The sequence below is a fragment of the Cyprinus carpio genome, chromosome A4 (assembly GCF_018340385.1).
Source record: "Cyprinus carpio isolate SPL01 chromosome A4, ASM1834038v1, whole genome shotgun sequence".
Lineage (NCBI taxonomy): Eukaryota > Metazoa > Chordata > Actinopteri > Cypriniformes > Cyprinidae > Cyprinus > Cyprinus carpio.
The window spans coordinates 21,657,622-21,729,710 of NC_056575.1; the positions used below are offsets into that span (position 1 = coordinate 21,657,622).

A 72,089-nucleotide genomic window follows, 5' to 3' on the forward strand; every position below is an offset into this window, starting at 1 on the left:
ACCACAGGCCTCTCTCCGGGCTACCAAGCAGGCCGCCTCTGCCAAGCGCAGGACTATGGGTGGCCATGGTGGTGGCGGAGAGACATCTGTGGATGAACCTGGCAGACATCGGGAAGAAAGAAAAGGCTTTCTTCTCGATGCTCAGGTTTCGCCTTCTGAACTTTTCGGTATTTCCGTTGAGACTGTGAGCGAGAAGTTCGGGGAGACGAAGGCGCACTCCGCTGCTTTCAGATCCTTCGTTCCACGAAGGTCCAGGTCTGAGCCCAAACAACATAGGGGTCCTGGCCTGTCTCGATCTGAGGATCAAAGACGGGCACAGAAGGCTAGTGTCGCGGCTCACGCTCCTCCCCCACCTGCGGTCAGGGTTAAGAGGAATGGTGGGTCATAAGGGGGTAAGCAGAACCTAAGGGATGTGATCCAGACGAGGCAGCGTTCTCGTCTGAGTCAGAGTGATACTGAGGTATCTACTCGTTCCCTCTAGGGATTTTTAACTTCTGCTTTTATCCTCCCCTTCCTAATTTCCTTATAACCACCAGCTCTCCACCTGATCGAGGTTAGGTGGAAACCTCTAACGCATAACAGTCTCCTATGCTGGACCTATAATTTTTTTGGCTGGTTCTATGTTCATAGCAACCACCTTACTGATGGTCCGGACTAAAAGGAGGCGCCCCTTGAGCGGGGCTCCAGCGCAGGAGGGTGGGAAATAACCCTTTCTGTATATACTTGTGTGTAAATTGCTGGTGGTTATTTGTCTACTAATAAACTCTGTGAGTTTCCTTTGCAGTGCTCAGTTACAGTGTTTACTAAACACTCGTCAGCACCAGCCATCCGGCTTCATGTTCCGGTATTAGGCGGCTGAGATCACAGGTTTCTGCGGGAGCCTCCTTGATCATCAGGCCTGGCACAGCACTGCAGGGAATTTCATGGATGTCCGGCCAGGTCACCCTGAGGGGTCTCCTGGCCGCTTAGGTGCTGTCGCATCCAGCGGGAAGTGAAGGTGGCAGTTACAGAAGTCTTCTTGTATATGCTGCCTCAGGTGATGCTCCCCTCGCTAGAGGTTTATAAAATTCGAGCTTGCCTCTCCCGTGCGGTTCAGCGCCTCTGCGATGCTTAGGAACCTTTAGGTACACACGCTAAGCTCTGTGTACTTTCTGAAAACCACATGGTGGTCAGTGTGCACGTGAACACTATGCGCACTTTCTAAAAATCCACGTATTGGTAAGTGTGCACGCAAGACTCTGCGCACTTTCTGAAATCCTGTATGGTAAGGGATACGCGCTCCGCCTCGTTCCCTTTCTTGAGATGATTAGACCTTGGTTCCTTGGGCTCCATTCAGCCAGTCTATTTGTTTATACACTTCAAGCATCGCTTCCCTCAACATGAGGGGCTATTCGGGCGATTCTCGTGGTAGTTTAGCAGCGCTCCCCTTTTCCAAGAAGGGTCGCCTATGAGCGTGCTACTCTGGATTCAGGAGTTCTCCTCTCATATGAGACTGAGTTCACTGTTTTTCCCAGAGCGCTCCAGCATTATTTCCACAGATCGAGTTGATGACTCTCAAACATACTTTTTTGAGATGCACCATTCCATCTATGAGCTGCTCTATCAGAGTGCCACGAGAGCCCTTCCTTAGAACAGTATTTGAAAATCCATGATATGGTAAGTGTGCACGTGAAGTCTTTGCACACTTTCTGAAATCCACACTGTGGTAAGTTCGCACGCTAGTACTCTGCGTTCTTTCTAAAATCCTATATGGTGAGGGCTTCGTGCGGTTGCTTCGTGCCCTTTCTTGAGCTGGTAAAAGCCCCGTTCATCTTGGGCGCCACTCCACCCATGTATCCTCGGATACCTATCTAAACAGGGTGTTGCTACTGGAGATCTGTTGAGATAGCTCCTTCAGCAAGCTTTTGCGGAAGCAAGCTGTAGCCCCTGTGTGACAGGCAAGACTTAGTATAAAATGCTAGGTTTCTAGCCGTATCCCTTTAAAGGAATCTTTCCTGATTCCAAGCCTTTAGCTCTACCACCGGGCCAAGGCCCTAACAATTAAGTTGGGTATGTAGCTTAGGCCTTTGGCCGTAAGGGGTATTGTCACAGACAGCCGTCTAAACGTCCCGGGGGCAACTCCCATTGAAATGGTAGAGTTGGTACTTAGTGTTCGCCATGATTCTGGCCTGCACTCCCCTCAGCATGGCGACGTGGGTATACTGTTTCCCCATAGCGACCCCTAGAGGACGCAGTTCGAAGTTCCCTTGAAAGGGAACGTCTCAGGTTACGAATGTAACCATGGTTCCCTGAGTAGGGAACGAGACACTGCGTCCTCTAGCTCCCTGCCATGCTTCGGACGCAAGCTTCAGACGAAGAAGTGAATGACGTGTTTTCCCGGTACCTGTTTTATAGTCACACTGGTAGTGACGTCAGAGGCTGTCGCCGGCCAACTCGTTGGTGTTTTTTCATTTGTATGCTTCAGACACGGGTCACGACGAGGTGTTCCCCATAGCGACCCCTAGAGGACGCAGTGTCTCGTTCCCTACTCAGGGAACCATGGTTACATTCGTAACCTGAGACGTTTTCCTTTATTATCAAACTCAAAGTAGGAACACAAATAATAATTTTTGTACCAATATTTATTATGTATTTTCTATGATTTTTTTTCAGGAAAAAAAAAGTCAAAATCGTGATCAGCATGCTCATGCCGTCACACAGTGTTCAGATGCAAACATTACATTCTTGCGATCATATCTGTTAGGGTTTGGTGGAAAAACATACAGAAATGTAATTTATTTAAGGAAAGTCCTTACCTTGGCCATTGGTCTGTGCGGTGCGCATTAATGTGACTCTTAGCATGGCAGATCACTGAGATTTGTCCAGAAAAACACACACAAGTTTCAAGGAAGATGAATAATGAAATACACGTGAAATTAAATACAATCAATGTGCTTCTTTTCTCTAAATCCGTCATGTTCGTTGCTTCGAAAATAAGTAACATCTGTTAACTGTCATCAAATAAAGGGAACTCTCTGTGAAGAAAGCCCTACTGAAAAAACCAGCATGACCAGCTCAAGCTGTATTTTGGAACATGGTAGTTGGTAGCTGGTTAGACCACCCATATCCAGCTTATGCTGGTGGCTGCATTTTTCAATGACAGATTAATTTTTTCAGTATAAATAATTATTAACAATTGTTTTTTAACAGCTTCCAGTTACAATACATGTCCTAAGCCTGTTCTGCTTTAAGAAAGGAGCACAAAAACAGAAAAATTACTTTGTGTAATTAATTGGCAGTAATAACCTAACAACATAACTGAACTACGAACTACTAACAGTTTTCAGCAGCTTACGTAACATGAGAATTCACTTATTTGACTTGTTTTGTTTGAAAATTTTTTTCTTATTTGAATTTTTGTTGATGTCTTGAATTTTTGCTGTTAAATAGCGCCCAAGTTTTACCGCTCTGGCCTTAAGCTCGGCTTCCTCCAAATCTTTGCCCTCCAGCCACTTTTGAAAGCAACCTAACAAAAAAAAAAAAAAAAAAAAAAAAAAAAAAGACATACAGCTGATCAATCAATTGCACAGCAAATACAATCAACAGATTACATGAACAGAATAAAAGTCAGAAACATCTAGTATTTTGTTTGCTAGTAGCATCTCATAAACCTCCATTTCCCCTATCTTATTAAATGGTTACTGTTTTTATACTGGTCCTGATGGTTTCTTTTTCAACTGTAGTGCTGTGAAATCAGTATTAGAATGGATTGACTGAGCAAATGACGTATCGCAAATTCTGCAAGAAGCACAAATTTGTGACAAGAGCTGTTCGTAGAGCCCAGTGATAGAAAAGTGTCTATACTATATAACAGCCAATTCTAGATTATCAAACGAGAATGTGTACAACAGTTATACATATCACCACTCTTGGTTAATCATTGTTCCAAGAAAAAACATTTAACATTTACATAATTCTCTAAAGTTCACACAACATTTACCTTTAAGTGCTCTAAATTTGTGAGGTGTCAGAGGGGGCCTAGGATCAGATTTTGTGGTGGGGCAAAAATTTAATCATCAACAGAAATACTGACCGCGTATTACCCTCCATGTTTACAAATACAAGCGCAGCTGTTTAGAGGTTAATGACGTCACAGAATTTACCGGTATTTTTGAATGGATGTGTGAATGGTGCTTTTCCGGAAAAAAGACGGAATGTCGTTGACTGTGTGAACAGTGCATTTTTGAATTTACCGGTAAAGTCGTTCTAGTAATTTTACGGCAATTTACTGGTATTACTGTGTGAAAGAGGCTAATGTCACCTTGCTACCTGGGTATCGACCGTGTTAGTTGATCTATACCGGGTGATGGGCGCCGCCATGTTAGTTCATGCTGAATCTGAGCTGTGGGATTTACAACATGCAAATTCATCCTCTTCTCCTGAAACACATTAAAGTAGGTCTCCGGTAAACTGGGATAAGAGCAGAGTAAACTTTACAGTTACCTACACAATCTATGATATCAATAAAAACATGTAGTCTGATTATATTTGTAAGGATCATTATTGCCGTTTCCATAGACATCATCGTGTATTTTACAAACTGTAAATGTATGGTTTTGCTAGTACTTATGTGTATTTAAATGTCTGAAACCTAGTTGAAAACACTGAATATTTGTGATAATATGACAAGCGCTCAGTGCGTCTGATCTGGCTCTGCGCCTGCCAAAGTGTGAAAGCGGCTTTAAATTCAGCAGTTGATGATGTGACGCACTTAAAGTTCTAATCACACCGGTGTGATCGTACGCGTTAAAGGATTTATATATATATATATATATATATATATATATATATATATATATATATATATATATTATTATATATATACTATTATGTCTTATATTTTTGTATATTGTAAAATTACCCTAGTTCGTCCAAGAAGTAGTTGCCTAAGTGACTTTGACACATGAGAAAGAAATGTTCCTAAATAAAAGAAATGCTCCTAAATAAAAAAGTTCCTAAATAAAAAAAAATAAATATTCCATACAATTTATATGTTTTATGTATTTATTTATATTTTTTATATGTGTAACTTTTAGTTAGAGAGAAACACGATAAAAAAAAAAGTTTGCTAAAGTACACTTGGATGAAATGCCCCCGCTTCCCCTTCCAAACATCATGAAGGAAAAAACATTACCAATTACTCTACATAAAGTATAAGACCATAAAATTCCAAAAAATACAAAATTTATATATTTAACATTATTATTTGCAAATGCATAGCACCTTTCAATCAGGTCGTAACAAACACCTTTTAAAGAGTGCATAGCACCTTTCAATCAGGTCGTAACATAGTCCTTGTAACATTGGTTAGGACAGCTGACTCTTCCAGAACGAGTCACCACTGAATGTTTGCCCTCTGTGTCAGTGTAACAATCCACTTTGGGGGGGACAGTGGTTGCCGCACGGGTCCCTCAGTATTGGATCATCTAAGAAACATCATCTAAGAAACATTGCAAGAATTAGATGTTTTGTTTCCAGTCAAGACTTAGAGAAACTTGTTCATGCCTTTATCACCAGCAGGTTGGACTATTGTAATGGCCTCCTCACCGGCCTTCCCAAAAAGACTATTAGACAGCTGCAGCTCATCCAGAATGCTGCTGCCAGAATTCTGACTAGAACCAGAAAATCTGAGCATATCAAACCAGTCCTCAGGTCCTTACACTGGCTTCCAGTTACATTTAGGATTGATTTTAAAGTACTTTTACTCATTTTATAAATCACTAAATGACCTAGGACCGAAATATATTGCAGATATGCTCACTGAATATAAACCTAACAGTCCACTCAGATCCCTAGGATCGAGTCAGTTAGAAATACCAAGGGTTCACACAAAACAAGGGGAGTCCTCCTTTAGTTACTATGCCGCCCGCAGCTGGAATCAGCTTCCATAAGAGGTCAGATGTGCTAAAACATTAGTCACATTTAAATCCAGACTCAAAAACTCATCTGTTTAGCTGTGCATTTGTTGAATGAGCACTGTGCAATGTCCGAACTGATTGCACTGTATTTTACATATTCACTGTATTCTATGTAAAATCATTTTCTATTTTTAACTGTTTTAAATTCATTTTAAATAAGTCAATTTTTAAAACATTTCCAATGTTTTAAAATTGCTTGTTTTATGTTTTTTAAAATTGCTTGTTTTATTTTTGTTATTATTTTTCTTCATGATTATTTTACCTTCTTTTATGTAAAGCACTTTGAATTACCATTGTGTACGAAATGTGCTATATAAATAAACTTGCCTTGCCTTGCCTTGGATGGTGTTGCAACTGTCTCAGTATGAGTCACCACTGGGAGATCATCTTCAAAGTCAGCTGGAGGGGATTCAGAGACATGGAGGAGATGCCGTCTGTTCCTGATGTACTTGACACCAGCTATTTGGTTGCTGGGCAGGGGAAACCACAGTTGCTAACCTGTCAAAACCACGTGCTGTCTGCATCCTGACAGTTTGCCCTGGGTTCAGTGCAGGTAGCTGATGGGCATTTCTGTCATCATAGTCCTTTCCCCTCAGTCGTTGTTTTGCAATAGTGTTTTACGTTTATGTGAACAACAGGCCGAAGCATTGCCTTGGTCACTGGGAGGAAGGTCCTCGTTTGTCTGGAAAGAAGGCGTTGTGCAGGGCATGGTAAGCCATCTCGGGGAAGATTACGAACATGGAGAAGTGCAGCACGGATGTCAGTATGATCGCGGTAGCATTTTTCCAAAAGATGTTTGGCAGATCTTACTGCACGCTCAGCCAGTCCATTGGATTGGGGATAGAGAGGGCTGCTGCGAATATGCTTAAATTCCCATTTGTGTGCAAAATCTTCAAAATCCTTGCACACAAACTGAGAAGCATTATCAGTCATTAAAGTGTGCGGGACACCATGTACTGCAAAATGTCTTTTCAGTTTTGCGATAACCGTGATGCTTCTCATGTCAGGAAGGTAATCCAGCTCAAACCAGCCAGAGAATGAATCCACAAATAACTAGATGTGTCTTTCCATGCCAATCAAACAGGTCAGCAAGTCATCCTGAATGGTCAGCTCGTCTCTCATTGAAAAGAAGGGACGCAAGGAATATGGAATTTCTTTTAAGGTGGCTGGCCAGCCATTTCTTATCATGTCAGAAAGCTGTTGGCATGTGACATCTTTTTGCACAGCAGCCCTGAGTTCATCTACACAATGGGAAGTACCTGGACAGTCATGACCTCCAGCAGGTCATCAGTGAGTTGTGGGTTTGTTGTGGAGAGGTGGGCCCGGGACAAAGCATTAGCCACAAACAGCTCTTTACCATGTTTGAAGATGACATCCAGGTGATATCGATGCAGTTTCATCATCACACCCTGTAGGCGGGGTGAGGCAGTGTGGAGTGGCTTCTTCAATATGGTTATCAATGGCTGATGATCAGTTTCTACTGTGACAGGGTGACCATAGATGAAATCATGGATTTTTTTTGTTGCAAACACAAGTGCCAGCATTTCTTTTTTAATTTGGGCGTAAAGGGACTCAGTGGGCATGAGGGCCCGCGATGCAAATGCCACAGGCCGCCCCTCGCTGTAAGCATACTGCACCAAGGCCATGTTGGGAGTGTCAAAATACTGTAAAACTGGGGCGTTTGTCAAAGCCTGTTTCAGTCTAGCAAAAGCCTTGTCATGAGTCTCATGCCAGCACCACTCCGAATCCTGATGAAGCAACTGTCTTAAAGGACCAGTGATGTCACTGTACTGAGGAATGAATTTGGATAAGTAATTTGTCATGCCCAACAACTGCTGCAGAGCTTGTTTTTCCTGAGGTGTTGGCATATCACATGCTGCTTTAGTTTTTTTATTGTCAGGTTTGACACCGTCAGCAGTCAGAAGGTGACCCACATACTGGATCGAATTAACTCTGAATTTGCATTTGTCCAGGTTGAGTTTTATGTTAATGGCACGAATTTTGTTCAGTACCTGTTGCAAGCGATCATTATGTTCCTCCTGTGTCTGGCCCCAAATGAGAATGTCGTCAACTACAATTTCACAAGGCTCTCCAGCAAACAATTGCTCCATTGATCTCTGAAAGACCTTGATGCCTGTTGAGATTCCATATGGCATCCTCAAGAACCTGTAACGGCCAAACGGGGACATAAATGTGGTTAATTTGGATGACGCTTCATCAAGGGGGATTTGCCAGAATCCACATTTAGCATCCAGAATGGTAAACACTTTAGCGCCAGGCATGTCTGCAATGATCTGTTCAATCGTTTTTAGGGGGTGCTGTGATCTGAGGAGGGCTTTGTTAAGATGAACTGGGTCTATGCAAATCCTCACTGACCCATCTTTTTTTGTTACTCAACCCAGTGAATTTTTATGAATTGCGCTGAGAATTAGAGATTGGTAGTACTATCATAAAGTTCACAACAGTTGTGCTATAATTATATAAGAGGTTGTAGTGTGACACGCTACATGTCTGCTGTTACAGTACTGTTTTAGTTGTGATTCACTGTTAGTGCTGCGCTTGGTTTGAGCCACTTTCATTTGCATTTGGGAACGCAACATTCGTCATTAGAAACATAAATCTGTTGTTGTTTACAAAGAATTTTCAGTGTCACATAATCCTTCAGAAATCATTCACACACATATGCTAATTTGCTGCTCAAGAAACATTTCTAATTATTATAAATGTTAGAAACAGTTTTGCTGCTTAATAATTTTGTGAAAACAATGATATACTCAAACATTTGTATAAGATTTAAACAAGAGAGAGAAATTAATAATTTTATTCATGCATGAAAGTGACAAGAAACGAGTGAAGACATTTAAAATGATTTCTATTTAATAAATGCATTAACAGATTTAATTAATATATTTGATAAATGCAAATAAATGCTGTTCATTAAACTTAATTTTTTAGGACTTTTTGATAAATATAAAGTGCATCATTTCCACACAAAATATGAAGCAGCAAAATTTTCAACATTGATAATAATCAAGCAGGTTTCTTGAGAGTCAAATAAATTGTAATGAGTTCTAAAAGATCATGTGACACTGAAAACTGCAGAGTGTTGAAGAAAATTCTGCTTTGCATCACAGGAATAACATTACATTTAATAGTGTATTAAAACTGAAAACTTTTTTTTGTAGACATTAAATAACTAATTAAGTTTCCAAACTTTTGGCAGGTACTTTAATAATATAATAATTCTGTATGCTTTACTATAATATATTATAGTACTTTATTATAATATATTATTATATTGTTGGCATGATTATTAAATGCTGCTTTTTTACATGACAGTATGTATTTTTACAATATAAGATATACATTTTAATGTGCTAAAATATCTATTTTTAATGATGAGTGCTGGGGCGTAGCTTGTGGGCACGGCTTGGGCGTGGTCAGATTTTACTTATTTTTTGTCTCTAGCTGATCACATGCCTGTTGTGCCCTTGATCCTATTCCATCTCATCTCCTTCAAGCTATTTCTCCTGCAGTTGTACCTGCACTCACTCATATCATTAACATATCCTTCCACCCTGGTGTTTTTCCCTCAACATTTAGACAGGCTTGTATAACTCCACTACTTAAGAAACCCACCCTTATCCCATCTCTTTTAGAAAACTACAGAATGGTTTCCCTTCTTCCTTTCATTGCAAAAGACTTGAATGAGCTTGTGTTCAACCAAGTCTCTGCCTTTCTCACACAGAACAAGCTCCTTGACAGCAACCAGTCTGGTTTCAGAAGCAGACATTCAACGGAGACTGCCTTTCTCTTAGTTGTTGAAGCCCTAGGACCTTTTTGCATATCTTATAACACACATTAAAAAGGAAGAGCCAGTCAGGTGCCCCTTTCAAGACTGTAGCTTCCAGACCGTATTAATCGATTACTGCTGTGCTCATAAAAGAATCATCGCCACAGCACTTTTAAAGATTTTAGAACAGGCTTGTATCAAACTTGCATCCCCCCCCCCCTTTTTTATGCATTATTATATAGAATGCATTAACTCTTTGTATAGTACATACACATTTTTAAATGATACAATAAAAAAAACAATAGGCCTATTTGCATTTCATGCAAATAATATCTGAAGATTTTTTCATAAATTGTTTTTTTTAATTTTCAAAAGTTTCTTGAATAAAAGATATAGTGTGACCGTACTGAACACCACTGTATGTGTGTGTGTGATAAGGCCAATGCATTAAAACTGTTCAGTTTCATCACCGTTCTACACGTGTGCGCACACAGATCTGAGATCGCGCTGTGCAAAAAGTAACATTCAGAAGCTCATAAACTTGTTGTCAGCGCTGCCACTTGACTTTTATTAATCGATACTGAATCACTACATTATATTTCTCAGCCAGGAGGGGGTAATTTTTTATTTATTTTTTTAAAGTATAAAACGTTTTTAAGTAACTAAACTCCGCTTTATTTTTTGTAGAGAGAGACAGACACAGACAATTTACACATCTCTCTCTCTCTCTTTCTCTCTGTCTCAAAATCAAGTGGCCATATTTGAAAAAAAAAAAAAATAGTAGTTTGCATCACTGGATATAGCTGTCGCTAATTTAACATTTCTATCATAAACACATCATTAAAAGTAGACTAATATTAAATTATTTGCAGCTTAATCTTACCTCGCTATCTTTAACGTTCAGCTGACGCTGTGAACAGTAAACCCCGCCTACTTTGATTTCCAAAAATCCAAGCTTGAACTTAAAAGCAGGCTCCAGCTGAAAGACCCTTTTGACCTTCAATATGAAGATGAAGACTTCCATGATTTCTGTAACCTTACATGTGTAGCTGATCTGCCCAAAGACAAGGTGACACTGAAGGTCCTTTTCACCACCTTTCAGGATACATGGTCAGAGTCCAGTGTAGACACTGCAATTTTAAGTGAATCGTCATCTCCATCAAACTTCTTCACCCAGCATCCATTCAGAGCCACCTACTGCCCATTCGCAGCCATGGCCAACCACCTTTCCCATCCCCATTTTTACATATGATGTGGCGCTGAGACTAAGACAAGGTAATGAGGCATTTCAAAAAGATGGAACACTTCTGTCAATTCCCAGAGACATGAAGATAGAAATTCTTGAGAAACTTGCAGAAACTATATACTCATACAAAGCCTATCCTGGGAATGAAAAGATCAACAGTGTAGTGGCTGCCTTAAATGCAAAACACCCGTCTCAAAGAGCCAAGCACGTCTGGATGGTATGGGTGGACAATTAGTTTGAGATGGGCAACTACAGACAAAAAACTGAGGAATGCAGGTTGTCAGGAATTAAAAGTGTATTCTGAAAAGATAGGTCTTGGGGAGACAAGAGGAAAGCAAAACAAAGTTAAGAAACCTAGACAGTGTGAAACCAATTTTCTTCCAGATCTACCTCAGGGCAAAGACCGGGAAAGTCTAGAAAAGGAAAGAGAGCAAATAGCTGTGGAGATGAGGAAGAGGGCTCCAGACATCACCTTTGTTGATTCTGCTATGAGCAGCACATATTCTTTGAGAAGACAAGAAGTCGTTGAGGAGGAGCCACCATTGTCACAAATGAAAGTCCGATGGCCAGCACTTTTCACAGAGAGACAGGTAAATTGGGTTGATTTGTTTCTATGTGCTTTCAATTTATCAAAAAATCTTGGACTAAGAGAAATGACTTCAATACTGGAGAGCCTCGATAAGGATGTGAGTCAATTTATTTTATGTTACAATCCCAATGAGTTTAAGGCAGGGGTGCCAAAACCTGTTACTGGGGAGCCAATATCCTGCAGAGTTTATTTTTAACCCCAATTAAACACACCTAAACGAGTTAATCAAGGTATTAAGGATCACTACAAACTTCCAGGCAGGTGTGTTGAACCAGGTTGGCGTTAAACTCTGCAATACATTATTGGCCCTCCAGGAGCAGGATTACACACCCCCAATTTAAGTGGCATAAACATAACAAACAAACTATCAAACACCACATAGCAAAAAGAAAAGTTGCTGAACTCCAACTGTTGGTGCACTACATCACTGGTGATTTATTTACAACAAGTGTAAATGTGGAAATTCGAAAGGAATGTTTTTGTGTTTTTATTTTGCATAAAAAGCATCAAAGACAGAGTGAGAGGGAGAATTGAATACAGAAAAACAAAGGATTGAACGAATAAAGCTTGTACTTTAACCATCCTATATTTTACAGACAACAAACCAAAGGATGAGGACAGTAGCATTGCTGGGCCTGCCGTGGTACATGCAAGAGACTCCTTCAAAATTCATGAAGATATGCAAGATAAGCTGAAACATGTAAGGCAAAACAAGGGAAAATCTAATGTTTGATCTCTTAATTTGCAGGGTAATTGCTTTTAAGTAATAGTACCTTGCTTTGTTTACATTCCAAAAAGCTGAGTGACTGTGAAGAGGATGTGGTCAAGGGTGTGGTGAGTTTAAAGAGCAAGTTGCTGCGATAAGACAGAAAACAAACTAAATCTTTTTTCCCCCTTCTTGCTACTGTTTAATCGTTGTACTGGTTTAAAGTTTAAGAGCATTGTTGTTTTAGATCTCATTGCTCAAGTGGAACATTGGTATTCTTAATTGTTTGTTGTTACCTTGCACTGCTTCCTCTTTCCTTGACATGTTTCTACGACTGGGAATTGAAAACCATTTTTGAACATTTTAATGTGAAGTTTTATAACCCAGCTTATTGAGAATTCTATATGTACACTTGTTCCTGCAATGACAATTTCTGATAATGACAAGGAGAGTTATTTGTACTGTTTTGGCATTAAGATGGGTGTGTGCATAGAGAAGTTTGCACATGTTTGTGTGTATATTGTGAAGGTTGTAGTTGGTAGTGTTTTTATATCTTTGCAAGATAATTCTTTGTGTCTGTGTTTTTGGATGCAATGTATCGGTTTAAAAAATAAATGCAGGTTAAATTTTGCAGTTGTGTTGATTTCATAAAAAATCTGGTTCCAGATAGATATCCAAAACTTCTTGTCAAAACAATTAAGTCGAGTAAACTCAAATAGTTAAGTTATGACGTTGAGGAAAAAATTACTTTGTCATTTAGACTTGGTCCATGGTTGTGAAAACATGAAAAATTAAGTTCAAGCAATATGTTTTTAGTTGACAACTAAAAAATATAAATGCTCATTAATTGATACAGTACGTTGGCTTAAGTTTATGCAAGTTATTTCAACAACTACATATAAGTTGAGTGAACTTAACATCTAGTAAATGCAACAAGATGACTTGACTAAGTCAAGTTGTCAACAAATCATTTTTTACCCTGCAGAAACTCTCCTGAAGCTCAGTCTTGTGAGGAATTGATTATATCCATGATACAAACATCCATTCAGATCTGATCTCAAGTTCATTTCTCATTGTGTTTTATTATTTATGCACAAAAACAATAGAGAAAAATGAATGATGTACTTTTCACAAACATGATTCATGAATAATGATTGATGTGACACTACAATAAAAACAAATGTAGATAAACACACACACAGAAAATCCTAAACGGTCTGGCTCCTTCTGTATTACGTGACTTTATTCATCTTCATGGTGAAACTTCTGTGAGATCTACCAGACTATCATCTATGAGTAATTGTCAGGTTCCCTTTCGTCGCTCTGCATTTGGACTATCATCTTTCGCATGAAAGCCACTAATCAGTGGAATGCCCTACCAGAGGACATAAAAGGGTATAACGCTCATGGTCTTTTTAAATTGAAGTTAAAATCTTTTTTAACATTGAACCAATTATGTAATCATTGAGATTGTAGTAATTAAGTTGATTGACTGTTTTATTTATTATTTATCTATGGCCCTGACAGTATGTGTGTATGTATTGTATGTGAACATAGGTACTTTTTGTGTAATGTTATGTTAGTGTTGACCTGCCGGGGGGACTACGGACCAAAAACAAACCCGGTACAATACATGAAAAATAAATTAAATGTAAAAAATATTTCAAAAACCCTTCATAAACAATATAAAAGAAATAATAATAATAATAATAAAAAAAAACACTGATCTTACGGTCTATATGAGGATTTTTGACATTTATTCTGACTGTTATTTCTGTGACAGAAGTTCAGCTGCAGTATTAATGTCACGAAGAGACTCTATAACATCTCACTGTCACTGAAGACAGATTCTACCCATAATGATTTGAGCTGCATGATAAATCAGTCTATTCTGATTCATCAACACAGTTTCGCTGATGATCCAGAATAATAAACCCAAAAGCCAGGATAGAGCGGCTGAGTGAAAGTTGTCTGGACTGTGTGGATGAGGCTCATTGTGTCAGAGACGCTGTAGAAGGACAGAGTTCCTGCACTGTGATCCACAAACACTCCTATTCTACTGCTGGTGGGCTTCACAGGGAGATCAGTGTGTTTGTTATTGTGTACGAATGAGTAAATGTCAGGAGAGCAGAACAAACTCCAGGACTGATCATTAGATCCAAACACAGACTCATTACTCGATCCCTTCCTGCTGATGCTCTTATATGACACTGCTATACACACACCACCACTCCACTCAATCTCCCAGTAACAGCGTCCACACACACTCTCTCTACACAACACCTGAGAACACACATCAAATCTGTCTGGATGATCAGGATACGACTGTTTCTCTCCCACATGTGTCACCTTTCTGTTCTCCTCAGACAGACCGAGTTTAGTATATGCTGTGTTTGGATCCAGTGTGAGAAAACAGGCATCTGAACACAAGAACAGACACATTAATAACAACAACAATCACTACAGCTGTGTGTGTGTGTGTGTGTTTGTAGACCTACACTTTCGTGGTCCTGCTCTCATCCTGAGCTCTTCTCCGTGATCCACGCTATAAACACACAAAAACACGTTCATAAGTTCACTCACATATAATCAGTAAATAGTATGTATATTTGGTATGCTCTCAGAGGGGAGGGTCCGAGCTCAGAATACAGCCAGAGAACTCCCCATATCACACGCCGGGACATGAACAGTTTTTGCCCCTATTTTTAATGAGCTGAACTCAAAGAGCTAAGGTTTTTCTATGTACACAAAAGGCCTATTTCTCTCAAATATCATCCACAAATCTGTCTAAATCGGTGTTAGTGAGCACTTCTCAGGAGGTAGAGCTTTTTCGCATTTGGCTCCCCAACTCTGGAATAGCCTTCCTGATAATGTTAGGGGTTCAGACACACTTTCTATGTTTAAATCTAGATTAAAAACACATCTCTTAGGCCAAGCATTCAAATAATCCATCTCATAATTTTGGACTGCAGTTATATCTGATCAAATGCGAATTATTATTCTTTAGCTTGGGTTAAACTAATTAATTTTACTTGGCTGGAACAGCAGCTATGCTAATGATGCTAAGCTCCAGTCTGGATCCAGAACACATTAACCATAATTGATCTAGAAGAGATGAAGCCCTCCCCCTCAGAGGACCTCAGATGATGCTAACCCAGAAACAACATACAGAACTACCACATTTTGCTATAAGTTTGTTTGCGTAATTGCTGTTAATAATTTTAATCTTCTGTTTATTTACGTGTTAAATTGATTTTTCCTAACATTTCTGCCATATGCACCGTCATCACTGATAAGCTACTACTAAATATTGTAGAAACTTAATTTTCTGTAAAGTTGCTTTGCAATGATTTGTATCATAAAAAGCACTATACAAATAAACTTGAATTCTCCTTTGCCGAGATAATCCATCCACCTCACAGGTGTGCCTCAGGTTGGCCACAATAAAAGGCCACTCTAAAATGTGTAGTTTTATCACACAGCACAATGCCACAAATGTCCCAAGTTTTGAGGGGAGCGTGCAATTGGCAAGCTGACTGCAGGAATGTCCACCAGAGCTGTTGCTCGTGAATTGAATGTTCATTTCTCTTCCATATGCCATCTCCAAAGGTGTTTCAGAGAATTTGGCAGTACATCCAACCGGCCTCACAACCGCAGACCACATGTAACCACACCAGCCCAGGACCTCCACATCCAGCATCTTCACCTCCAAGATCGTCTGAGACCAGCCACCCGGACAACTGCTGCAACAATCGCATAACCAAAGAATTTCTGCACAAACTGTCAGAAACCGTCTCAGGGAAGCTCATCTGCATGCTCGTCATCCTCATCGGGGTCTCGACCTGACTGCAGTTCATCGTCGTAACCAACTAAAGTGGGCAAATGCTCACATTCAATGGCATCTGGCACTTTGGAGAGGTATTCTCTTCAAAGATGAATGCCGGTTTTCACTGTACAGGGCAGATGGCAGACAGCGTGTATGGCGTCGTGTGGGTGAGCGGTTTGCTGATGTCAACGTTCGACATCGAGTGGCCCATGGTGGCTTTGGGGTTATGGTATGGGCAGGCGTATGTTATGGACAACGAACACAGATGCATTTTATTGATGGCATTTTAAATGCACATAGATACCGTGGCGAGATCCTGAGGCCCATTGTTGTGCCAATCATCCATGACCATCACCACATTTCCTGGAAGCTGAAAACCTCCCAGTTCTTGCATGGCCAGCATACTCACCGGACGTGTCACCCATTGAGCATGTCTGGGATGCTCTGGATCGGCGCATACAACAGCGTGTTCCAGTTCCTGCCAATATCCAGCAACTTCGCACAGCCATTGAAGACTTGATATGGTGCATGACTAGCCGTTCAAAGCACTTCATGAGGATGGGAGAAAGTGCAACAGGACGGTTGTCATTGAAGCAGGATGGAGATGGCTTCTTCGGGACTGGAATGATGGTGGTAGCTTTGAAGCATGTGGGAACAACAGCCTGACTAAGTGAGATGTTGAAAATGTCTGTGAAGACATCAGTTAGTTCCACTGCACAGTCTCTCAGTACACGCCCAGGGATTTTGTCAGGACCCGGAGCTTTGCTCACAATGATCATGCTGAATCATCTCTTGGGCTTGTAGTCCATAATGTGATCACCAGGAGGAGGTGGAGTCTTCTGTGCAGTGGTGCTGTTTTGTTCCTCAAAGCGAGCGAAGAAGGCATTCAGCAGGGAGATGTTGCTGTCACAGGTCCGCGTTGGGGGCTTGTAGTCCATAATGGTCTGTATCCACTGCCACAGGCTCAGAGTGTCTCTGCTGTCGCTGAAATGATGGGCTATCCTCCTGGAGTACTGTCTCTTAGCCTGTCTGATTCCACGGGACAGGTTGGTCCTAGCTGTCCTCAGGCCCACCTCATCTCCAGCACTAAAGGCAGCGCTCCGCATCTTCAAGAGTCTGTAGACCTCCCCTGTCATCCACGGCTTCTGATTGGCCCGGACAGTGATGGTCTTTGTGACTGTTACATGATCAATACACTTGGTGATGTAGGCAGTGACAGTCTCTGAGTACTCTTGGAGGTCAGTGGTGTTATTGTATGTGGCAGCCTGCTTAAACATATTCCAGTCAGTTGTGTCAAAACAGTCTTGAAGAGCGTCTGACGACCCTTCCGGCCACACTTGAATTTGTATGTGAACTGGTTTGGCAACTTTAACGAGTGGTCTGTATGCAGGCATTAGCATGACAGTGATGTGGTCTGAGGCACCGAGGTGGGGGAGGGGGAGGGCTTTCTAAGCTCCTCTCTGTGCGGTATAAACAAAGTCTAAAATGCTTTTACCTCTTGTTGGAAAGTTAATGTGTTGGTGTATTTTTGGAAACACACTCTTTAAGTCTGCATGGTTGAAATCCCCATCTATGATGAGAAAAGCATCAGGGTGGGCTGTCTGCTGCTCACTGATGTGCTGGTACAGTTCATTTAGTGCATCGTTCCTGTTGCTGTTGTTGTTCGGAGGAATGTACAGGTGCTGGTCATATAATTAGAATATCATCAAAAAGTTTAGTGAAACTTGTATATTATATTCATTCATTACACACAGACTGATATATTTCAAATGTTTTTTTCTTTTAATTTTGACGATTATAACTGACAACTAAGGAAAATCCCAAATTCAGTATCTCAGAAAATTAGAATATTTAGAAAAGGTTCAATATTAAAGACACCTGGTGCCACACTCTAATCAGCTAATTAACTCAAAACACCTGCAAAGGCCTTTAAATGGTCTCTCAGTCTAGTTCTGTATGCTACACAATCATGGGGAAGACTGCTGACTTGACAGTTGTCCAAAAGACGACCATTGACACCTTGCACAAGGAGGGCAAGACACAAAAGGTCATTGCAAAAGAGGGCTGGCTGTTCACAGAGCTCTTGTGTCCAAGCACACTAATAGAGAGGCGAAGGGAAGGAAAAGATGTGGTAGAAAAAAAGTGTACAAGCAATAGGGATAACCGCACCCTGGAGAGGATTGTGAAACAAAACCCATTCAAAAATGTGGGGGAGATTCACAAAGAGTGGACTGCAGCTGGAGTAAGTGCTTCAAGAACCACTACGCACAGACATATGCAAGACATGGGTTTCAGCTGTCGCATTCCTTGTGTCCCTCTTGAACAAACAGACAGCGTCAGAAGCGTCTTGCTTCAAAAAGGACTGGACTGCTGCTGAGTGGTCCAAAGTTATGTTCTCTGATGAAAGTAAATTTTGCATTTCCTTTGGAAATCAGGGTCCCAGAGTCTGGAGGAAGAGAGGAAAGGCACACAATCCACGTTGCTTAAGGTCCAGTGTAAAGTTTCCACAGTCAGTGATGGTTTGGGGTGCCATGTCATCTGCTGGTGTTGGTCCACTGTGTTTTCTGAGGTCCAAGGTCAACGCAGCCGTATACCAGGAAGTTTTAGAGCACTTCATGCTTCCTGCTGCTGACCAACTTTATGGAGATGCAGATTTCATTTTCCAACAGGACTTGGCACCTGCACACAGTGCCAAAGCTACCAGTACATGGTTTAAGGACCATGGTATCCCTGTTCTAAATTGGCCAGCAAACTCACCTGACCTTAACCCCATAGAAAATCTGTGGGGTATTGTGAAGAAGAAGATACGATATGCCAGACCCAAGAATGCAGAAGAGCTGAAGGCCACTATCAGAGCAACCTGGGCTCTCATAACACCTGAGCAGTGCCACAGACTGATCGACTCCATGCCACGCCGCATTGCTGCAGTAATTCAGGCAAAAGGAGCCCCAACTAAGTATTGAGTGCTGTACATGCTCATACTTTTCATGTTCACACTTTTCAGTTGGCCAATATTTCTAAAAATCCTTTCTTTGTATTGGTCTTAAGTAATATTTAAATTTTCTGAGATACTGAATTTGGGATTTTCCTTAGTTGTCAGTTATCATCAAAATGAAAAGAAATAAACATTTTAAATATATCAGTCTGTGTGTAATGAATGAATATAATACACAAGTTTCACTTTTTGAATGGAATCAATGAAATAAATCAACTTTTTGATGATATTTCTAATTATATGACCAGCACTTGTATACAGCAACAAGCAGTATGGCTGTATATTCCCTCGGTAGATAGAACGGCCGGCACTTAATAATCATAAACTCCACCAGGGTTGAGCAGTGTTTCAGACCACAACAGCATCGCGGCACCACGCGTCACTGATGTAAACACAAAGCCCGCCACCGCAGGTTTTATGTTTTATGTTTAGCAATATGTTAAGATATTTCACATAAAAGATGTTTACATATAGTTAAACATCTTTTATAGTCAACATAATCTATAAGAGAAAATGATAGAAATGGCCCCGTTCAAAAGTTTACATATGCTTGATTCTTAACACTGTGTTGTTACCATAGACTGTATAAAAACATAGACGTATTGTCCGTGGCATCACCCATAGGTTTCCGAAGAGCGTTTTTGAAGCCGAAAGTAGGAGGGGCCAGCCGTCACCATCTTGGCAGTGCATCACTCCCAGATAATCGAAAATGGGCAAAAAGCTGGGAGCTGGTCACTCAAGTGGCTGTGCCCTTAATTATGCAGAACATTAAGGCTTAATATAATCTAAACGGACGAGTTATAAAAAAATTCACCCCCCTCACAGTTCTCATGAAGGGCAAAATTAGCTATGTAGACCAAAATAATTTTTTGAACCAGGCTGTAAACATCTTTTTTTTTTCTGCTGTAAAGTTGGGCATTTTAACATGGGGAGTCTATGGGACTGACTCCCTTTTGCAGCCAGCCTCCAGTGGCCAGTTGACGAATTACAGTTTAAGTCACTTCCTTGTTGGCTTCACGAGAGAGAGCGGGAGGTTGCTGCTTGGTTGTTACCTGGATGATCCACAGCTGTTTTTTTTTTTTTTTTTTGATAAGAGTCCCTTGTTTGTCCTGAACAGTTAAGCTTCAGGTTCCACAAATTCTTTGGTTTTTCAGCATTTTTGTTTATTTGAACCCCTTTCCAACAATTGTTGAACTGAGGGACTCATACACAACTATTACAGAAGGTACAAATGTTCACTGATGGAAAATCGATGCATTAAGAGCCAGAGGTGTAAATTTCTGAACCGAAGGAAAGGAAGATGTGTAAATTTTTATATGTACATTTATTATCATATGTTTTTTTCATTTAGAACTGCCCTTCAGAAGCTACAGAACATACATGTTTCCCAAAAGACAAAATATGTTAAATTTATCCAGATCTTCAAATTCAAAAAAATTTTCACACCCCTGGCTCTAAATGCATCGTTTAGAGTAAACTGAGATTTGGACTGAAGAACAGAATTAGGAGGGAGAGAAACCGGGGGGCAGCGATTGTTTGCGGAGGCAGTATCATGCATGGATCGGCTCCTGGTGGTTGGGGAGGAACGCAGAGAGAGGTGGAAGAAGGAAATGGAGGAGGAGCAAAGGCTTGTGCTGCTGGTGTTGGCAGCCTCACGGCAGCTTCTATTACAGGAGCTGCAGGCAACGGAAAGGTGTAGAGAGAGCTGGAGGTGAAGGGTTGAACAGAGGAGGGAGAAGAAAGAGGTTTTGCAGCGGTGAAAGGTATCTGGAGCATGGCCCAGGCTCGCTGATGGCCTACTGCTGCATACAGAACTTTGAGAAGGGCCGGATCTTGAGTTGGAAGAAGATGGAAGTGTTGAGGGATGTATATTTTTGGATCTACAGGCTCTAATGACCATTTTGGAGGGGCTAGCTGGCTGAAAAGAGACATACAAAGCGTAAAGAAATTTGTTCTTTATCTGGGAAAACTGTACGTCTGCATTAATCTGCGATTGTCTCGGCCACACCAACCATTCATTCTGGGGCTAAGACAAAAGAGGATGCTTGGGAGTGAGATGGATGTCTTTCTGGCAGAGGTGAGCAAAGTCATCAGCGTCTTGGCATGTGAGCATCCAAAAGCGTATTTAATAATTTAATTATCAGAACGAGCTCCACCTGTGCAAAACTGGTTGATTATCAGAATAAGCTCCTCCCAAACTCTGCTAATAAAACATCATTTAATGTAGATCTGCATTATTCACACACACATTCAGTACATCAGTATTAGTGTTTGACATACTTTAGTATCTGCAGGTTTGGTAGTTTGGATCCTCCAGTTTGTGCCTGAGCAGCTGGACTCCTGATTGTCCTGGGTGATTGTAGCTCAGATCCAGCTCTCTCAGGTGTGAGGAGTTTGAACTCAGAGCTGAAGACAAATAACCACAGCCTTCCTCTGTGATGATACAGCCAGACAACCTACAGACACACACAGTCAGATCATCTACAGACACACAGTCAGATCATCTACAGACACACATCATTTACAGACACACACAGATAGATATCTTCAGACAGATCATCTACAGACACACACAGTCAGATGATCATCTACAGACACACAGTCAGATGATCATCTACAGACACACACAGTCAGATAATCTACAGACACACACACAGATCATCTACAGACACACATCTACAGACACACACAGACAGATCATCTACAGACACACAGATCATCTACAGACACACAGTCATATCATCTACAGACACACATCATCTTCACACACACAGACAGATCATCTACAGACACACACAGTCAAATCTACAGACACACAGTCATCTACAGACACACACATAGAGATAATTTACAGACATACATCATCTACAGACACATAATCTACAGACAGAGTCAGATAATCTACAGACACACAGATAGATATCTACAGACACACAGATCATCTACAGACACATTTAAATCATCAACAGACACACACAGATCATCTACAGACAAACAGATCAACTACAGACACACATCAACATTGTGATCTGTTGACTGTAAATTATCTCTTATGTGTTATAAATACCTCAGTATCTGTAGCTGACAGTTTGTACTCTTCAGTCCATCAGAAATTAACTTTACACCAGAGTCCTGCAGGTCATTGTTACTCAGATCCAGCTCTCTCAGGACAGAGTTTGAGGATTGTAGAGCTGACGACAAACTCTCACAACACTTGAGATTACAGACAGCAAGACTGTAAGAGAAAAGAACACACATATCAACAGTCAAATTATCTACACACATACACACACACAGTCAGATCATCTACAGACACACATTAACATGGTGAGCAGCTGACTGTAAATTATCTCTTATATGTTCTTAATACCTCAGAATCTCCAGCTGACAGTTTTTACTCTTCAGTCCGTCAGAGATAATCTTTACACCCGAGTCCTGTAGATTATTGTTATTCAGATCCAGCTCTTTCATAACATAGCATGACTATAGTATAACTGAAGAAAAAAAAACAAAAATACAATATGAGAGATCACAGCCAGAAAATCTAGAAGACATTAAATAAAATTTAAGCAGTGGTGGGCCGTCAGGGCCAGCAGGGCCTTCTCTGCTTGCCCTATAAAAATAAAATTGTGTAAAAAAGGTTTTTATTATTATTTAGGTATCATTTTTCATTTGTGTAATGTCCACAGAATGGCCTATGATTTGTTTTGTTGAGGTTGAACTGGAATATCCTACATAAAAAAAAAAAAAAAAGTCTGCGGCCAGCACATAGACTGTAATACACCAGCACTACAGATAGTGCTTCCCTTTAGGTCAAAGACGTCAAATCTGATTTGTAACAAGCATTAATGACAGAATCATCAGCCAATCAAATTTTGATGTTCCATAAACAGCACGCCCTCTGGAACCAGCGACGTGCCAAGTGCTTCCCCCAGCCAGGGTTGCCAGGTTTTCTTGACAAAACCACCCAATCACGTATCGAGGTGTCCGCCGTTAAAAATCGCATTCCAGGAGTAAAATACAGATTTTTGGCAGGGTTCCCCTGGTAAAATTCACATTCCAGGGGATAAAAATCACATCACTGAGGTCGCTTCAAACAGCAGACATGAAAACAACCCACGGCAACATTGTTAAAGTAGCCCAATTTGGCAACACTGCGCACAGCGTTTAGTTGGGAATTTCCATGCCGCTGTCGCCGACACCTACACCAGATTGTGTTGCCGATCTGCCTTTTCAAGGAGCTCTTTTGCAGACAAAAGAGGATTAACTGAAGGATAAACTACTTAAACTGAATTCGCTAACAACGGTTTTGTGTGCCATTTCAAAGGTTGCAACTATGAGTGGCTAACAGCTAGCACCTAGCACAACAAGTTATTTGGCCATGTTTATTTTTTTAATAAGAGTAAAGGGACATGGAGTGACAGATGCACAGACTTTATTTACAAGTAACAGGTGAGTGCTTTATTATTTGACGAGTATTGATTCATGCACATTGTTATGGAGGTGTATGTGATGGTTGATAATACTGTGGCGTGGTGTGAGGATGTCCAGCATTTGTACAGTTTTGCTGCTGTGGGTGGGTGTCGTCATTTTAGAGTGACGTGAATGTTCATAGTGACCCGTCATTTGGTGGATTACTTTTACTGATCCATGTAGGGAAATTTACCGAATTTTTCGGACTATAAGTCGCACCTAAGTATAAGTTGCATCAGTCCAAAAATACATCATGACGAGGAAAAAATCATATATAAGTCGCACTGGACTATAAGTCGCATTTATTTAGAACCAAGGGAAAACATTACCATCCGCGAGAGGGAGCTCTATGCTGCTCAGTGCTCCTGTAACCTATCAGATCGGCTGCATATTTTACCGTTTGTAATCTGCAGAATAGGATTTTCTTTTGGGGGGCATTTTGTTTGCATTCAGTCTTTCTCAGTTGTCTTTAACTTAAAACTGTTAACTGAAATATTAACTTAATGTTTTCAGGGGTATGCTACAGGAGCAGTGAGCAGCATAGAGCGCCCTCTCGCGGCTGTAGACGGTAATGTTTTCTCTTGGTTAATTTCTTTTGGTTCATTTCTCTTGGTTCATGTCAAATTAATTTTGATAAATAAGTCGCACCTGACTATAAGTTGCAGGACCAGCCAAACTATGAAAAAAAAGTGTGACTTATATCGAATGCGATTTTCATGCACATCTCCTCAGTAAAGGCGCTCCTGTGATTAGTAGTATATCTCCAGCACGTGCGTTCAGATCAGGATTGCCAGGTTTTCAAAACAAAACCTGCCCAATTGCTTCTCAAAACTAGTCCAATCGTGTTTCGTTGCGGGCGATAAAAAAACACGTTTTTGGCAGAGTTCCCTTGGTAATATTCACATTTTAGGGGCTAAATATCACGTTATTGGTATTGTGGTCGCTTCAACCTGGGAACATGAAAAAACAACCACAGACTTGGCAAAATTGGTTGGCATTTACTACACCGAGCCGTAATTCACTGACAATCTACACAAAAATTGATTTTAAAATCGCAGGGCGATTCTTTGTCGATTTTGAAAGCGATTTTGTGTAGCTTGTCGGTGGACTATGGCTCTGTGTAGTAAATGCCGCTCCACCTGAACCAGTGTTGCCAAGTCTGTGGTTGTTTTTCCATGTCCGCGGGTTGAAGCGACCCCAATACCAATAACGTGATATTTAGCCCCTAAAATGCAAATTTTACAAAGGCAACCTTGCCAAAAAACTTATATTTTTACCCCTGGGATGCAATTTTTATCGGGGAACCTCCTGGAAACGCGATTGGGCTAGTTTTGGACTAGTTTTGAGAAGCAACTGGGCAGGATTTGTTGTGAAAACCTGGCAAACCCTGATCTTAACGCACGTGCTGGAGATATACTACTAATTACAGAAGCGTCTTTACTGAAGAGATGCACATGAAAATCGCATTCAATTTTTTTTGCACAGCCCTAATAGTCCAGAAAATACGGTACTTTACTTGAATTTAACCCACCCCCATCTAGTCTACTGTTAAAATTGTTGATCAGCTGTCATTGTCGTTGAGAGCCTGTGTGCGGCATAATATGCGAATTATATGCATATGGCTGTGTTAGCTGTTACAGAGATGTGTAGGGGTATGTAGTTTGCAGTTGCTTACTGAAGGCCTTGACTGAAACCCCATGGTACGCTACTGAATTTAAGAAATAACAAAACAATAAAGCCATGTACAGAGAGATGCCAGTTTAAACTGTCTGTATGAATAAGAGATAAGAGGGAATGTTTATGGAAATCCAAGGTTTATGGAGTGTTATTGTGAATTAGTTAATATAATTCTGGAATAGCCTTCCTGATAATGTTCAGGGTTCAGACACACTCTCTCTGTTTAAATCTAGATTAAAGACTCTCTCTTAGGCCAAGCATTCAAATAATGCATCTCATAATCTTGGACTGCAGTTATAGCTGATCAAATGCACATTATTATTCTTTAGCCTGGGTTAAATAAATTAAATTTACTTGGTTAGAACAGCAGCTATGCTAATTATGTCTCTATTTGTTTCTCTGTTTCTGCCACAGGATTTACATCCCATGGTAATTAGGATTAACACAAGCTCCAGAACACCTGAGAAGAGATGATGCCAAACCTGAAACAACATACAGAACTACCAAATTTTGCTATAAGTTTGATTGCATCATATAATAATTGCTGCTAATAGTGTTCATCATCTGTTTGTTTTTAAGAAAATGGATGAGTCAAAAGTATTAATTATATCAATTCAAACAATTATTATCAATAAATTAGATATTGCGATATTGACAAAAAAAATGATATCTCAATAATTTTCTTGGATTATATCAATAACGATAATTAGACAATATTTTGCTATAGGTTAGATTAGATTAGATTCAACTTTATTGTCATTGCACATGTGGGTACAAGGTAACGAAATGCAGTACAGGGGAAGAAGAAATACAGCATAACATTAGAGAAGGGAGGAAAAAAAACAACACCCAGACTATGCTCCTTTGGGAGTACAGTGTGAGAACAGGAAAAACACCTCAGCAACAAAAGGACATAATCAATACAGCATAAACACACAACTTGCAACAGGGGAGGGGAAAAGGGGGGTTGAGGTAATCCAGCACAGGCAAGCAGCCATCCGGTCCTGGTCGCAGACCCGCTTGTCAGACTGGCGGTACAAAGCAGCGAAGGTGAGGGATGAGGGGTGGGGGGGTGAATGCATATCTGTATATATGTCTGTATGTGTGAGTGTATGTATGTAAAAGTTCTTTTTTGTAGGCCTGGAGAGTTGCTACTCCTGGCATCAAATCTAGATGCTTCAGTCCGCAGGATTGTGATAGCGATACACAGCAAGTTGCCATGGAGACAGCCTTGATCAGGTCCCAGACAGAGTCAACAATCAGCAGGTGTCTGTGGAGTGGGGGGAGGAACGCAAGAGCGTCTCGCTGCAATGCTCTTCCGGGGGAGTTGTTGTTCCAACAGTGGCCTTGGCTGAGGCCAATGCTGGTAGAGGGGAGCCGAAAGAAGATAAGATTGGAGTTGTTTGGTCTTGGGGCGAGCAGCCGCATTCCAATTTACACGACTAATCTCTTAGTCCATTCTGGTCTCCAAATTGATCCATTTCCCTTTGCAAAGCCGTGAGCTTCTCCGTGATGTTATCCATATTGCAGTTAACCTTTTGAGCGGTACGGTCCCACATATGGGATTTTTATTTCCGTGCCCCTGGGAGTACAGTCCCACATATGGGATTTAGAACGTTCGGTGACATCACATAACTGTCAAATTCAAACTGCGTTTTCGCGCGTTGGCTGGCGCTGAGCCAGAGACAGACGTGCACTGCTCTTGTCATATTATCACAACTATGCAGTGTTCTTAACCACATAATGCATATTTTAGGTTTCAGACATTCAAATACACATAAGTACTAGTAAAACAATACATTTAGAGTTTGAAAAATACACTCATATGTCTATGGAAGCAACAATAACAATCCATTCAAATTTAATTTGCAGATGTGTTTTATTCATATCAGATACACATCGAATAAGTAACTGTAAAGTTCACTCTATTCATCACCCAGTTCACCTGCCACTTATTACTTGTATTTCGGGAGAAATTGATGAATTCACGTGCTGTAAATCCGACTGACAAGACTCTCTGAACTGCAGCGCGAACAAACATGGTGGTGCCCGTCTCACATTACAGATCACGATCAAGATCATTTAGAAAGTCAGGTTCCCCCGAACCCAAACTTCTTGTCGAGAAGATGGTGTCAATTGCGTTGAGAGACCAGTTGATCAGATCCATGACTTCAGTTTGGAGAGCAGTGCAGAGAGATTCTCTCAAAGTATAAGACAATAGACGAGACGAGAGAAGCAAAGCAGGGAAGGTAACGGGGAGGAGAGGGAGAGAAAATGTGACTGCCTTCGTTGAGAGCCAAGGAAGAAAAGAGTGTTTTATTCCGCAACATGCTGCAACTGTAGAAAACACATGCAAAGAGAAAAAAACACCAGCAAATTCATTGTTCAGCCCAACAATGAAGCTTATGGTGACTAAACTGCCCCAATCCCCAAACCGTCTGACTGGAATCAAAAAATGTATAGGGATAAGCGATAAATATCGGCACAATATTTAATGCACATCTCGTCAGTAAAGCTTTCTTTATTCAAACTGATTTTCTTTTTGAATATATGGTTGACTTGAAGAATGAAAGCTGTATCATACACTTGGAAAATGATGAGCTATATTACTGCTTATTGACACTAGGGGTGTGATAATACACTTAGCTCATGAGATGAAACAAAATACAGATCCTTGGTTCACTATAACATGGCAATATTTTAACACTATTTTTAAGAAATTTTCAATGACAAAATATTTGTCTTTTAAATTGCAAAAAGTAAAACAATGCAGTTGTATTTAGAAATACTTTAACTAATCTAGGGCTGTAACTAATGATAATTTTGGTAATCAAGTAATCTACTGATTATTTTGACAACTGAGTAATCTGATTTTTTTTTTTAGTAACAAAAGCAGACCTAAGTGAAAACCAGGCTTTAGTATGACTATTTATAGTTAAACTAAAAAATATCAAAACCACTGAACAACAACATATCAAAACCAAAAATTTACATGATTGTACTGAACAACAATGTAAAAATACATAATGTAATATGCCTATACGTAATAAGAACATAACCAACTTAAGTACATTATGTATTAAAACAAATACCTGCAGGGGGCGCCAAAGGCCTGGTGACGTTTCACTTTACAGCATGATTAAACTATGGGTGTGTCTCAATCAGCTCCCTAGCTCCCGAGCTCGTGAATCAGTATATCGTGTACACGAATTCGGGCACCGGAAAGTTCCCTGACTCAATGCACGTTGGGACAGTGATCACTCGAATTCCAGTGACATCATTACATACAACGTCAACGGACAACATCACTGGAATTAATAAACAGCAGACAGGACCGATCTCTTTTTAGATTTATTTTTTATTCTCTTTAAACACATTCGTTCTGTTACAAGTTCTTACAACATTTCAGCAGAATATTAATTATAAATATCAATTAGATGTCTTAAACACACACATTACTAGACAGGGATTGATGTTGAAATATGCTAAAAAAAAAACGCTTTGTCTCTTCAAATCTTCTATCGCGTGTCATTATATTTATCGAGTTTGCTCGTGTGATTTATGTTTCACGCTTCAGAAATGTGACGTTATTTCCGGTAAGGGAGCATAGTGAGCGCTGATGCTCCCTAGTTTTAACATGGAATTACCTGACATGAACACTACCACCTCTCGCATCAATTATCGCAAGTGGAGATCTATTGAGCCCACTGATTTTTCAGATTTTAAGACAGCTTACTCGAATATAAGGCTAAAATGGTGTCAGCTAGATCTGTTTATTTTTCTCAGATAATTGTCAGCAATCAGAGAAACCCTAAACAACTGTTTCACTCAATCAATAAGCTGCTTAAAAATCACAGCCTCTCTAATGTTCCTGCTTCAACTCACCTTGTAATATGTTTTTAGCACCAAAATTGATAATATAAGTAACCACACTGTTTCCACTCATACTTCTGCTGCCTCCTCCTTAAATATTTCTGCATTTTCTGATATTTCTCTCTCAAACTTTGCTATTCATGACTCCCAGTCTCTATGTAATATGGTTTTAAAACTGAAAGCCTCAACTTCCAGAGTTGATCGGATACCATCTTGTCTTTTTAAATCATGTTTTGATTCCCTGTCTCCTGTTATTTTGAGAATTATCAATAACTCTCTGTGCACCGGTGTTGTGCCAGCAGCACTTAAAACTGCTGCTGTCACCCCTGTACCAAAAACTAACAACATGGACTTTAATAATCTGAATAAGTTTCGTCCCATCTCCAATCTTCCATTCCTCGGCAAAATTTTAGAACAAACAGTGGCTTCTCAACTGTTTTCTCATCTTTCCTTTTAATGATCTTTTTGAGCCATTTCAGTCTGGATTCCATAAACTCCACAGCACTGAAACAGCGTTAGTTAAGGTCACTTATGACTTGTTAATGGCTTCTGATTCTGGCCGTCTGTCTGCACTGATTCTTCTTGATCTTAGTGCCGCTTTTGACACTAATGATCACTCAAATGTAATCACCAGTTTAGAGACTATCTTTGGAGTTTCTGATTCTGCGTTAGATTCCTACCTCTCTGATCGCAAGCAGTTTGTTGCGATGGGTGATTGCAAATCTGAGGTCGGTGTGGTGCACTGTGGTGTTCCCCAGGGATCAGTTTTGGGCCCTTTACTTTTTAGTACTTACATTTTTCCATTTGGCCAACTTTTAAGAACTCTTGGTCTTAACTTTCACTTTTATGCCGATGACACTCAGATCTATATACATTCAAAACTTGATGTCAATATGCCTGTGTCTCTTCTTTCTCAATGTTTTACTGAGATTAAAAAATGGATGTATGAAATTTTTCTTTGTCTAAACAGTGACAAGACAGAAGTGATGCTCATTGGTTCACCTCATCAGTTGCATAAAGCAGAGTCCATAACCTTAAGTGTGGATGGCTCTGCTTTACAATTCCAAACTAAACTAAAAAATCTGGGGGTGATATTTGACGGCAGTTTAACATTCGACCATTATGTTCGTAATACAGTCAAAGCATAATTTTTTCATCTCAGAAACATTGCCAAATTACGTCCCATGTTGACTTTCTCTGTGACTGAAAGTTAATCAACACTTTTGTTTTTTTCACGCATTGATTATTGTCATGCACTGCTGGCTGGAGTTTCTAAAGCTACTCTAAATAAATTACAGTTGGTACAAAATTCAGCTGCTAGAATTCTGACTAGGACCTGTGCAAGGGAGCACATCACACCTATCCTGGAAAAATTGCACTGGCTTCCTGTTAGTTTTCATATTGATTTTAAAATTCTCATGCTCACTTATAAGGCCTTGAATAATTTGGCCCCTCAATATTTGTGTGAGCTTTTAACCCCCTACACTCCTACACATGCTCTACGCTCTTCTGAAGCTAGTCTTTTAACTGTCCAAACAACACGGCTAAAATCTATCCCTTAGTGTTTTCAAATCGTCCCTTAAAATATACTATTTTAGGATAGCTTTTATGTGATTCATGTGATTACTTTGTTTGTTATTATACTGGCTTTCTATTTTATTTTATTTAATTTTTTTGTTTGATTAGTTTTTACTGCCTGCATTGTTATGTGTATCTTGTGTAAAGTGCTTTGAGATGCTACTTTTAAAGCCGCTATATAAAATAAAGTTTATTATTATTATTATTAGTTATTGCGGTGCATTGTGGGATTTTTCAGGGAGCGAATGTTCCAGTGCACTGGAAGGATTTCGCGATTGAGAGAGCCCTTAAAATGGCCGACTCCCTGATCAGTGCCCTTACTACTGAACAAGGGAGCTGATTGAGACGCACCCTATGTTTAAATCCATTAAATTTTAATATTTGGCCACATGCAGAAACTTTTATTTTGAAATCGCGATGTACAATACATGGCATATTTAGACAGTTTGATGTATTTTCTTGTGTTGGCAAAGGTTTGTAATGATTTACCTTACAAATTAAATAATGCACACTGTTTTTCCAGATGAGCGTTTTTTGAACACAATTGAAATTCACAGCGTATACAGAGGAAGAGTTTAGCCTCTTTCACACACACAGTCTTCACTGGTAAATTACCGGTAAGTTACCATTAATAGATCATGTGTGAACAGGACCTTTTCAAAAATCCCGGTAAATATGTTCTGGCAATCGTTTTTATGGAGATATGATTACTCTGAGCTGTTTACAAAGCTCCACCGCTTTTTAATTAGTTATTCTATGTAAATATGCGCTAGTTGTACATCTTTGACCATTGTGGCTCACAGCTTTTTGTTGCGCTTCTCCATTTATCAGGGCTGTGACTCTGCAATAGGATATATTATGTGCATCTCGTGTTTATAAGAGCAAAACATTCTGATTGGCTAGTAATGTTAGTTTATATATAAATGTAGCATTATTTTTTTCCACAGTCAAACGCTGCACGCCGGAGATCCGGCACAGTGCCGGATAACTTAAAGCTCTGCATTAATGTGGTCAGAATGCTGACAGTAAATATGCTAGAAAACTAGACCTATATCACTCTTATATTCCCATTCACTGTAAAGCCTGATTTATACTTCTGCATCGGACCTACGCCGTAGCCTTTGCGCTGTAGGCTATGCATTAGTTTTCATTTATACTTTTGCGTCACTGTCTGTCGACGTGCAGTACACATGCAAACCACTAGTGTGGCAGTGTCCACGGGCATGTTGCTGGTGTAACCTGCAGTACCACAACAAAAGCCGAAGAAGATGCGGCTCGTCGGAGAAGCATTATTGCCGCGACGGCTGCAAATAAATATCAAATCATTAAATCATTATTTAATTATTTATGTAGCCTGAAAGTACTACTCCTTTAAGATTCTGGCCTGTTATTTAGGAGAAAATCTCTCATTCAGTAATATTTATTTTAAAAGTGTCAGATTCATGATGAAATATGATACTTTAGTTCATGATTAAACACTTACAGAGCTTTTCTGCAGTTGATCACAGCTGGTATCAGTCTTCTTCTACCTTCATCTGATGTGTTGTATTTCTTGAGGTCCAGCTCATCCAGTGGCTCTTCTGACATCTGCAGCATGTAGGAGATTGTTGAGCAGTGAGCAGGAGAGAGTTTCTTCTCTGAGTTTGTCTGATTTCACAAACTCCTGAATCTCTCTGGACAGAGTCTGATCTTTCACTTCCAGCAGACAGAGGAACAGACTGATGGATCTTTCAGTGGAGAGTCCATGTCCATATTTGATCTTCTCTTTAATGTACTGTGTGGTTCTCCTGATGCTCTCTGAGCTCTTCTCTGTGTGTGTCAGTAGATCCTGTAAGAGTCTCTGATTAGACTCCAGCGAGACGCCCAGCAGGAATCGCAGGAACAGATCCAGACGTCCATTCTCATTCTCAATGGCTTTATCTATTGCTTCTCTATGGAGACTATGAACAACATCCAAAAACTGTGGGGTGTCAACATTTTTCATTACATAAATGTAAAACAAATAGAAAGCAGCGAGAAACTCCTGAACGCTCAGATGAATGAAGCTGTAAACTTTCCTCTGATGAATCACAGATTCCTCCTTAAAGATTTCAGTGCAAATCCCAGAATACACTGATGCGTCAGTGAGGTCTATACCGCTCTCAATCAGGTCCTCCTCATAGAACATCACATTGCCCTTCATCAGCTGTTTGAAAGCTACTTCAGCAAGTTTCACAATCACTTCTCTGTTGGACTGCAGGAGTTTCCCTGGATTTCTCTCTTCATACTTCTGGTTCCTCATGTTGATCTGAATCAGCAGGAAGTGGATGTACATTTCAGTCAGAGTTTGAGGGATTTCTGCACTCAGATTTTCTTTCAGGAGCTTTTGAAGCACAGTGGATGAGATCCAGCAGAAGACGGGGATGTGGCACATGATGTGGAGGCTTCTTGCTCTTCTGATGTGTGAGATGATTCTGCTGGCTTGATGCTGGTCACTGATTCTCTTCCTGAAATATTCCTCCTTCTGAGGCTCATTGAATCCCTGTATTTCTGTCAGACGGTTGATGTATTTGGAGGGGATCTGATTGGCTGCTGCTGGTCTGGAGGTGATCCAGATGAGAGCAGAGGGAAGCAGCTCTCCTTTTATCAGGTTTGACATCAACACAGCCACTGATGAAGTCTCAGACACATCAGAAACTTTCTGAGCGTCTGAAAACATCAGTGAGATTCTGCTTTCATCCAGACCATCAAAGATGAACACAACTTTACACTCCTCATAAATCTGTGAGTCCAGATCTTGAAGTTCAGGATGAAAGTCCAGCAGAAGTCTGTGAAGACTGTACTGATGATCTCGGATCAAGTTCATCTCTCGAAATGGAAGCACAAACATGAAATCTACATCCTGATTGGCTTTTCCCTCGGCCCAGTCCAGAATGAACTTCTGCACAGAGACCGTTTTTCCGATTCCAGCGATGCCTTTAGTAAGAACCGTCTTGATCTGCTCTTTCTCCTCACATCCTGGTCCAGGTGAGGCTTTAAAGATGTCATTGCAGCAGATTGGAGTGTCTTGTGAGTGTTGTGTTCTGGCTGTTTTCTCCATCTGTAAAACCTCATGTTCTTCATTCACTCCTTCTCTCTCTCCCTCTATGATGTAGAGCTGTGTATAGACACTGTTCAGGAGGCTTTCATTCTCCTGGGGTTTCAGTCCCTCAAATAATCTCTCATACTTGTTCTTCATGCTGGTTTTGAGCTGGTCTTTGACTCTCTGTACTTCATCATTCACTGGTTGAACATGTTTATTCAGAGACGCTGTAACGCTCGTGGTTTTCAGACACACGCTTTGCTCTCGATCTGCTCTGCTGAAATATCACAAGAACAGATTAAAAATATATAAAAATAAAGGATGTGTAAATTAACATCTAAATCAATAGAGGTGTCAGTCTTGATTTTCACTCATTAAAAATATATAACAAACACGGTTAATTTAACCATTTTAAAGAAATGTTTTGTTATAGCTTTTGGAGCAAGGATGCCACCATCTTGCAGTACCACAGCGTGTGATGTCAGGGGTTGGTTCGCTCCATTGGCCAGTGAGGTAATATATGAACATGCAGGAGCAGATGTGCTCAGTGTGTCAAGTCCTGTCTGTGTGCACTGAGTGTGTTTTTAAATCCCGTAAATCAGTTCAATCATCACTACATGTTTATCCTCACCTGGGGTCAGAGGTCACTGGATCACCACTGAATTTAGGAGGAAGAGGCATTGATCTGTCACTCTTCAGAGACACACAGCTGGGATCAGGAGATGAAGATCTCTTCCTCCTGAAGATCGCGACAAACACAAAGAAATCATTCTTCCTTTATTCTGTCTGCTGTTTCATTTATTATAAGTATTTTAAGTGTATTATTTCCATTTTGCATAACATGACAATCTCCATTAAACTTCACAGACGTTAATGAAGGAGTGCTAGTGTACACATGCATGTCAAACACGTAGCTCGCAGCAGAAAAGGAGCACAATAATTCTGACTGAAATGTTTCTTGTTAGAAATTAAATTTAGATTTAAAATTCTGTGTGAAATAAGTAATGGTATTTATGTAAAGTTTATATTTTAATCTTTTTTTTGGTTGCACACAATGAATAGCATATCACACACAGATTTAATCACTATATTCGTTTTCACAGACTTTGTGTTGCACATTGTTTAGAGAACAGCATTGTGCTATGGAAGTATATGGGTAGCAAAATTAATTTTAAAATGTAATGTCATTTATTTTCTGGACAGTGTTTATCAGTGCAGAATGAATTGACCTTAACACTGGATAATATCTCACCTGAGGTCAGAGGTCACTGGATCAGGGTATTTAATAAAAATGCAATTGAAACGTCTTAAGTGTAAGTGTCAATGCATTTAAGAAAAATAAGTGTCATACCCGTATGTAGTCTTGCCACGATAGATGGTGATACTGGTGTTAAGTAATAAAAGTCATTATAGTTGAGTAAAAGAACAGACACTACGATTAAAAACTGAACAGATTGCCATTTATCTAAGGTGATTTTGGAAGTGTTTTTAAACATTATTGGTTCCACATTGTTTGCTAATTTTTACTTTATTTAAACTTTGTGTAATTTATTTTATTTGACATCAAGGTCTATGCCGTGCCGTTACCTGTTTTGCTAATAAACGTTCTACGTTTTGTTATTGATTTGGTTATATAGCTATTATACATGTTTACTTAGCCTATTTGTATACCTATTTAAACTTTATGCAATTTGTTATTTTACATTAGGCATAGCTGCCCTATTGCATTGTGTATTTTTACTTGTTTTGTTAATAAAAGTTCTGTTTTATAAATAGGCTAAAGAGAGTGTGATGTATTTTTTGTTGTTGCGTTCAAGCAATTGACGCCGAATTGACGCTAAATCAAAAGTGAACGTAAACCAGAGAAAAAAAAAAAAAAAAAAAAGACAAATTTTACCCAGTTACACTAACACACACGCACACATACACACACACACAAATCGTACTGATATGTATGTTATGTTGGTCTCTGAATTTGTTTTTTTGCATTTAATTTGTTTTTTGTAAATATTGTAATAGTCTGTTTGCATAATTAAAAAAAAAAAAAAAAAGTGACCGTAAAATGCGCACAGTGCTTTTAAGCTATTTAAAAATGAAGGAAAGAAAGGAAAAGAGGGAAAATTCAAATGAACTAAAAACTAACAATTGCTTTACGCAGAATTGCCGCTATTTGAAAAGTGTCGTCACATGTCGATTAACCGGTGGGAAAATTTCCTCACCGTCACAACCCTAGCCGTAAGTCTAAATGCATTTAGGAAATATGGCATTTAAATGATAATTATGCTAGTTTTTGCTTGAACATGTTAAACATATCTAATCAATTTTGGGTAATACAATTTACTTTGAATTATGCAACTTATAAAACATTAAAACTAGTGTAGGAAATGGCAAATATAAATTATATAATTGAATTTTCATTTTGCACTAAATGTAGCACGTATGTATGGGAAAATGTAAATTTAAATACAGAAATACATTGTCATTTTGCATATTACATTTCACAATGAATTTTGCTTCCATGTTGGGCAGGATGAGGAAGAATATTTTTTTTTTTTTATAATCATTAAAATGAATTACTTTTTTTTCATCTGATGAATTAAAGTAATAATCAGCAGATGAATCAGTAAAATGATGGTTAGCTGCAGCTGTAATTGTAAGTCAGTGTGTGGTTCACTAACAGTGGAAACAGACTCTTGTTCTGGTTTGTGGATCAGTAGCCGCGTTTCCACTGTCGGGCCAAAAGCGGGCGTGCTAGTGCGTGCCAGGGCCAGTCACATTTCCACTGTCACTTCTGGGGCTTGATCGTGCCTCGTCGGTGCTTCCTCGGGGTCAACAGCCAGGGTTTTTTGGCCCGACGAAAACCTTGGGCCAAAGCGGGCCAGCTGGGGCTAGAGGAGTGGTTATGAACAAAGGCGGAGTTTCTCCGCGTCTGGAGAGCGTCATCGCCGCGGATCATTTCATTAAGCTAACAGCTATAACACCAGCATTAAACACTTTTTAAAATAAGTTGAGCTTAGGGCTGGACAATATATCGAACGATATGACCATGTGCATCTCGTCAGTAAAGCCGGTTCCATGATTAGCGGTAAATCCCCATCACCTGCTTTCAAATGGAGCTGCAGTTAATACACAGAGCCGTAGTTCACTGAGAAGCTATGCTATATCGAGTTCATTATCAAAGGCGATTCATCTTCAATAATGAACTCGATATAGCGTAGCTTCTCAGTGAACTACGGCTCTGTGTATTAACTGCAGCTCCATTTGAAAGCAGGTGATGGGGATTTACCGCTAATCATGGAACCGGCTTTACTGACGAGATGCACATGGTCATATCGTTCGATATATTGTCCAGCCCTAGTTGAGCTCAAAACTCACTCTTAGTCAGCAGCGAGTGTTTGAAATAACTCGATCCGATCCGATGTGGATTATAATCACCATAAAAGGCAGAAATATTTATAAGCAATGCAAAAGACCGCACGCTAGGTATTAACGTTACCATAGTAAACATGGTAAACATGACCACTTGAGGAAATCAAGGAGGTCAGCTTCTTATTCTCTATCACAATTGTGTATTTATTTATTAACATATTTTATCTGTCATAAGTCTCGTCTCGAGAGTTTAGCTCCGTGTAGCCTATGACATAAAAATATAACAATGTTTTTTGTTCGGGAGCTTTTATAAAAATAGAGAAATTATCATTCATTCTAAATGTGATGTATGTGACTACAAATAAACAGCTTCAGCGTTAAAAATAAATAAATGATATAGAAATACATTTATTTCTGTGACAAATTTTCAAGCCTGATAAATTAATTCATTATGCTCAATGTATCACTTATAGTAAAACATTGATGCTTTTGAATTTAAATATTTAACAGAGCATGCAAACAAAAAACCGCTGTTATCGTGTTCGTTTTGTGATCGCGCTAGTTCCAGTGATTTATTTCTCATTAGTTTTCTGATTCTCATTTAGTTTCTCTTTGTTGGTGAAATGATAGGGTTGTGTGACGTTGTTCCTGAGAGGCGTGTAAAGGGCGGGTTTTAGTGAAGCGCATCGGAGCATCTGGCCCGACTGTGGAAACGCAGCGCTTTTTTTTGCCTTGTGCTACTTGCCCGAGGCTATTAGCCCCGCCCCGCCCGTTTTAAGCCCTGGCTCACACTGGCCCGACAGTAGAAAAGCGGCTAGTGTGTGACTCCTGTCTGCATCTGCTGCTGTCACTCAGTGTGTGTTTTCTCTGATTGAACATGTTGAAGCAGCACTTGTTGGCTCATGGAGCGTCTGAGAAATGATGTCCTCTGATCCGGTGATTGTTCACACTGGTCAGTGTTTATCAGTGTAGCGTGAATTGACCTTAACACTGGATTATATCTCCCCTGGGGTCAGAGGTCACTGGATCATATCTCACCTGGGGTTAGAGATCACTGGATCACCACTGAATTTAGGAGGAAGAGGCATTGATCTGTCACTCTTCAGAGACACACAGCTGGGATCAGGTGATGAAGATCTCTTCCTCCTGAAGATCGCGACAAACACACAGAAATCATTCTTCCTTTATTCTGTCTGCTGTTTCATTTATTATAAGTATTTTAAGTGTATTATTTCCATTTTGCATAACATGACAATCTCCATTAAACTTCACAGACGTTAATGAAGGAGTGCTGGTGTACACATGCATGTCAAACACGTAGCTCGCAGCAGAAAAGGAGCACAATAATTCTGACTGAAATGTTTCTTGTTAGAAATTAAATTTAGAATTCTGTGAAAATAAATAAATTTAAAATTCTGTGTGAAATAAGTAATGGTATTTTATGTAAAGTTTATATTTTAATCTTTTTTTTGGTTGCACACAATGAATAGCATATCACACACAGATTTAATCACTATATTCGTTTTCACAGACTTTGTGTTGCACATTGTTAGAGAACAGCATTGTGCTATGGAAGTATATGGGTAGCTAAATTAATTTTGAAATATAATGTCATTTATTTTTTCTGGTCAGTGTTTATCAGTGCAGAATGAATTGACCTTAACACTGGATAATATCTCACCTGAGGTCAGAGGTCACTGGATCATCATTGAATTTAAAGGAACACTCCACCGATTTTTGAAATAGGGCTTATTCACATTATTTCCTACATTTAGATATGTGGGCAAATGCATTTTTGTGTCAGTGCATGCATTGTTTTAGTTTGACTGGGTCGGCGTTAGCTTAGCTTAGCACAATGAATGGAATCCTTTGTTGCCAGCTAGCATGGCCTGAGTAAAAGTGATCAAAAAATTTAAAAAAACCCACCTAATTACTTCTTTTGGCCTGCGTATTCACAACGAGTACAAATAGCGATCCAGATTAACACTAGAAGATTTCCTAGGCAGATATTGACTTGGGACTATATTATGGGGAAGCACAGGCGAAGCACTGCTGCTTAGGCGAAGCACTGCTACTTCGGCGCAGAGATATCACGCAACACATGAAATCCCATGACTTCCGTCAACATATATAAAATAATCACTTACTCTGTGGACAGTCGTGGGATTTCATGTGTTGCATGATATCTCTGCGCCGAAGTAGCAGTGCTTCGCCTAAGCAGCAGTGCTTCGCCTGTGCTTCACCATAATATAGTCCCAAGTCAATATCTGCCTAGGAAATCGCCTAGTGTTTAATCTGGATCGCTATTTGTACTCGTTGTGAATACGCAGGCCACAAGAAGTAATTAGGTGGTTTTTTTTAATTTTTTGATCACTTTTACTCAGGCCATGCTAGCTGGCAACAAAGGATTCCATTCATTGTGCTAAGCTAAGCTAACGCCGACCCAGTCAAACTAAAACAATGCATGCACTGACACAAAAATGCATTTGCCCACCTATCTAAATGTAGGAAATAATGTGAATAAGCCCTATTTCAAAAAACGGTGGAGTGTTCCTTTAGGAGGAAGAGGCATTGATCTGTCACTAGTCTATACTGATCGCAGGGTATTTAAGAAAATGCATTTGAAACGTCTTAAGTGTAAGTGTCAATGCATTTAAGAAAAATAAGTGTCCTACCCGTATGTAATCTTGCCACGATAGATGGTGATACCGGTGTTAAAGGAGCTGTATGTAAGAAATCTATTTCAATTAATCATAAAATGGCCCTGATGTGTCACTAGACATTAAGAAATCATGTTCATTTCAAATACTTATATCACTGAATACAGTAGTCCGGCCCAGGATATTGTCATTTAAAAAAGTGGACTTGCAGCCTCCCTCAACAGATGTTGATGTTGTCATTTTGTGTTTTGGCCTGACGTGCCTCCCTCCACCTATCTACCAATCACGAAGTCAGTAGTGTTTCGGGAATCCGTGTTGCCAGCTTTGCTGTAACCTACCCAACTCCAGTTGGATAAAAATGTCTAATGTTACTAAATCAAATAGACCTCGTTATAATTCAGAAATTCTCGTGACAAAGTCCGAATAAAACCAGAATTTGTATTGGAGATGCCTTTGAAAGATGGAGACGGCTGAAAAATTTGAACACAGACGCCAACGTTGCTAATTGTCTCCTGGACAGGTAAGATTCATCTATGCTTGGCTAACTTGTACTTGATGTCAATGGACATTTCATATATTCATGACAGTCGAACAAAGTTATGCATGTTTGTGCAAAGTAACATAACGTTAGCTCACATGGACGTATGCTAACATTAGCAATGCATTACGGACCCTGTTTCTCTGTCATTATGCTGAGACGCTGAGGAAAACAACATTAGCACGCCCATTATGGCAATTTGAAACGTAATTGAGACAGTAGCCTAATGTTACCTCAGTAAAAATGATTCGTCATTTGTTCTTCGCGTATATCGTGGACTAAGTTACACATGCTGCAAGTTGACCTGTATGACCATTGCTAATGTAATTTAGTTACTCTAACAATATTTTCTGATGGAACAGAAAACAACCCTGTGATAGCCATTGGTGATATTGAATTTTTTCGCGTTATAATTGCTGTGGCAAATGTTTTGGTTATTTGTGAGCCTACTTATGACAAAAACTTTAGTACTTGTAAATCGATTTTTTTTTTCGTATTGAAAAATAAGGATTTTTTTTTGTTGTTGTTTATATGTTTTTTGTTTTGTTTTACTATTATCCTTTTTTTTTCTCAGATTTTTTTTTTTTATTGTAATTGTATTTATATGTTCCAAAAAAAAAAGAAATCAAATCAAAAACGCTTATCTCTTCAGCTATTATAATCATCTGGCAACCTCGAGTCAGGGGTAGGAGGAGGGGATACACCACTCTACACTATTTTTTTATAGTGATTGCAGTACCAGTTTAGGCCACAATCCTACATACGGCTCCTTTAAGTAATAAAAATCATTATAGTTAAGTAAAAAAAAAAACAGACACTACGATTAACAACTGACCATGGCTGCTCAATGATGCTCACAGGTCAGATTTCATTTCTCCAGTGAGGAGAGCTGACTGACAAGAAGAGTGAGGTGAGACAGACAAGACGATGGCAGATGATTTAGTTTGAAACGAAATGCAAAAGCGCCTGTTTGACAATATTTTGGATTTTGAAAAGCCTGTTGGACTTTTGCCATTTATCTAAGGTGATTTTGGAAGTGTTTTGGTTCCACACTGTTTGCTGATTTTTACTTTATTTGAACTTTGTGTCATTTATTCATTTTATTTGACAAAGATGTATGCCGTGCCTCCAAGCTTTCTTACTCGTTTTGTTAAAAAACCTTCTACATTTCTTATTGATTTGGTTATATAGCTATTATACATGTTTACTTAGCCAATTTGTATACCAGCAAAAACTTTATGCAATTTGTTATTTTACATTAGGCATAGCTGCCCTATTGCATTGTGTATTTTTACTTGTTTTGTTAATAAAAGTTCTGTTTTATAAATAGGCTAAAGAGAGTGTGATGTTGTATTTTGTTGTTGCGTTCAAGCAATTGATGCCAAATTGCAGCTAATTCAAAAATGAACGTAAAATGCACACAGTGCTTTTAAGCTATTTAAAAATGAAGGAAAGAAAGGAAAAGAGGGAAAATTCAAACGAACTAAAAACTAACAATTGCTTTACGCAGAATTGCCGCTATTTGAAAAGTGTCGTCACATGTCGATTAACCGGTGGGAAAAATTTCCTCAGCACCGTCACAACCCTAGCCGTAAGTCTAAATGTATTTAGGAAAAATGGCATTTAAATGATAACTTTCCTCAGTTTTTGCTTGAACATGTTAAACATATCTAATCAATTTTGGGTAATACAATTTCCTTTGAATTATGCAACTTATAAAACATTAAAACTAGTGTAGGAAATGGCAAATATAAATTATATAATTGAATTTTCATTTTGCACTAAATGTAGCATGTAGCAAATGTAGTATGTGAAAATTAAAATTTAAATACAGAAATACATTGTCATTTTGCATATTACATTTCAAAATGAATTTTGCTACCCATATTGGGCAGGATGAGGAAGAAATATTTCTTTTTTTTTTAAATAATCATTAAAATGAATAACTTTTTTTTCATCCGATGAATTAAAGTAAACTATCAGCAGATGAATCAGTAAAATGATGGTTAGCTGCAGCTGTAATTGTAAGTCAGTGTGTGGTTCACTAACAGTGGAAACAGACTCTTGGTCTGGTTTGTGGATCAGTGTGTGACTCCTGTCTGCGTCTGCTGCTGTCACTCAGTGTGTGCTTTCTCTGATTGAACATGTTGAAGCAGCACTTGTTGGCTCATGGAGCGTCTGAGAAATTATGTCCTCTGATCCGGTGATTGTTTACACTGGTCAGTGTTTATCATGTAGCGTGAATTGACTTTAACACTGGATTATATCTCACCTGGGGTCAGAGGTCACTGGATCATATCTCACCTGGGGTCAGAGGTCACTGGATCACCACTGAATTTAGGAGGAAGAGGCATTGATCTGTCACTCTTCAGAGACACACAGCTGGGATCAGGAGATGAAGATCTCTTCTCCTGAAGATCACGATAAACACACAGAAATCATTCTTCCTTAAGTTCTATCTGCTGTTTCATTTATTATAAGTATTATAAAAGTATTATTTCCATTTTGCATAACATAAATCTCCATTAAACTTCACAGACGTTAATGAAGGAGTGCTAGTGTACACATGCATGTCAAACACGTAGCTCGCAGCAGAATAGGAGAACAATAATTCTGACTGAAATGTTTCTTGTTAGAAATTAAATTTAGATTTAAAATTCTGTGTGAAATAAGTAATGGTATTTATGTAAAGTTTATATTTTAATCTTTTTTTTTTGGTTGCACACAATGAATAGCATATCACACACAGATTTAATCACTATATTCGTTTTCACAGACTTTGTGTTGCACATTGTTTAGAGAACAGCATTGTGCTATGGAAGTATATGGATAGCAAAATTAATTTTAAAATGTAATGTCATTTATTTTTCTGGTCAGTGTTTATCAGTGCAGAATGAATTGACCTTAACACTGGATAATATCTCACCTGAGGTCAGAGGTCACTGGATCATCACTGAATTTAGGAGGAAGAGGCATTGATCTGTCACTAGTCTATACTGATCACAGGGTATTTAATGAAAATGCAATTGTAACGTCTTAAGTGTAAGTGTATTTAAGAAAAATAAGTGTCCTACCCATATGTAATCTTGCCACGATAGATGGTGATACCGGTGTTAAGTAGGGGTGTGTCGGTACTAGTATCGGTACTGGACGGTTCCCGGGCAAATTTCAAATGGAAGTGATCATCCTAATCCCCTTGGAGTAGGAACAAGTTTGGAGTGAGCAGTGCATGTGCGTGCCATTTAGTAGTCATTAGGGATGGGCAAAAGGAGCGACATAATTTCCTCATCATCATCATCAGCTATTATCCCCCCACAACAAAGCACCACTCCACCATCAGAAGATCACCTAAATAAAAACAATATACATTTTAAAATATTTTAAAACGTTTTATATGTATTAGTTTTTTATATTATTATATAGCATATTTTAAAAACTTTTTAAAATATAAAATGTATGTTTACTTGCAACAGTTACACTAACAACATTAAAAAGACATTTATGACAGTAAAACATCGACATCTGCTGACGGACAGGTACTTCTCCTTTTGCCAAGTGCATTCCTAACGACTACATAACGGGACGCAAGTGCCCTGTTCACTCCAAAGTCCCCACTTCAAGGGGACAGGGATGATCACTTCCATTTGGAATTTGCCCGGGAACCGTTTGGCGGTACCGATACTAGTACCGGCACACCCCTAGTGTTAAGTAATAAAAGTCATTATAGTTGAGTAAAAGAGCAGACACTACGATTAAAAACTGAACAGATTGCCATTTATCTAAGGTGATTTTGGAAGTGTTTTTAAACATTATTGGTTCCACACTGTTTGCTGATTTTTACTTTATTTGAACTTTGTGTCATTTATTTATTTTATTTGACAAAGATGTATGCCGTGCCTCCAAGCTTTCTTACTCGTTTTGTTAAAAAAACCTTCTACATTTTCTTATTGATTTGGTTATATAGCTATTATACATGTTTACTTAGCCTATTTGTATACTGATATAAACTTTATGCAATTTGTTATTTTACATTAGGCATAGCTGCCCTATAGCATTGTGTATTTTTTCTTGTTTTGTTAATAAAAGTTCTGTTTTATAAATAGGCTAAAGAGAGTGTGATGTTGTATTTTGTTGTTGCGTTCAAGCAATTGACGCCGAATTGACGCTAAATCAAAAGTGAACGCCAGATGCGCACAGTGCTTTTAAGCTATTTAAAAATGAAGGAAAAGAGGGAAAATTCAAACGAACTAAAGATGAACAATTGCTTTACGCAGAATTGCCGCTATTTGAAAAGTGTTGTCACACGTCGATTAACCGGTGGGAAAATTTCCTCACCGTCAACATCCACGCCGTAAGTCTAACTGCATTTAGGAAAAATGGCATTTAAATGATAATTTTGCTACAGTTTTTTGCTTGAACATGTTAAACATATCTAATCAATTTTGGGTAATACAATTTCCTTTGAATTATGCAACTTATAACACATTAAAACTAGTGTAGGAAATGGCAAATATAAATTATATAATTGAATTTTCAATTTTGCACTAAGTGTAGCACATATGTATGGGAAAATGTAAATTTAAATACAGAAATACATTGTCATTTTGCATATTACATTTCAAAATGAATTTTGCTACCCATATGTTTCCATATTGGGCAGGATAAGGAATAATATTTCTTAAAATAATCATTAAAATTAATTCCTTTTTTCATCCAATGAGTTAAAGAAATAATCAGCAGATGAATTAGTAAAATGATGGTTATCTGCTGCTGTGATTGTAAGTCAGTGTGTGGTTCACTAACAGTGGAAACAGACTCTTGGTCTGGTTTGTGGATCAGTGTGTGACTCCTGTCTGCGTCTGCTGCTGTCACTCAGTGTGTGTTTTCTCTGATTGAACATGTTGAAGCAGCACTTGTTGGCTCATGGAGCGTCTGAGAAATTATGTCCTCTGATCCGGTGATTGTTCACACTGGTCAGTGTTGATCAATGCAGCGTAAATTGACCTTAACACTGGATTATATCTCACCTGGGGTCAGAGGTCACTGGATCATATCTCACCTGGGGTCAGAGGTCACTGGAACATCACTGAATTTAGGAGGAAGAGGCATTGATCTGTCACTCTTCAGAGACACACAGCTGGGATCAGCAGATGAAGATCTCTCACTGCTCTCTCTGTTCTCCATAATGAGAAACTGACTTCAGTCCTGCATATGGAAACATAAGAGAACAAATGACATAATATTGTGGTTACAATGCAGTGAAAACAAATCTTAACACACAATGAGATTGAAGAGAATGTGTAGCTTCAGACTCAGCAGCTGCAGCAGTTTGCGGTGGATCCTTTTCTTCTGAATCCATAAAGTGATGCTTTAGTGACTGCAGTGAAGAAGATCTGAAGAGTGATCCTCATTAACATCATCGGTATCTGTGCTCACTCACACTTTTGTGTGAACATTTGACTTCAGCAGCAGGAGAAAAGCATGAATCTGTTCAGAGCTTGTTGTGTTTCTGCTGCTGTAACGTGACGTCTCTGACAAATCAGCTAACTGATCATGACATCTGACGATGATTATTTTTTTTTCACTGCTGATGTTTCATTGTTGAAGTGCTACTGAAAACCCCTCAAATCTTAAGACATTCAGATTATTTTATGGCAGCGGCTATTTGTATGAAGTGTAAATAGCAGAACTCTGGGTCCAAAATGCAGGGAAACAAATTTAAAAAACCTAAACAAAAAGCACAACAAAGAGCGCCGTGGAAGAAACACGGTCTGGGTCCAAAATGCAGGGAAGCACTTTTAATAAACTGAAACAAAAAGGCCAACAAGGCAAAACAAGACAGGATCAAACTCGAAGACTGGTAAACTACGTCACATACAACTAGAAATACAGATCACAAGTAACAATTAATTCAGCCAGGCAGAGTGGTGAGTGAGACAAGAATATATAGTCCGTGGCAATGGGGAACAGCTGTGTGTGTGTGAGTATGTGACCAGGTGTGTAGAGTTTGGGGTAAATGAGAATGGGAAATGGCTCCCTCTGGTGGTGAGAGGGAGAAACACCGGGTCCGGACTCGTGACAGCTATAGATTCTATTTACACTATGTTAACATTTTACTGCTTATTGCAAATAGTGGCAATTATCTGCACCTCAGTATTGTAGTACATTGTAAAACAGTATGCAGTATTAACTTATTGAGTGTAAATTGTAATTTTAATTCAGATTATTACACAGCTCCGTGGAATACTTGATTCTGATTGGTCAGTCGCAACATTCCGAGGTATGCTATTCCCGGATAACAACCACCAAATTGAATAACACACTGCTCATCCAGGTACTATGAGTTATCTTGACCGGTACTACTTATATGCTTAAAGAGTCACTCCGCTATCGTTCACTGTCTGGCGCCATCTAGTGACTGAAAACACTTAACCACCGTGTGTTACAATGGAAGACTTCAGCATTAATTTCAACATATAAGGTAAAAACAAATCTTTTCAGCAATGGATAGAATCAGATGACTCCACTGACTCCCCAGTTAAAACAAAAAACAAAAACTTAACTCTGAAGAACAAGCAACCACAAGACACAAAGAGCTTACTGAATCTGAACTTGGCAAAATAGAAGATGACTGCTACGAAACGAACACCAAAAGAACCACATTATGGGCAATTAAACTTCTCAAAGATTGGCTAATTGAGAAAAAATTGCAGACAGATTATGATACGTGTGAGGCAGAAGAGCTCAATAAGGAGAAGATTTTTTTCCCCGAAAATACTAGTTAATGTTATCGCTTTGGACTGAAACTTAGTGACTTTGTTCCCAAAGGGTATAACTAAATCTCAATTTTTTTTGGAAATTTTCTTACTTTTTTGTGGGGGTTTTGTTACCTTGTTACACTTGTGGTGTTCCCGGTCAAAAATGACCGGCCTATAAAAAATAGCTTATAAATCACTCATTATACCATATTTTCACCCAATCTTGGATTCAATCTTTTTGTCAACTTGTTCTCTTTCAGTTAGGACTGGTTTTATATTTCTGTTTGCAGCTGATTAATCGTGGGCCTCATTTATCTGAGTGTAGGCATGGTCAAAAATGGTCACAATGGCCGACCATTGAAAGTGAATGGGAGAGACTGAAAATAACAGAACAATTTAGTTTTCAGGAGCATGTTCATTATTTTCATGTACACATATGAGCATATGTGCTTGCAAACATCGAGCCCTTGGACCTGTGCATGTATCGATACATTTATACACACGCTACCCAGACACACACACGTAAAAACACACAACATTTTTTTGAGTATTACACACATTCTTTTCCACAGAGAGAAATTTGATCCTACCCTAACCTGCATCTAAGGCCCCATTTACACTGCATGGTTCAAGTGACCCCAATTCCGATTTTTTCCTCTCATGTGACACAGATCGGATATGACCGGTGAACGTGTAAGCAGGAAAAAACCGCATGGATTCCGATTTTCTCAGATCGGATTCAGGCCTCATTCATATGTGGTAATAAATCGGATATGAATCGGATACGTGCATTTGCGCGTGCCATGTAAGCAGACAAATCGGATATTCCCCAGTAAATGCGAGTCGTACGTCATTAAAAAAGTGATGTCAACTCTGGTGGACACCACCAACTGAGATTTCATGACTTATTATAGGCGTGATAGAGGACGAAGGATACACACAGTGGAGCAATGCGGAGGTTTCATGTCTTTTAAGTCTTTGGGGCGAAGAGATATTGCAGGCAAAAATGCAGGGTTGTTACAGAAATAAATAAGTTTGAAGACATTTCACGAGATATGGGAGGCACGGTTTAAGCGCTTTTTTCCCCGCCGTACGAGACCAATGTTTTGCTGATTTTTTTTTGTTGACTTTTCCATATATTATGGAAAGCAAAACACTGTATAATTTTATTTGCATCTGCATCCATTGTATTTCGTGCTGTTTTACTTCCTTTTCCGAGTCAGAACGTCGAAGTTTGGTAGTTTCAGCAGTGTATAGTGTAAATGCAAAAATCGGATACGGGTCACTTTTAAAAGATGATGTAAGCGGGTCGTCAAAAAAATCGGATATAGTCAGAAAATCGGATTTGGGCATCAAGACCTGCAGTGTAAATGCAGCCTCAGTTACATTTATCCATCTGACATTACCACACACACACACACACAAACTGGCCGTGACTGCAGTGACCCGGCTTCAAAAGAATCTTTCTTTCATGTTCTTGTTTCATCACAGCTTCCAGACAAAATATTATGACATTTTGTTTTGGAACTGTGAGGTTCTCACACAGAACTAAATAATATTTACAAATATACATCATGCGATAGCACAGGCATATATAAATGCCTCACAGCACCTTGCTTGTCATTCATTTGTGGCAGCACAATGGCAAAGCAGCTCTCTGCACATGATGTTATTCATCCAGATTTTTGACTCAGAAACTAGTGAGGAGGAGGAAATGCAGGATGCATCTTGCAGTGAAGATGTTTCTGAAGAGGAAGGCACCACTGAATCGGCTACGGAGCTTGAAACAACTGATGAGGAGCTGTCTTCCAGTGATGAGGGCCCAGCTGAGGTTGCCGTTTCATTCTGGTCAAAAGATGGAACTTTGTCCTGGTCTTCATCCCCACCTATGAGGCAAGGCAGGTTTTCTTCTGAAAATGTCATGAAGATGAAGCCAGGGCTAACAAGATATGCCATATCCCGAATTGATGACATACAATCATGCTTCAACTTGTTTGTGACGGAGCCAATCGAAAACATAGTCATATCCATGACTAATTTAGAGGGGAGAAGAGTCTTCAAAGACAAGTGGAAGACGGTTGATTCAACAGACATCCAGGCAAATATGAGTCTCTTGATTCTGGCTGGGGTCTACAGATCCCGAAATGAATCCACCGACAGTTTATGGGATGCAGACACAGGTCGGGCAATTTTCCGCGCCACAATGTCACAACAGACATTTCACGTGTTGTCACGGGTAATTCGATTTGACAATAGAGAGACAAGACATCAACGCCATCAAAATGACAAGCTTGCTCCAATTCGAGAGCTCTGGGACAAGTGGGTGGAGAGGCTGCCACTCATCTACAACCCAGGTCCAGCAGTCCACAAGTGTGACTTTGTGCCATTTTGTACAAAATAAAAGCATTTCAAAAAAAAATTTTCCTGGTTAAACATTAAAGTAGGCTAGTGTGATCAACAGTGAAACTTTTTTTCACCTTTTTTCACAATATTGACAAAATTATTAACAAATAATGCTTTTTTCACACTCAAAAACTGAGGTGCATAAGCTCGGATAAATGACTCCTACAATTAAATAGTTTGAAAATTAAATGCAAAACCAGTCCTAATTGAAAGGGAACAAGTTGACAAAAAGATTGAATCCAAAATTGGGTGAAAAATATGGTATAATGAGTGATTTCTAAGCTATTTTTTATGGGCCGGTCATTAAAGACCTTAATACAAACTCACTTCATAACGTCAGTCGAGTGTTTGAAATAAATACGCATCTGTTCAGAATTCAAACAGCCAGACTTATCTGGTAGCCAGCTATATGGCTATCAGGGCTGGTGTCGCCAGATATTTTAAAAAGTTTGACATCCTGAAGAGTACTACCTTTAACTCCAGAAATGCCGTTTTTAAATCTACCATTAAACAAATTCGCTAAATTGGTAAAGACGTTAGTCAGCATCATCCTCCGATCTCAACGGCAGACATGGACCTAATAAGAAATTCGGACGTACTGTCACCAGACACAGCCACTGGTCTCGTTCGGAAAGTTTGGTTTGATGTACAACTACATCTGGCAAGACGAGGCAGAGAAGGAAACCGACACCTAAGAAGGGACTCGTTTATCATAAAATGCGACGACAACGGTACCGAGTACATTACTCTGTCCCATAATGCGGAGACCAAGAACCATAAAGACCCGAAAGACCCATGTAAAGAAAATTACAGGGGCTTCATCTTTGCTGAACCCAACAACCCCCAGTGTCCCGTTGCTAGTTTCAAAAAATACCTGAGCCTCTGGACGCAGATGCTTATTATCTCCATCCACTACGACAAAAACCAGGATTTACTGAATAAAAGAACAGTGTGGTACTCTAGGGAGCCAATGGGACATAACTACCTTGCCATGATGATGTCCACAATTAGCAAAGCAGCTGGACTCTCATGCCGATACACAAACCACAGTTTGAGAAGCACGGCTGTGCAACACCTCTCATGCGCCGGACTGGAAACCAGAGAGATTATGACCATGACAGGACATAGATGTGAGGGTTGTCTAAAGAGCTATTGGACTCCAACCACCACAGACACAGAGAAATGGAGCAGGATTCTCTCATCAAATCCTGACAGCAGCCATCGCAGGCAGTAAGTGTCCACTTAGCCTATAGGCTAACCTTAGCATGAAATTCAACCACAAACATAGTTTATAATACTTCTTATAATTGTGTTTTAGGTGTGCAACCAAAGAAATGTCCACAGAAGGAGATGCTTTAGCTGACCAAACTAAAAACATCAACTTCAACATTCCCACTGGCGCATTCACAATGAATCAGTTCACAATAAATGGAAATGTGCAGTTTAATACTTACAAATAAAGTAACGTTACATATAAATATGCCTAATTCTTAACACAAGAGATTATATATTTTACAAATGATAAAATCAAACTTCAACTTTTTGTCTTTTCTTTTTATTTTTTGAACTTCGTGTTGCTTAAGCCACTTTGAATATCTATTTTTCTTTCCTGAAAAGTTTGTATTTGTCAACTTACAAATGAGCTAATAAAATATTTTAATATTTCGTGTTCAACTGTTTATTGTAATTAGCAATACAACTGTACATTATGCCTTAAATGTCCATATCGTCTGACTATCAAAAGACTCAAAGCAGTTTGTTAGGAGGTGTTTTTCTTCGTGGAAGCTGAGCTAATAAAATATTTCAACTCAAGTCAATATTTTGTGTCTAATTTACTTGAGACAAGTAGCCGTGTAATAAGCGGGATAATGTACATCCTCCACTTCACGTTGGGGTCCTGATCACCCTGTCGGGGTTTATTTCTGTGAGAACAACTGGCTGGATGAACATTATCCCTTACTTATTGAATGAATGCCAAATTATTGGGACAATACCCTTACAAAAAAATAACTGCAGTACATTGAAGTACAACTGCAGTAAAACTGCAGTACAACGTAGTTTAACTGCAGTACAGTGAAGTACAACTCTAGATTGGCAGTATAATGAAGTACAGATACAATATAACTGCAGTACAGTGATATGCTAAAATGCATGTAAAGATTTCAGATGCAAAAACTTCTAAGTCAGTCTGATTAAATTCTTTTTTTTTTTTTTTTTTTTTTTTTATGAGCATTTTTTTTTAATATAGCTCCTGTGATTAGGTTCAGTAATTTAACTTTAACTGCAAATAGGTTCTTGTCATTGCCATTAAAAGCCTTCATGTATAGGACCTGTGCTGCAGTTTTGCTGTATTGTGCAAGTGCTGTGGTTACAGTATTGTTTGTAATTTTATTATTATTATTATTATTATTATTTTATTTTTTTGTAATTTAGACTTCCTTTAAAAATATTAATATAAATATTTTTGTACAAAAAATTTTTTTTCACTCGCATAGATTAATAGCCCGCACTTGCGATCTTCCTTCGCCCCAAACGGTCGTTGTCCTTACAAGTCTCGCGAGCAGCTGATTACTGATAACGGTAAATCAGCGTCTTTTCCGTAGTGTCTACTGCAGGATGGATATAAAATAATAAAATAGCCTACGTTTTTGGTTTGACAACATCATTAATGTGTGAACTATCACAATTAAAGCACAAAGACATAACAACATTACGCCCCAAGACCGTTTCAGAAGTGTGAGAAAAGAAGAAACAGTTTCCGGAAGAGAAGTTCATCAGGAGAGTTGGAGCGTTGACTTTGTCGAGTCATCCAGTTTAGCGGTAAGTATAATGTCTAACAGGGCCGTGCACGGGGGGTGGCCCGATGGCTAGAGCCACTGTCCCTTTACCTTCATCGGCTGAAGGGCCCCTCTCAACACCCACCACCCTCACTTGAGCTCAAAGCGTTCTGTTACCGCTCCGCTAAATATCCGCTGATTCTGCGAATCCGCTCCGTGTTTTCCCGCAGTTCCGCAGCATCACTAACAATCTGCGTGCCGCTCTCTGGAGTAGAGACCACAGTTCCCGAAGCTCGTTCATTAACAGCTAAATGCATCACAATCCACATTACATCGAGTGGATGATTAATGCTAATTTTTATACTAATAAAATAGTTATACCCGATCAGATATAACATAACTCAAAATGCTAAAGACAGTTCAACATCCCATACGGAAAGGTAATATATTCACATATATGTGAAGCACTGTTAAATAAATTGAAATATATTTTGAAAATCTATTTTAAAAATACATATGTTGCGAGTGTGTGTTACATTATATTCATGCCTCAAATAACTTTTAATCAATGTGTTTTTGCAGTGCAGCTAGGCATTTTGTTTCTACACTTTGTTTACCATTTTTAAAGCTATTATTATATTATATTATATTATATTATATTATATAGACCCTATATTCTAATTCTATTTAGGCCTACTATCAACTTAAACAATATGTTATCAAGCGTCAGGACAAGTTTATAATTTTATGTACTATGCAAACGCTGTGTAATGTGTTTGATGGGCGCGCGCGTTGAACATTCGAGGCGAATTTAAACTGGAGTGGAGGGAGTTACCATGGAAACGGGGCGGCAACACAGCTGACAAGTAGCAAATCTCTCCGTCTCTCACTGTTGTTTTTACTGCTTTCAGGTAAGTTTAGTCCCTAAAATTACACAATTAATACATACAACTTTTCCTGACACTTTCTTACATACTGTTGACACGCTTCTGTTGAATATTTACTTTACAGAAATGGTTCAGTGTCATGGGAATAAGTCCGTTAGCATCACAACCGTGAGCTAACAGAGGCTAACTATAAGAGGTAAGCTAGCTATAGATTTGAGCTCTTATTTATGAAAGTTTGGGATTTTAATCACATATTTTTATAGCTTTGTAAATGTTTTGTTGGCAATTTGTTAATGGATGAATTAAAAAAAGCTAATTAATTTAACCTAAAAGTATGCACTGTTAGGGTTGCCAACCGTTCTGTATAATATGGTATCATCCTGTAACGTTATTTAAGGCATCAAAGAAGCATTATGAAAGCTGTATTGAACGCAGTTTGTCCTATATTTAAGGCATATGCCGTATGAGACCATACGAATACCAAACTCTAAGCTGAGAATCAGTTTTTCTTTTTTTGACAAGTGTTTGATTTGTGAGCATATCTGTTCGAGGGAGCCTTTAAGACTAAGCGGAACCCTCTGCCGGCTGGTTGCTCGCTCCCGCTTCACAGCGAGCTCAACTCGCGCTAACCGAGTTGAGCTCGGTTATTTTAACGAGGTTAAAAGGTTTTTTAACGTCCGCGTTTCGACTTCAGCTAATCAGTTTGGGAGAATGCAAACAACATGATTCCAACATCCAGCCATGCAAGAAAACGTGCATTTTACCTGAGAGAAGACGTAATCAATAAGGAAAGTCATCTTTCTTTAATGTAGGTAATGTTGTTAAATACCTAGATGAAACTATTTATATTTAAATAACTTACAGCGTACTCTTAACCTTGAATATCATTCTTAAACAACAAAACGATCAATGAAGTTTCAGGCACCCAAAGCAGTCCATTAATTCTATAAGTTATCTTTAATTGAAAAATAAGCATTTCCATTTGTACTGTAGTAGGCCTAATGTATAGCTATTACACACACGCAAATCAAAGTCAGAAAGAGCTTTATTGTCAAGTATGTTTGCACATACAAGGAATTTGTTTTAGTGTCACAAGCTTCCAAAACACAGAGACAACAACACAGATAATAAAAAATAAGATGTGAACAGATAATTAAAAATATGATAAAATAAAGAAAAAACTGTAATTTTGTGAAATAGACTGTAATTGCAATTTAACATAACAGTTTTATATTTTAATATACTTTAAAATATCATTGATTCCTGTAAAGCCATGCTAAATTTTCAGCATCATTATGACCCTTCAGAAATTATTAAATTATGCTGATTTATTATCAGTGTTTGAAACAGTTGTGCTGCTTAATATTTTTTGGGACCTGTGATATTATTTAAGGATTCTTTGATAAATAAAAAGTATAAATAACAGTATTTATTCAAAATATATTTTTGTTTGTATGTGTGTTAAATATACACTACTGTTTGGTCAGTACATTTCTTTTTTTTAAAGAAACTTTTAGAATACTTTTATTCAGCAAGGATTAAGGTGTTAAATGGATAAAAAGTGATACTGTTAGAATAGTCAAAATTTCTATTTTGAATAAATTCTGTTGTTTTTAACTTTTTATTTTATTTATGGAACACAGGTTCCAAAACATATTAAGCAGCACAACACTTGATAATATTATCAACACTGATAATAACTCAGCATATTAGAATGATGTTCTGAGTAATGATGCTGAAAATACAGTACTGCGTCACAGAAATAAATTAATAAAAATGATATTTAAAAGTATAATAAGAAAGGAAACCAATATTAGAAATTGCAATAATATTCACAATATTACTATTTTTTCTGTATTTTTGATCAACTAAATACAACCTTGACGAGCATAAGAGACTCCATTAAAAAACATTGCAAATCTAAACGATATATACCCGTTTATATGTATGTATACAATATATTTCATCTATATCATCAAGCATCTTTAAAACCTAAAAACGTAAATTCTGTTTTCTTAAGATTTTTTGTATGTTCAGTACATTATTCTTTCTCTTTTCTGCATTTCACCTCTGCTGTAGTTTATTTCTAATAAATCTGACATTGTATACTACGTATTGTTGGCTCTGTGACACATTGTTTATTTTCCTGTATTCTACCATGCTGATGACCATGCAGCAGAGTTGGAGTGGACCTCTTGTTGAAGAACTTCTCCAGGCACTATGAACCATCTGACTAGTAAGAAAAAACCTCAAACATTCAGAAGTTTATCAGATATTAAAAATGTATGTCAAATAAATATAAAATATTTATTGAGTCCTGTATGTCTTACAAGGCCATCCTGTTTAACACTGCACTGAGAACACTACAACCAGAGAAGTACAACATAATTCAAAATGAGACACAGATGATAATAAAAAAGTGCTTTGAAATGAAAATGAATACTGGTAAGACAAAACCGAGTACTGTGACTGTGCCTCACTTCAAAGTGAAACAGTCTGTAATGGTCATCTGCCAGATCGATGGTGAAGGTGGGAATTATAAGTAAGATTTTCTAAACTTTAAATGTAGTAAAGTGTTTGTTCAAATAGACTTTGTTGCTTGTGGAAACCTCACACAAGCCTGAAAGGTGCTTTAAACTTAAAATCTTATTTGCACTCTTGAAAACTGTTCACCAAAAACTAAATTTCAGTACAGCAGAATTTTCTGCACACTTCACCACCAAGATCAAAATGAGCATTGTGAATGTAAAAGCTTCACATGACATTTATAACCACCATTGTTAATATTTGAATTATATTGAATTATATTATGCCTTGAAAGTGAACAATACCGGATTTTTTGACCAAACATATTTAGGGTTCAGATCGTGCTATACGTGGATAATAATGCACAATTTTTTAAAAAAAAAAATGACATTTATCAGTTTTTGCAAATGAACTTTTCACAATTGCCATCCTCCAACAGGGTGAACGCACTGACCAAACAAAACAAAATTGGTGGCAGTGTGAAATGACCATAATGCTGTATGTTAGGTGTGAGATTCATTAAACTTGGTTTGCTATAATAATACATCTATTCAGAAGGGCACCATTGTGAATCATAATTTCCCCCACATTTGCTGTATATTCATAAAGTCATATCTATTGCCGCGTTTCCACCGAAATTACCCGGAACAATTGTACCAGGAAATTTTTTCCCCAGGAACTATTTTCCCCCACAGACCTGTTGCTTTCAGCGTTTCCACCGCGGTCTAAAGTACCATGAAGATTAGGCAAATGGTCTGGTGACGTAAGCCTGCGCATGTTTCTCAATACAGAGTACGCAAATTTCGGACTTGCATCCTCGGTAGTTCGGACTTTGCGAGTTCGACTTGGGAGTGTGATCTCCCGTGGACAAAACGATGCAAGTCTGGTAATTCTGCAAACAACAGCGTACTTAACATCAGTCAGCTCGCCTTGGCTACTGCAATTTTCCTCACTGTATATTTACAATAAGACGAAATGGGCTATGATATCAAATACCACTGCCTCCTTTCGTTTTCATTTAAACATAATAATAGCCGCCGAAATGTACTTAATTCAGGGAAATGTGTATATATACAGCCTACAATACAATGAAACGAAATATTATATCAATTTCCTTTTTATATTCATTTTAAAGGGTTAGTTCAGCTAAAAATTAAAATTATGTCATTAATGACTCACCCTCATGTCGTTCCAAACCCGTAAGACCTCCGTTCATCTTCGGAGCACAGTTTAAGATATTTTAGATTTAGTCCGAGAGCTTTCTGACCCTTCATTGAAAATGTATGTACGGTATACTGTCCATGTCCAGAAAGGTAATAAAAAACATCATCAAAGTAGTCCATGTGACATCAGAGGGTCAGTTAGAATTTGTTGAAGCATCGAAATACATTTTGGTCCAAAAATAACAAAAATGATGACTTTATTCAGCATTGTCTTCTCTTCCGGGACGGGACTCGACAGAACTGCTGTGACTGTTGACGTATTATGCTGCTGACGTGTTCTCTGGTGCGCCCAATAACAAAGAAAAAACGGTCAGCAGCGTCGTACGTCAACAGTCACAGCAGTCAGTCGCACTCACAACAGAGGGGGAAGAGAAGACAATGCTGAATAAAGTCGTAATTTTTGTTATTTTTGGACCAAAATGTATTTTCAATGCTTCAATAAATTCTAACTGACCCTCTGATGTCACATGGACTACTTTGATGATGTTTTTATTACCTTTCTGGACATGGACAGTATACCGTACATACATTTTCAATGGAGGGACAGAAAGCTATCGGACTAAATCTAAAATATCTTAAACTGTGCTCCGAAGATGAACGTAGGTCTTACGGGTTTGGAACGACATGAGGGTGAGTCATTAATGACATAATTTTCATTTTTGGCTGAACTAACCCTTTAACATATAGATCAATTGAATGAAGACCAAAGATTACCTGTTAGATTTACACAAAACTAATTATATTTTAAGTTTAACCACTAAAGAGACATCAGAGCCAGCGGCACATATCAGAAGGACCAGACTAGATCATAAAACAACCGGCGGATACATGAGGACTGAGCTCTCGCTGATCGAGTGGAGCTCACCGTCTACGAGATCGGCGAAACACATTTTTAAATAGGCGCTGTCTTTACAAATAAACCATAGATTTGAGATTTAAACAACTACATTCTCGCCTGAAATACTTTTAAAACTACATTTCATGATACAATAACAGTAATATTTTGAAAATTATCGAATAAATGGTGGTTGAAATCACAATGCTGCATGAACTCAACCAATCAGCATGTTTAGCGCTCAAGACCCGCCCCCAAAAGTTCCGGACCTTTGAAAAAGTACTACCTCGTGAGCAGGGACTTTCTGAGGGGCATTTTTCTACCCGGAACTTTATTTAGATCCTGGTTCCTGCTGTGGAAACACACCCAGTACCAGCCCAAAGTCTCTAGTTCCTGGGTAAAGTTCCAGCGGTGGAAACGCGGCTTATGTCCTAGTCTTCTTTCAGTGGTTAAGATCCAATATTTTTTTATGACAGACACAAGTTTCGGAGGCAATGTGTAAATGTGATTGACACAGCGTGAGGTCGTATTTATTTTTTAATGGTGTGAAAATATCTGACTATAGTGTGCAGTGACCTTAAGGGTTAAGGGTACAAACACTTGACCAGAATCATGTCAAGTAACAACTGACTAATCCAAATGTTTTTTATCTTCTTGTCTTGTTTTGTTTTGCAGATGCTGTCATGAAACGCCATGAAAAGGCAACTGCTGGACACCTGGGACAGGCCATCAATTCCAAGTTGGCGTCAATTCCCTGTTAGAATTTAGAGTTGTCTAATAGAGAGGGTGAAGGAAGAACATCCAAACCCTGCCCCTGCTTCCTTCAAGATTTTTTATGGATTTATATAATGTTGTTTTTTCGTAAAGTAAAGACAGTGGCAAAAAATAACATGACACTACTTTGATGTTTTGTTCTACAAATTAAACTACACACACACACTCCAAAAACACCAATTTTGATACAATTTGCATTTGCAAGAAAAAAAAATGTTAATTTTGCCACTGCCTTTACTTTACGAAAAAACACACCATTATATAAAAATCCATAAAATCTTGAAGAAATCAGGGGCAGGGTTTGGATGTTTTCTTCTTTCACCCTCTCTATTAGACAACTCTAAAATTGTTTTTTTTTTTTTTTGTTTTGTTTTTTTACACAGACTTTATTTCATTAATTAAAAGAAGAAAAAAAAACTTCTCTTCAAGAATTACTTTTCAGGTTTTAGCTTCATCCTTTAGTATTCATAATAGCAATTTCAGTAAAGTTGCTGGTTTGATTTATGTTTTAAACTGTGCAGTTTATTTGCACTCTGTTCTTTTTGTCAATGTCAATAAAATTCTTATTTTTCTATAGCAGGTGTTATGTCATCTGAATATACTGCTTCATTTTTGGAAGTGAATTTATACTGTCACAGTTTTTAAGTTGCATTGTCGGGGGGATTTTTGAAGCATCGAAAATACATTTTGGTCCAAAAATAACAAAAATGATGACTTTATTCAGCATTGTCTTCTCTTCCGGGTCTGTTGTGAGCGCAACTGCTGTGACTGTTGACGTATTATGCTGCTGACGTGTTCTCTGGTGCGCCCAATAACAAAGAAAACACGTCAGCAGCGTCGTACGTCAACAGTCACAGCAGTCAGTCGCACTCACAACAGAGGGGGAAGAGAAGACAATGCTGAATAAAGTCGTAATTTTTTGTTATTTTTGGACCAAAGTGTATTTTCAATGCTTCAATAAATTCTAACTGACCCTCTGATGTCACATGGACTACTTTGAAGATGTTTTTTATTACCTTTCTGGACATGGACAGTATACCGTACATACATTTTCAATGGAGGGAGAGAAAGCTCTCGGACTAAATCTAAAATTTCTTAAACTGTGCTCCGAAGATGAACGGAGGTCTTACGGGTTTGGAACGACATGAGGGTGAGTCATTAATGACATAATTTTAATTTTTAGCTGAACTAACCCTTTAACATATAGATCAATTGAATGAAGACCAAAGATTACCTGTTAGATTTACACAAAACTAATTATATTTTAAGTTTAACCACTAAAGAGACATCAGAGCCAGTGGCACATATCAGAAGGACAACCCGAGTTGAGACTGCTCTCGGCGGATACATGAGCACTGAGCTCCCGCTGATCGCGTGGAGCTGATCATCTCTGAAATCGGCAAAACAGATTTTTAAATAGGCGCTGTATTTATAAATAAACCACAAATTTGAGATTTAAACAACTACATTCCTGCCTGAAATACTTTTAAAACTACATTTCATGACACAATAACAGTAATATTTTGAAAATGATCCGAATAAATGGTGGTTGAAATCACAATGCTGCGTGAACTCAACCAATCAGCATGTTTAGCGCCCAAGTCCCGCCCCCAAAAGTTCCGGACCTTTGAAAAAGTACTACCTCGCTAGCAGGGACTTTCTGAGGGGAATCTTTTTTACCCGGAACTTTATTTAGATCCTGGTTCCTGCTGTGGAAACACACCCAGCCCAAAGTCCCTAGTTCCTGGGTAAAGTTCCAGCGGTGGAAACGCGGCTTATGTCCTAGTCTTCTTTCAGTGGTTAAGATCCAATATTTTTTTATGACAGACACAAGTTTCGGAGGCAATGTGTAAATGTGATTGACACAACGTGAGGTCGTATTTATTTTTTAATGTGTGAAAATATCTGACTATAGTGTGCAGTGACCTTAAGGGTTAAGGGTACAAACACTTGACCAGAATCATGTCAAGTAACAACTGACTAATCCAAATGTTTTTTATCTTCTTTCTTGTTTTGTTTTGCAGATTCTGTCATGAAACGCCATGAAAAGGCAACTGCTGGACACCTGGGACAGGCCATCAATTCCAAGTTGGCGACAATTCCCTGTTAGAGTTTAGAGCTGTCTAATAGAGAGGGTGAAGGAAGAACATCCAAACCCTGCCCCTGCTTCCTTCAAGATTTTTTATGGATTTATATAATGTTGTTTTTTCTTCGTAAAGTAAAGACAGTGGCAAAAAATAACATGACACTACTTTGATGTTTTGTTCTACAAATTAAACTACACACACACACTCAAAAAAAAAAAACCAAATACAATACACATTTGCAAGAAAAAAAAATCAAAGTAGTGTCATGTTAATTTTCCCACTGTCTTTACTTTACGAAAAAACACCAAAACACCCATTATATAAATCCATAAAATCTTGAAGAAATCAGGGGCAGGGTTTGGATGTTCTTCTTTCACCCTCTCTATTAGACAACTCTAAAATGGTTTTTTTTTTTTTTTTTTTTTTTTTTTGTACATTAAGTGTATTTCATTAATTAAAAGAAGAAAAAAAAAAAATCTCCAAGAATTACTTTTCAGGTTTTAGCTTCATCCTTTAGTATTCATAATAGCAATTTCAGTAAAGTTGCTGGTTTGATTTATGTTTTAACTGTGCAGTTTATTTGCACTCTGTTCTTTTGTCAATGTCAATAAAATTCTTATTTTGCTATAGCAGGTGTTATGTCATCTGAATGTACTGCTCATTTTTGCAAGTGAATTTATACTGTCACAGTTTTTAAGTTGCATTGTCTGGGGATTTGTACATTTTTCAGTCTCCAATTTCTGTTCAGTATTTGAATGTTTAAATTCATATATATATACATATATATATTTACATGTACTGAAATGTAATATGTTAACAAATATTAGAAATTAATGCATAGACATATATTGCAAATTAATATATTTACATAATCTGATATCTAAATGTATTTACATATATGGGAAATAAATATATGTAAATATTTACAATATAAAATATATTTACATATATATAAATGTAATATTATTTACATGTACTGAAATGTAATATGTTAAAAAATATTAGAAATTAATATATAGACATATATTCCAAATGAATATATTTACATAGTCTGATATCTAAAATGTATTTACATATATGGGAAATAAATATATGTAAATATTTCCAATAAAAATAAATCTATATATTTACATATGTTTAATATATGTGGAAAATATTAAAAAAGCAGCCAAAAATCAAATATTTAAAAATATATTTTGTAATATATTTTAAAATATATTTACATATATTTTAATAAAACATATTTTCTTCTATTTAAATTTAAGATATTTCAATATATAAAAATGTATTTATTTTAAATATATTTCGATCTATGTGACTTCTGTCATCTATTGCAAACACATCAAAATTCAAAGCTCCAGCAAGTAAATCATCATATAGAATATTGAGCAGTTTGTCACACTTTAATTCTTGTAATTAAGTATATTTCACATTATAAACACTTCGTATTTTATTAAAACCATATTAATAGTAGGCCTATAAAGTTTAAAAATATTATAATTTTTCTAAATGAGTTGTTTATAAGATAGATTTATGCAATAAAATTAAATGTCTGATGCTTATGGGAGAGAGTGGGGAAAGATTAACCATTTTTAATTTATGTGGTTCTCAAGATAAGGGAAAATGAGGCAGCCGTACAATAAAAGTATCTATCCTATCCTAATGAAAGTATTCCTATAATTTTAAATGATCAGAATGTATCTATGACAACAGGGTTCTAAAAATATGGCTTCGTATTTAATAAAAAAAAAAAAAAAAAAAAATTGTTCCCATTGCTCAGTTTGCCTGGGGTTTGAGGTAAGTAACCGGGTCGAGTTCAGTGGGTAAGATGCATCATCTGGGTGTAAAATGACCATTTCTGACCAAATCTGATGGGCAAAACCCATGTGAAATAAATAATATAAAAAACTCATTTAATAATTTCCTCTTACAAACAGTCATATTTCTTTTGCATAAAAGTTAACTTTAACAACATAAAAACAACCAAATGGGTTTAAATTTCAATATTTAATTGTTTGCATTTCTGAAACAATATGTTGAACAACAAAGTTGTAGCCTTCCGAAAACAGACCTAAACAGAGTTTGTTGGCCATTATTGGACTACAGGTGGCAATATATTTATACCAGAAAGACTCAGGGAGGTGAAGCTAAACCCAAAAGTATTTATTTACAAAACCAATACCAAAGAACGAATTATTTTGGCGTAGGGCCCCATCTGTAGCCTGAATTCAGACGTTGTAGATTTCAGCAATCCTGCCGAAGACGAAGGCTGGGCGGAAGCATACCCCAAAGAGAAAAAAGATTAATACCCACCAGACAAAGTGTACTTCTTACAAGATCCTAGATCATACGGACAAAGAAAAAAATAAGAAAATATAAGATAAGATTTAATAAGTCATATTAAAGTGATTATAAAAGGCATTTAAGAATGTATCGGATTATAGCTTAAGTATTAATTACAGAGTAGAGGAGATGGGCCGCGGACAGGCGGACAGTGATCAGAGGCCATGATAGACCAGGTATTGATTTAGAGGGGCCACGATAGGCCAGATAGAGCCATGATAGGCCAGACAGTGGATAGAGGCCGGATAGGCCATACTGAGAGTTAGGCCACAGAAAAGGCCCCGGCGGGCCACAGTGGAAAGTCCCCGCGGCCACAGAAGATGGAACAACCCCGATAGGCCTTAAAGGAAAAGCCACCATGGCCGCGGAGAAAAAAGAAAAGCCTAGCTAGGCCACAGATGAGATGCCCAGATTGAGTCATAGTGAGAAGCCAAGAGGCCGTAGAATGAAATGCCTCAGGTAGGCACAGAGAGGAAGGCCATGTAAATAGACCACGGTGGGAAACTCCAACGAGATGGGTAACAGAGGGGAAGTCCACGAAAGACAGTCAGGCCACAGAAAGAAAGGCCAATGTTAAACCACAGTAAACCATAGAGGTTGTTGGGAGTAATATTAATAGGTATTGTACCACCACCAGAGAAAGGCTAAAAGAGGCTTGTAGAGGCAGTATAGGCCGTGACGGAAGGCGGGCAGGCGGTGATGAAAGAGTCGATGTAATGATAGGTTGTGGACACCACCACCAGTAGATGTCTTAATGTACCTTAAAACATACAGCATTACATTTTAACAAAATGCATACATATTTACAACGAATGACTGTATGAGCTATCTAATGACAGGGCCACATTATGCCATTTTACACACAAAAAAGACAGCGTAGTTCATGTAATGAGAAAAGAGCAATCAACAGGCCCAATTTTGAGAGGACAATAATGGACAAGTTATGCAAACAATAATGGTCACTTACCTGAAGGTCACAATAGGCCCAAATGATCAAAGGCCGCTATAGGGTGAGAGTAATGTGAAGCCTCATTAGGCCATGTAAAAGTGAAGGCCCGACAGGCTGCAATCACATTTGAATAGCCTGCTTACGTTTCTATAAAACTATGTGATGTGTAAGCCTCGTGTGTAGAGAGAGGACCACGATAAGCCGGTCGTATGTGAAAACCATGATAGACTGGACATGAGGAGTATGTGAGAAGTAGTAACCACCACCGGTAGTTTGTTTGCTAAGAGTATTTATACTGTACCTTGAGTATTACATGAAATAGTTTTTAGTTCTGATCTTGAAGGAAATCTGATGAAGACGATCATGTTACAATAGCAGCTTGATTGGCGGATTATCCGGGAATTCTAAACCACCGCATTGAGTAAGAGAGGCCATTAGTTTGAGGTTAAATGATAGAGGTTAGAATCAGTGATATAGCAGCGACTTGAGAGCATATACACGGATACATAAACATTCTTTAGGCTAGACTCCTGCACACGCAAGAGTAGAACTCCATTTAACTGCAGAACCCACAGAGGAAACCGATTCCCCCCAAAAATAGAAAATGAGCCAGATCAGCATGACCATAAAAAGAAGAGATACTCAATGTTAAGCGAAGACCCCGATAGGCTGTGATAGTGAAGGCCACGATAGGCTGAATTCATAAACAGTAATGGACAAACTTACCTGATGACCACCAATAGCAGAGTTATGCAAAGTGGCACAACAGTCTGTGTTATGTGAAGGCCACAACAGCCAAGTAAGACCGAAGTCAACAGGTAATGAGGAAAGAGAATGAACCACCACCAGAGATGCAAAAAATAAACAAGCCTTGATATAGCTTACAAGTCCGCATCAAATCAAAAATTTACTTTTACTAGCGCACATTGCTATCTGATGTAAACAATTAATCAAATTGTTTATCTTCGTAATCTTTAATCAAAATCTGAACATTTACTTCCGCTCTGGAATGCTTTCATTTTTCTAAGTGAGAAAACCATGACTTCTATTCAATATTCTGTTTAAGATGGAAACACGTCACTACACTGAAATAAAGTCAGCAGCAACTTCCGGTTCACGTGGACTTTAAGATGCCTGCTGAGCATTGAGCCGAATCTTACCTAGAACTCAAATGGAATAGGACCATGTATACATCAGCTTGATAGAGACTGGCGTTCATAATAGCGCCAGGTTCCAAAGACTGAGCGGTTTGTAAGATCGAGGTGAGAGCCACGGAACTCCGAAATGATTTCTGCATGTGTATGGTAATGATTGCCAAGGTTAGTAAGATGATCAAATAAAAGTATAAGATAAGTTTAGGCAGAAAAGCGTAACAACACCACAAAGCATAAAATATCGGAACAGTAAAACAGAACTATTCTCTGCCTTAACTCCCACAAAAGCTTGATAGACTCCATTTAAACCGTAGGAACCCGACGAGTGAACCTTCAAAGAAAAGAAACCAGATCGCATGAAATACAAGTTAAAGAAATATTAGTAATGTATGGAACTAGGACCAAAGAGACTAGAAACTAAAATCTTGATACATTACCCTTGCAGAAGGATAAATCAGAACACTTTACATTTAACAACACGCCTTACTAGCCAATTAAACTTCAATAGCTATTGAATCCTGTAAAAGCATAAAGAAAGCCCTGACACAAAGATTTCTTTCTGCAGAACTTTAAAACAGAATGTTATGACGTGAACATACGCTAGTGCAGGTACATAAAGTTCACTGGGCACACACTAAATTAACAGAATAGTAGTAATTATAACCTCCAAGTCCAAACCATTGATGAGTTAGTTTAGGAGGAAATCCAGAGAGGAAGTCATCTATATGGAGGAAGTTTACAGGTAAAAACATCAGACTATAGAAAGGCCTTGACAAGTGCAAGTTCCAAGATAGAATTAGGAATTTTAATTGCTCACCACACAGAAAGAGCGCCAGCTAGTATTTTATAGAGCAAACTAATGCCACATAGCTAAGCTAGAGCTAATTGACTTAATATGTCCTGAGAGAATAGTAAAAGAATAACAGATTAGATGAAAGTATGATGAAAGGGATAGTTAGTCAATATATTGTTGTTTTGGGAAAACTTTAGTGTTTGAGTCATAGCAAGAAAACTTGTCCTTTTGCATCCATTGCTCTTATTCAGAGGACGCTCGTGCAGAAGAATAGACAACGAGGAACTCTTTGCCCAGAAATATGGTCAACTGCAAAAGTAATACGTATCTCATACTACTTACCCCATTTTCCAGCAAATGAAACAATTGACTGAATAAACAAAGACAAAAGCATATGATTAAGACACCAAAGACCTTACAGTGTCCGTGTGGCAGGACATAGCTATATTTATACAGAAATTGAATACGAGCAACCATCTTTATCAGTATAAAAATTGTAACAAGCATCAAAAATGTCTCATTACAAAAGAGATGTTCCAAACATTGAACTGTATTAGTTTGATCAACATCTTAATTATGCAGTTGCCCGTCTGCCTAGATAAACAAAACAATCACGCAACACCAAAGCGCTTTATCTTAAACGTTGAGAGTAAAATAACCTTGCAGAGAATTTGTTTTTCCCCAAGTGCCACAAGGGCATAAAAAACAAAAATGAATACTATAATGGTGTGGATGCCTGATGAAGTGATGAAGACGGGAGAGAGCTTTCATGCGTGCAGGTTCACGTGAGCGGTACAGATGAAATATTTGTTCGATAGAGGACCCAAAGCAGCGCCGACGCGACAGCTCGGAAAAGCACCGGCGTGGACAAGTCCGGCGTTTTTCAGCAGCAGAATTGGGCTATTCTAACCACTGTTGCTGCGGAGGGCTTTTCATCGTCCGCGGGTTGAAGCGCCCCACTATTGGTATATTTAGCGCCCAGAATGTTGAATTTTACCGGGGGAACCTCTCTCGAAACCACTGGCAACCCTGGGGAAAGCCTCGGAACTCCGCCACTGTTTTCACATACCTCTGTCGAGAAAAATCCGACAAGCCTGAATATCATCCAACATTACCAAACGACCGCAAACATTCCCCGCGACCACCAGAGCAAGGCCTACAATCTAGTGTGCATATTGAGGAATAACGTCAACTCTCCAACAGTTTGCAGGAGACGGCAACTTAACTATATGCAAGTAACCAGGGGGAAAGTCGGCCAATAAGTCCCGCGACCGTTTGAAGCAACGAAACGTCGCGGCAGTGTCTGCAAACACACATGAAGGGTGAGTAGAGGGCGTTGTATAATTCATCGTGTTTTGAGCGAGATTGGCTCTAGATCTAATGGTACATACGTGACGTTGGCATTCAAGTCTTCACAGTAGGAACTTGCGGCTGTTTTTTTTTGCGCTTCCATAGTTTATAATGTTGAAAAAACGCATTTTCTGGTTCTATCAGAGAAGGAATTTGTGTGCAACTGTACAATGTTCCATATCAAAAAAACTACCAAAAAGATTTTTGTATATGATAAACTTAAACCCATTAATGATCACATTTAAAACATCGTTTATTAATTCAAGAGATTTACCTTAACTCCAGTGCATTATGGTGGGGTAAGTTAAAAGTCAATTTACTCCAACAACATTTGGATTCACTTTTCCCAATTAGCAGCCATCATTTTGGGAAAAATAATACATAAAAACTAGCTACTGTGAGCTTTTAACAGTTTTTACTTACCAATGATTGACATTGTTTTATTGCTAAACCTCTCTATATGTAATCATTGTAATATTTAGGGACAGGAGATAAATTTGCTTTGATGTAACAACCCATGTACATCTGTATCTGTTATAGTTTTTTTTAAAGAAATGGGGTGACTTCCTCTCTCCCATGTGTTCTCCTTATCACCAGTATGGCAGGAATGAGTGAGTGGCGTTTGTGGTTCCAACATAAATGGTTCACATGAACACAATAAAAAAGTGTACAGGGCTTTGGGCCAAGAAACAGGGTGGGGTCAAACTTACCCACTCTACCGCTACTTCCAGTGAAGATAAGGACAAGAAGCAGGATCAGAGACGTGAGGGAGAGAGCCACCACTTTGTCAAAAAATCTACAAATAAAGTCTGAAATTAATACCAGAGCTGTCTTCTCTTTTTAATGGTATTATTGTAAACAAACTGTATCACTTGTATTATTCAAGCACCCACCCCCTAGTGCAACTTTTTTTGGTTGGGGCCACTGCCCCTCAAACTGTCCTGAGCAGGCCCTGAATGTCCTCATTCTTATCTTTAGTTATAATTTTAGAGAGTGTTAAAAACACACTCAAGTTTATCTTAGTGTTCACCCTGCTGAGATGAGAGCTTCCGTTCTGATCTGTAGCGCACGCGGGTCAGTGCGCGAGATGCTATCTATAGCACAGCACACACAGAACTTCAGTCTGATAGACAACAGCTGGTTTAATGCTGTTTTTACTACACTTTTACTATAGTAAAACAAATTATATTAAAAAATTCTAATCTCATTAACACACAACATCCTCAATCCAAGATGGCATTTAATTATGCTATGTGGATCCTCAATTTAGTTATACGCAGATCTGTAGAAAAATAGTAATGTCATGGTCCAGCTCAGTTCCAATTCTCATTCCAAAGGCATCAGTTACATCGTTTATAATAATGAAATGAACAAAACTGCCCTGAATATACTGTTTAATTTGTTTGTTTGTAGGAGGAGCGTCAACCATGAAAAAGTGTTCAGCGTACAGTGTAGCCCTCTTTACAAAAGAGGAATGCGTTGTTAAAGGAAAGAGTAAGAAGAGAGACAGTAAAAAAGGCACTCGACAGATGTTGGTGAGACTTATTCTGGGAAAGGCATTAAGGTTCACTCAATTCTAGCACAAATATAAAACCTGCTTTTAGATAGAATTGAAATGAGATTAATAAACTCCAGCTTGCAGCATACAGTCCTGGATACGTGTCACACTACTTTAAACTGTGATTGCAGCCCTGAATTCATAATCACCCCCTGATCATTTAATAGGTCAGAAGAGGAAATGATCCGAAACTAAACTTTCTCCCACTTTATATTTTCTATTTGTTTATTCATTCTGTCAACTGATGGTGTTGTTGGTGTTATTGCCACACATTGACTTTTGGCATGCTCATTGTGAAACATAGAATATTCAGTAATTATTATTGGATATATAATATATATATTGGATGAGGAATGAAATTGGAGCCAGATTGAAGTTCAAACACGGATTTCAACTGAACAACTGACACTTGTACTGTTCAGAGCTGCTTCACAGCCAGACGTGAATTCTGTTTGCCTCCTTATTTATATGTTTATCACGGGAAATGTGTCATTTTTTAAAAATATCTCCTACAATAATGAATTATTACACAAAAAATAGGAATAATCTGGAATTTTTTTTTTTTTTTTTACAGCACTGGACACCAAGCATTTGGCAGTAGTGTGTGACTTAAGGTGTGGAAATTGGACATCTTGTGTTTTTAGTGGGTGATTGCTATTTCAGGACAATGCAAATGGTTTGGTAACAAACTGTAAAAAAAGAAGGACCAAAAATATAATTCAAAGAAGAAGGATTGTGGCTGTTTGGTGTGAACACAAGCGCTCAAATAATGGTGAGCAATTCATTTCTACTAACTTTATTTGATATTTTATACTCATTATCTCTATAGTTTAGAATGTAGATACTGATATTGTATTTCAGGATCTAAGACCTGTCGGGCGAGTGCTGGAGGGGAAAGAAATAAAGTGTACCAAAGTCTCTGTCCTGTTCTAGCCATGTAAGAGATCTTCAGAACATCAAAGGGGAGATTGAGGAGTTAAATGAAATTCAAAGAGCTTTTAAGAAGATTTACAATATTAAGTTGCCAATTCAGTATGAAAAGCAGAGAGAGAGAGAGCGAGCTGAAGGGCATGTGGCAAAGGTTAATGAAATCTAGTTTTATCAGCAATTAGTCTCAATACTGCACATCAGCTTGTGAACAGGTTTGTTTTGTGGCTCTCTGATTGACTGGAAGGTGTGCATGTCAAAAACAATGCGTGTCATAGAAAAATACAATCAATTCAATCAAACCAATCTACATTACTGTGCGTCTTGTTACTGTAGCACACACGTTACAGTCAGAACGCTACGATCTAATGCTGTGAAACAAAAACAACATAATGAACAGTAACTTAGTGTTCTCCCCTGCAGTAGGTCATTATCTTGGCACTCAACAACACATTTAAAGGGTTAGTTCACCCCAAAAATTTAATTCTGTCATTAATTACTCAACCTCCATGTGTTTCCCAAATGTGCCCAATATGCCTTGGTCATCTTCAACAACACAAATATAAGATATTTTTGATGAAATCTGAGATCGTTCTGGACCAGCTATAGGCGCAAACGCAAACTTACACATTTAACGGTGCCTGGGGTACTTCATTTATAAATTTCCACCCTCCGTAGATTTCATTTTCATCCTAAAAGTGTAAGCTCACTTGCCGACAAAAGCTAGATTGGGTCTTTTTTCTTTTGCGTATGCACACACAGTTTTCAGAGTCTTTGTTACCCATGACCCTGCCAAATCCTTTCTAAAGCCCAGTCAGGTGGCGCTTTTTACCCTTGTGCCCCCTGTCCGTGATGGGGTACACTACGTATCCTCTGTGTTTTTTGTCTTCCCACCGATTTAATACCTAGATGGAGCTTATCATGAGCCTTGTTTGTACTATGCATAACCCTCATCTGCATATCCAGTTGTTCCCATTGATATCACACTTGCACGCGACAACCATTGGTTTAACACATCCGAGGACTCATAAGGACATATAAGATGGGGGGACTATAATGCACCATTTTGGGACAATACAACATTCCTTATTTTTATTGCTAAAAAAATAACTCCCGTATCCTTGTTATTGGTTGTCCCGCAGTTATCACCCCAGAATATAGGAAAATAATCCATAAAAACAAAATGAGGGTTTTAAGTTAGCGTTCTCAGATATATTTAGAATCTCAGAAGGTGATATCCTTCTAATTACACTGTACATTATTGCTACCGTTTGGTGATTCCACTTGTTTTACCCCTCCTCCAACTTCAAATCCAGTAATCGTACTGCCAGTTGTGCTGATGAAACATCTTGAGCTATTTTTTATGTGGAAACAGAATCCGCGCTCATTATTTATTGCCAGTCGTAAATAACAATAAAAATGGTCTTGATTTGGCTCGGTCCCTGACAAAGGAGCATCTATCTTTAAGGGGACATCTTACACGTTTTCTCCTAGTTTATATCCATCACAATATACAGTGGTTTGGTATTAGTTCTTTATTGCTGATGAGAGCCTTCACACGGACATTTCACAACCTCCGTGCAGCTTGCGGTTGTACAGTAGTAAGCTATTACACATTGGTTTACTACAACGGACAATGGGACCGTTTGACCATGAATCCAGCCGGTGTTCACCATAATATTGATAGTAAGTGCGCATCATCTTCGTACATTGGTCTTGATAAAATATTGCTTCTAATACCATGGATCTTTAGGTCTAGTTAAAGACATGTTTTAAAGCATGAATTATTGTGCCCCTAATAGCCCAACTCATCGCTGTCATTAAAACTTAACATTACCACAGGGAACAAAGATTTAGCCTATCTGTTAACTGGCTTGCTCACTGCACAACGCAATGATGGCTGATGGCTCCAGATGTGGCTGTTTTACGCATTTCTTTGCAGGTCACCATGGTTAACAATGGAAAGAACACAAGTTAGAACAATGCATTTCACAGCAGTCCCCCTCCTTTTTTAAAACATGTCACTGTGTATGCCAATTGCTAAACCAATCAGCCTGACATGATGATCTCCCAGCCTTGTGCTCAGTCAAAATTCTCACCTGAGTTAACACGATGCACTACTGAAATGATCTCAGCAGGTCTTTCATGACAGCACATGAAACGTTTAATTTTTCCATGGCAAAGAAGCAGGACTATGCAATATTCATCTGATCCACTCCTTCACCATAACCATTCTAGAGTATATTTGTTGCAAATTGCTTTTATAAAAAACTTAAGCAGCAACATTTTCCAATTTCCAATGCATTATGTAATTCTCACCAAACTTTTGGCCCGACGTGTAGAATGTTCGTATGGTTGCGCTTCTACTATCCTTATGGCAAGTTTATTTTCTTTATAAATCACC

The 72,089-nt window shown here is 38.5% G+C and overlaps 1 long non-coding RNA gene and 1 pseudogene across 2 annotated transcripts; one reads left to right on the forward strand and one right to left on the reverse strand.

Moving 5' to 3' along the window:
• Window positions 1–14,031: 14,031 nt before the first annotated feature.
• On the reverse strand, window positions 14,032–45,986 carry LOC109076980 (annotated as a pseudogene).
• A 7,315-nt stretch (window positions 45,987–53,301) lies between these two features.
• On the forward strand, window positions 53,302–58,541 carry LOC109103688. 2 transcript variants are annotated; one of them, XR_006157078.1, is made up of 4 exons: window positions 53,321–53,362; window positions 55,343–55,402; window positions 55,500–55,543; window positions 58,426–58,506. It is a non-coding gene; the product is annotated as an uncharacterized LOC109103688 (long non-coding RNA). The 2 variants fall into 2 exon arrangements; XR_006157079.1 differs by lacking the exon at window positions 55,500–55,543 and having other exon boundaries at window positions 53,302–53,362; window positions 58,426–58,541.
• The last annotated feature ends 13,548 nt before the right edge of the window (window positions 58,542–72,089 follow it).